The sequence below is a fragment of the Telopea speciosissima genome, chromosome 5, assembly GCF_018873765.1.
Source record: "Telopea speciosissima isolate NSW1024214 ecotype Mountain lineage chromosome 5, Tspe_v1, whole genome shotgun sequence".
In the NCBI taxonomy this organism is placed as follows: Eukaryota; Viridiplantae; Streptophyta; class Magnoliopsida; order Proteales; family Proteaceae; genus Telopea; species Telopea speciosissima.
The window spans coordinates 27717962-27790050 of NC_057920.1; the positions used below are offsets into that span (position 1 = coordinate 27717962).

The following is a 72089-nucleotide window of genomic DNA, read 5'->3' on the forward strand; positions in this document are numbered from 1 at the left end:
CCAATTGAAGACTTAAATTGAAATTAAAGCATAAACTAAACCTACTATAAGCATTAACTAAAAATTATAAAAGCAAACTAAAACTTAGAAAAGCCAAAAATCACAAATTAGAAGGAGAAGAAGAGAAGAAATTTCACTAAGTGAATGAGCCAATTTTTACAAGAGAGGTAGGGGGTATTTATAGGTGGAAGAGAGGAGAAGAGAGAAGATGGAAGTGTAGGAGAAATATTCCCTAAGAAAAGAGAATATTCTCTTCTCTTTCCTCTTTTACAATGCCTTGAATCCTAAGAAAAAAGAAAAAAATAGAAAGAAGAAGAAGAGAAGATTGTTTACATAGACCTTCTATTTCTAGAAAAATAAACTTCCAATTCTAACAAGTGCTTCATTTTCTTTGTAGATATCTTCTCCAAGCAATAAAATCGAAGCATCTTTGATTTTTCAACCTTCCATAGATGAGAAAATATAAATCTATCCCAAGTAGAATTCCAGAAGTGCCCTTGAGAAGTTGGAGGAGAGAGAGAGTAAGGGTGATGACTAGGATTCCTTCAAGAATAAATAAAATACCCATTCTATCCTTCAGAAAACGTGGAGCATGGGGTGCTTATATAGGTCTCATCATTGTGTTCCTTACGAAAAATCACACAAAATAGACCCAAATTTCATCCAATTCGGAGTTGGGGAGCCCAAGATATCTCAAGTTGAAGTTAGACTGTCCAGAGCCTTCCAAATGGAATCTTTCGGGTACAGTAAAGTAACTTCTGATAATTGCATTAAGGCTCCTAAAATCCGAACTTCCGCTTCACTTTGTCCCCATCCGACTGTCAATAATTATAAATAAACCCCTGCAGACCATTTTCACGCGTCGTTACGGAAACGACCATAACTTCTTCGTTTCAACTCGGAATTAAGTGCCGTTTGAACCATTGTGAAGCTGACTCGATGGGCTATGCATCCATTTACACTTCTAAAAAGCTTAAAAACATCTCCTTAGCATCATCTCCTTCATTTTCACAGGAATTCACCTAAACCCTGAAAAGCACAAGAAAACACCGAGTAACTCTGTCCAATGTGGTAAAATGTATAATTTATGCCCTAAAATTTCACACATAAATGTGCTCATCAATAAGCATGGAAGAGTTAGAGAGGTAGAGAATGAGAATAAAAATAAAAAGTGGAGAATTAGGGTCCTATTGGAATGAAGGGATTAGAGGAGATGAGAATACTAATAAAATCAAAATAATAGAAGAAGAAAGAGGTAGATAATAAGAAGAAGAAGAAATTAGAAACTAGAAGAATTACGAAGAAGAAAACAATAAAACAAAATTAAGAACTAATACTCCCTTCTACCAATATGGAAAGTGCAAGAATTAATTAGGCTTTGCATGAATGTAGTTGAAGAAGCTTGAACACTTGAATAATCCTCGAAGTCTTCTCACAAACTTAAGAACTTAGACTAGAAAGTTTTAAAATTAAACTAAAATTAAGAAATTACAACCATATTGAAGACATAAATTGAAATTAAAGCTTGCATAAACCTATTACAACCCTGAACTAAGCTCATAAAATTAAACTAGAACTAGAGAAATCACAAATTAGAAGGAGAATAAGAAGAAAACTCATGAAAAACTGAACTGAAATAGCATTGAAATTCAACTCATTACAGCCCCAAAGCATGGGTATTTATAGGAGTTGAGGAGAAGAGAGGAGAAGAGAGGAGAAGAGGAGAGGGAGAGAGGCCTCCATGGTTTTGGGGGCTTCTCTCCTTCTAAAACCGTGGAGGGGAGAGAGAAGAGAATCTCCAAATAAAAATATTCCCCTCTCCTTCCTTTACAATATGGCTTGAACCCCAAGAAAAAAGAAAAAATAAAAAGTGGGAGAAATAAAAATCTTAGTTACAATTTTTCAAAAAGTGAAATTTCTACTTCTATTCTTGTGCTTCCTTTTCTTTGCAGGTGTCTTCTCCAAGCAATAAGATCAAGGCATCTTTGACTTTTCAACCTTCCAAGGATGAGAGAATCTTCTCCAAAAGATATCTATCCATAGTCAAAATCCAAAAATACCCTTGGAGAGTTGGAGGAGAGAGAGAGTGATGACTAGGGTCCCACTCACTCAAAAGATATTAATTAAATCCCCTCTAAAAAACATGGAGCCTTGGTGCTCCAAAAAAATCATGGAAGGTTGGCAAAATCGTGGAGGGCTTATGGCAGTGTGGGTCCCCCCATGTGGATGGCAGCTCTTCTCTACCTTCAAGATTGGAAAATCAACAACACGGTCCTGTACTTACAGTAGATCTCCATCATTGATTATAAATGTCTTCTTTAATGTTAAAAGTACCCTTGGGAAGTGGCAGAATGGCTATGAGCTTGCATTACTGCTCATTTCTAACCCATTATTCTTTCTTGGCCTGAAAAGAATAATCGATTGCATGGAGGCCTTAATGAATGCATAACTAAATTCCGTCACGTCCATCTTGCTCAAAATTTAGTCCTCTTTACAGCCATACAAAAACATTGGACAGGTTTACGTGTAAATTTGAACATGCAGCTCCCGATAGTCCAGAATAGCAATAAATAACCCAAAAACCTAAAAAGCACAAGAAAGCACCGAATAAATCTATCCAATGTGGTAAAATGAATGCTTTATGCCCTAAGATTTCACATGTAAATGTGCTCATTATAAACCTTGGTGCTTGCAACTTCCCTTGGGGTCATTAACACTTCCCCATGGACCCTTGTTGGCCCCATAGCCATTGGCCAAAGTTTGGAAACAAACCAGGCCATTTCCTGCATTCTTGGGCCTAGGCAAACGATACAGCAGGAGGCTAATGTCATGAGCCGCCTGGGATACAGAGCATCATTTGCCTAGTGCAATTTGTTGCTATTTTAGAGTTTTGGCTCCAGACCTTCAACTAGGCACCCTCTCACCTATTATACATCTGTATATCAACATGTTAGGCTAGCGTACGCGTACAAGAGGAGCGTGTATTATACAAGAGTAAAGATCACCTATGCTCCAACTTCTATGAGTGGATTAAACATTTGGGCTATTTTATGGCGTGTTTCTCATTAGGCATCAATCTAAGTTATGCATGTTAATGTGTGTGAGTAGTATGTATGATGAGTTATTTTACATCTCCTATTATTATGAATTGGTACGAAGTGCGATGAATTACCATCACGTATGAATGATGCTATATATGGAAGTGGAATGTGGTTAGTGTATAGTATTATAAATGTGGAAACATTTATGATATATATATTCGATGGATTGGATTCGGGTGGTGACCGACTGACCGTTACTTTGGTATCACACCCGTCGTAACTATACCTGTGTGTGTGTAAGCTAGAGGGGCGAGAGGATAGCCGGCCTCCGGTTAAGGCACTATGGACTCAACCGCTAGGCTACAAGCTCATTCGTATATATATATGCATCTCAATAATTGTTTGCTGACTAGGATGTAATTTACCCAATACTACGAACCTTACCGACGACAGGGGTTTAGGTGTCGGCAAAATCCATGGGTCCCGACTGTATTATAGGATAGCTCACCGAGAAGTTTAGGCACCGACAGTGTATCAGACTGGACACCAGGACGGGGTTTGTATCGGGGGCTTGAGGATAACTCGGTGAGGGGGTCCGGTCTCACAAGTTTCCATTATAGCATGGGTTTGTCATGGTCAGAATGCCATCCGATTTATGGCACCGTTGCCGACGATGCTGTTATTGTAGTACTTGACCCGACTTAGAATCTCAATGTTAGGGGGAAAATGAACAAATGCATTCATGTGTCATATGTGATGAGCATACTTTAGCATGCATTGAACATGCATTCTCTATTATATGATTGTGTATGGTTTAATCGCTCACTGGGCTTGTGGAAGCTCATCCCTCGGGAATCGTTGTTTTTCTTTAGATATGGATACTGGGATGGCCGATCCAACTGAGATTGATCCAACGTACCATGGTGGGGAGGAATACAAGGCTTAGGGTGCCCAGCCAGAGATGGAGCAAGGACTCGATTACCTTTGCGATGAGTGTTCTCATTATGCACAATAGTACGGGCTAGAGGTCCAGTGACTTGAACTTTATTTTGTCTTATGCATTGAGGATGAATGTAACCAATAACTTTTGAGATTGATTTATCTTCTTAATACTCAATATTTAGTATTTGGTTTATGTTGACAACTTGACTATTTGGAATAAAATGCCACACATATAAATATGATATCATTTAGAGCTCCTAATTACTTGAATTTATATTCTTTACTAATATCCGTTGTACCTCTTATTTCTTTCTTATTTCTTGAATGAGAAACTGGGTAATGTACATGGCACAACAAAATATTGATCCTGTAGATTTGTGTGGAATACAAGGGTATTCCCATCACAATACCCTAAACTAGAGATGGGGATATAATAACTGATCTCTCTTTATCTTTCATTTCAGGTCTTGTGGCAGCCCTTCAATGAGGAGGATGTTGGAGATGGGGAGGAGACGCTTACACCCTCGAGCTTTTCCAGAGGAGGGTACTCTTTGAGGGACCGAGTGATAGCGTTCTTTATCTGGGAAAGTAGGTCACTCTTCAATGGTCTGGATCTCAGCTGGTGCCCCAGCCTCCTCTAGCCATCATGCATAATATTGGTTTGGCCCCTAATCTTGAGGAGCTGAGGGCAAGGATCGTTGCCTCTGGGTTGGTCTTGTGCAACTAGTCTTACCAGGCCTTCCTTCATAAGGAGACAGTTTGCGTCCGCTTGACCAGAGAGGGTCCCTTGGTATGCTTTCATTTCAAATCCTTGGTGTTTCCGTTATTGATCCTTATTTCTGACATCGTAGCCTTCTTTTGCAATACCCAGGTCGTCCCCTTGTTCCAAGAGTATATGGGTTGGTGACCTCTACTGGGGCTAGGGCCGACACCTCTCATCTTGTCCCTGGTGGGGTTCCCACTCCGTGGCTAGTAGGCATGAGGGACCACATCTCCATGTATCAGGGGTGGACCATGCACTCTCTGGTGGACAATCACTCCACCCTCTCTCTCCCAATGTGGTCGACCCCTGACAATGACCAGGGGCTTCCCCTTACCTATGACGAAGTAAGTTATCCGACATTCGGACCCATTCTGAATTTACTTGCATGACCATGGTACTAATTAGCAATGTTGTGGTAGATTGTCTAGGCAATGCTACGGTTCATGGGATCATGGTGGTTCACCTTGGTAAACTAATGAAATTATATTTTCGAGTTCCCAACTCTTGGGATCTCCAAGGTTGTCCCTAGGGAACCCTAGGGTTGCCCTAGGGAACCCTAGGGTTTCCCTAGGGCACCCTAAACTAGCTTGGACATCCTATTTTCAATTTTTAGGATTTTCCATGGTCACCCATGGTGCCCTATTGGAACCCTATTAGGGTTTGGTATGACAAACCAATGCCCAGTCCATCTCTTTGACGTCCCATAAAATTAATGGGATCTATGTCATAGAGAAAACACATCTCTATTCCATCCCATGGAAAGAGGGATCCATCCCATACCCGAATGCGCAGTGGAAAACAATCGATTCGGGTTACTTTCACATCCCATGAATGATTATAAAATTAAAACAATAGGAATTAACATAAATTTGCTAACCTGATGAGTCTCAAGTGTTGCTCCTCCAACAGACAATGGTTCTTCCTCCAATGAGCACTCCATGAAAATAGATCTGAACTCCAATGGTGCAACCAAGGTTCTTCAAGCCAATCCTAGATCCTCTTCAATTCTTCAAGCATAGATCTGGGTTTCCAAAACCCTAACTCCCAAACAATAGAGAGCAAGAAGAAGGAGAAAGAAGATATCACAAGAGAGTGAGAGGGAGAACCAAATTCGTCCAAAGGGGGGGGAGGCAGCCAAATTCGTCTAAGGCTGCCAAAACCATGGGCTGCCCCCTCCCCTTGGTGTGATTATATAGTAGGGTTTCTAAAACCCTACTTGGATCAATCCCAGTGAGAGTCTGACACTCTCTCTCCTTGTTGGCTTTTCTGTTTAAACTCAAAGTGCTTCTAATTGATGAAGATGTAGAATCTAATAGGGAATGATATAATTAATTAATTATTTTAATTTATGGATGATTACATTTAGCACCATATCCATTAATTAAATAAATAACCAATTATTTTAATAAATTTTAAATAACTCCTTACATGATAATAAATTATCATGTACAACCCCTCGACTAATCAACACCATCATTATGGAATCCAGTGCCAAACCCCATTCCATAGTACATGTCCATACAAGAGTGTCTGTGTATCTAATCGGGTCCCGCAAAACTCAACAAAACACTTTAATCAAATAACTATATTTAATCTATTATTTTATGTAAAATAGGTTTTGCAAAAACCATTTCCAAAACGGCATTGGATCCAGATTCCAATTCAACCATTCACAAACAATCTCAATCTTGGTGTTCCCCAATCGGGCAGTGGTGACTATGTTGAGTAACTCCTTCACTCACAAAGTGTTCGTGCATTCCCAGAACACCGGCTTTAACTCACTTGAGTCTCAGTCATTGATGAACCAAAGAATGCGGTCACACTTTGCAGTGACAAGGCCCCCTCAGGTACAGGTTCTCAGTGACTCATGTCTATCCCTTCCTACATCTGGTAGTAATACATGAGGGAATCGACAAAGTAGATTCTTTGCCAATACACACATCGAACATGTGAGTACTCGCATTCGTACCCTGACATCACATGTCTAGGCATACCCAATGTGACAACCATATGATAAGGGTGCCCAACCCAAACCCTAGTCGTGACAACCATTTTATGTAATACTTACGGACACATAATGCTCAAAAAGTTTATATTGCATGTGATAATATTAAACCAAAATGTATAAAGGTTCAATACAAAGTAAAATCGGATTGAACCGAACCAAACCGGGTTTGATGGACACATAAATCTGATAGATTGGCGCCAAGAGATATGCAAATATGCATCGGATGCAGGGAAGCATGGACATGATCTTCTCCGAGCGGTCGCGTATGGTTCGAGATTTGGTGAGTACTCTCTTTATTTTGGTCATTTGGACATTGCACTTTAAAAGAAATACTTCTGTCACTTTTCCTTTTGATAGGGTCTCCAACTGGGTACCATGAGGACCTCTCTCGATGCTTCAAAAAGCAGCAGGCAGGTTTATAAGATGGAGATTGAGAGACTCCAGAGACAGGTTGCATACCCCACTCCTTCACACTAGGTGGTGTGACTAGGATACACCATTGTATCCTACACCAGCTCTAGGATCTGCATTTCCAGTACCATGTTCACCAACCCAACATTATAATTACAATCAGACTAATAGTAGAAGCATATATTATTATACATAATTATAGAATGTGGAAACTAATAACATGATAATATACATATATATATGTATGGTGGTAATCTCAACATCACATGGTTTGTCCAAACATACTAAGTATATACAAATGTTAAACAATTTGAAGAAAGTAAAATTGTATTTAATTACAACCTGAAATCAAAGTAATAATCAAAGTTCAATGGGCCTCATGCCCAACACTATAGTGCCCTGTAGGCACAGCCTCATAAGTGTAATCTGGACCGTGCTCCTCTCACTGGGAGCACCGCAAATATCAAGACCGTCAGTATACAGATAGGGAGAATCCATATTTTCCACCACAACATCATCTACATCCACAACTAAAAAGAGAGGACCCTCAAAGGATGAGCTTCACTAAGCCCAGCAAGCAATTAGATCATGCAAACATACACAGATATTCATGAATGCACATATCACAAGGACATAAACCATACATGATAGACGAATCCTGTAACGACCCAACCCCTCTATTGGCATGATATTGTCCTCTCTAGCCCATTGGGCCTCAAGGCTTTAAAACACGTCATGTCATGTAGTGGAGGCTACTCTTTATCAATAGCTCAGGATCTTTCTCCCTAGCTGATGTGGGACTAAGTTTGCACCCCCTCACCGATCTCCCAAATTCCTTGGTAGTCAGCCATGTCTTGGTGGGGACATCTCAACGATCTCCCAGGAGGGTCAGTACTAGGCCGTATTCTTGGGGCATTACAAATCCCATAGCGTCCCATACCACCAGGATAATTTGTACCTCATATTTGGTTTACAATCATGTACATGTAAGCAAGAATGAGTTCATTTTATTATTCTCCACCTAACAATGAAATACCTAAGTCTTTGGTAATCGTACTACTGTAACACCTTAGGCAGCACCCCTGATCCCAAACATGGTGGAACCCAACGATGTCAAACCCGAGTTATGGTTGGAAACTTGTCGGTCCTAGTACCTCATTCGGCCACACTGGTTTATCCAGCGAACCCCTTATAGTTAACCCTCTTACCATGGTCCTGGTACCTCATTCGGCCACGTCGATCGCCTGGGCGGATTATCCAACACGTAGACCCCTGTTGGCAAAGGTAGTAGCATGGGGTAATCATCCTAGCCATCATGCATCTATATGAATGAAGGTGCATGCATATGTATATGCCAAAGGGTGAGTCCATAGTGCTAAAATACCGATCGACTCAACAATCCTCTCACCCCCTCTAGCTTACACATACACATACAAGAGTATGGAAAATGTGATACCGAAGTCACGGTCAGTCGGTCACATACCCTTTTCCATCCTAAAATAGCAGATATTTCTAATACAAATTATCTCTATATGAGCATACAGTAAAAATCACTTGGCGATCCCAAGTCCGGCACCTACCCACGGCACTTGGATCCCATCATCCACATTGATCTTATAACCATCACATATCCATCACATAGTCATTATTCACATTCATATCTCATCGCATCCTCAGTATTCACAATCACATTTGATCCATAACAGTTCAAGTATAAGCATAAGATCCAAAGCATCTAGCATTCAACTTGATAAGCATCCTAGCATATCTATCCCTAATCTAGCATTTATTAAGGAGTCGAATATAAGTTAACATTCATAGTGAGTATAGCACATCAACATGTTAGCCACATCATATGCATGAATGGCATTTGTTTGAGTTAAAATAATACCGTAAGCGTACGGATCAATCGTAGCTACTGGTCGAACATGAGGAGATATACGCCGCCCTATTTTACTCACTTTAAAGTAATGCAAAGTGAACCAAATAAAGTGTTAAATTAAACTAATTAAACTAACAAATTAACACATCCTAACTCACAAGCATCTAACAAATTAAATTGGCATCCTAACACATATCCATCTAACCTATCAAACTAAGGCGGATTGAAAGGGATAAATTGCAGCCAAATACCACAACCACATAAAAAAATAAAAGAAGAAGAAGAGAGGGAGAATGAGTTTAAAAGGTTAGAGAGTAAAAACCTGGATGTGCTTGCATGAATGTAGTTGAAGAGCTTGAATACTTGAACAAACCTTGCATGGCTTCCTCTTCTAAATCTCCAAGTCTTGTCATCAACTTAGGAACTTAGACTAGAAAGCTTGAAACTAAACTAGAATTATTACAACCATATTGAAGACATAAAATTAAAGAATGAATCAAAAGCATTACAACCATGGAATTGAAAGCATGAAATCAAACTAGAACTTAGAAAGCCAAAAACTAGAAGAAGAGAAGAAGAAATTTCACTAATTAATTGAACTAAAAACTGAATAAAAACTAAACTAAAACTAACTTAAAAACTGAACTAGAACTAACTTGTTACAACCCAAAGGGCAAGGGGTATTTATAGGGGGAAGGGAGAAGAGAGAAGAGGGAAGTGGTAGGAGAAATATTTCCTAAGAAAAGAGAATATTCTCTTCTCCTTCCTCCTTTACAATGCCTTGAATCCCAAGAAAAAAAAGAAAAAAAATAGAAAGAGAGAGAGAAAAGAATTCTAGATACATAAACCTTCTATTTATTAAAAAGTAACTTTCTAATTCTAACTTGTGCTTCCTTTTCTTTGTAGGTGTCTTCTCCAAGCAATGAGATGAAGGCATCTTTGACTTTTCAACCTTCCATAAATGAGAGAATATCTTTTAAAAGAAATCTATCCTAAGTAGAATTCCAAAAGTACCCTTGAAAAGTTAGAGGAGAGAGAGAGCAAGGGTGATGACTAGGATTCTACTCACAATTAATGAAATGTCAAATCTGTCCTTCAAAAAACGTAGAGCATGGGATGCTTATATGGGCCCACTGTTGTATTCCTTATGAAAAATCACCCAAAATAGACCCAAATTTCGTCCAATTTGGAGTTCGAGAGCCCAAGATATCTCAAGTTGAAGTTGGACTGCTCCAGAGCCTTCCAAATGGAATCTTTCGGCTGACAGAAAGATAACTTTTGATAATTACACTAATGCCCCTGGAATTCGAACTTCTACTTTACTTCCGATTGTCAATAATTATAAATAAACCCCTATCGACGAAAACGGCCGTAACTTCTTCGTTTCAACTTGAAATCAAGTGTCGTTTGAACAGTTGCGAAGCTGACTCGATGGGCTACGCATCCATACTATTAACACCTCAAAATTATGCTAAGGGACCCATTATAATCATATTCAAATTTGATTGATTGGCATGATTCTTTCAGTGCTCAATCCAAACTTTATTTTCTCGACTCTTGGGCGCTTCCGGCTATTCCTAGCATCTTTTGCTCTATTTTCACAAGAATTCAACTAAAACCTAAAAAGCACAAGAAAGCATCGAAGTAACTCTGTCCAATGTGGTAAAATGTATGCTTTATGCCCTAAGATTTCACACATAAATGTGCTCATCAGCATTCACAAGACAATGAGAGAAATAATCCAAAATTCTTGTATTAAAAGACCTTTGGTTTTAATACACTTATATGTCCTTACAACTAGTAGAAGTTACTCTAAAAGTCAGGTCAAGTGTGTACATCAGTCGGGAAAGGTTTGGGTTCAAACCCAAAGTCAAAACACCTTGAACAACACATTATATGCCTATGCGGTCGATGGTGTGGTCTATGAAACCCATCGTCTGCATAGGTACGGTCTGTGCAGGCAACAACCTAAATTCTACAGATTCTATTTGTGTGGTTTGTCTATACGGTCGATGGACCATCATCCGCACCCATCAACCGCACAAGACATTTTTGTTGATTTTTCAGCAATGGCTTGGGTTGTGGGTGGTCTTCGAGTATGGGACCTACAGGGGATCAAATGGGGATATCTCCTAATATTCTAGGTTTGCAAATGGTCATTGGTTTATGCCCCCAATTAGGGCTCTACGCTTGAATTGGATTCCAATCCAAGAATTCCCCAAATTCTAAGTGTATAAATGGGGGGGTTTAATGGTGGTTTGGCTATTGGGCAGGGAATTGATCAATTGTAGATTACAATAGCCATCTCCAGCAACAAATTAAGTAATCCAATCATGGGAAATGAAAAAGCCTCATGGTTTGAGCTAGGATTGATCGATCTATCACCTAAACCTAAGAGGAAATAATGAAATTAGAGAGGGAAGGCACTGCTCACAATGGGGGGATAAATGGAAGCAACAAAAAGGGGTGTATCAGGGCTACAATGAGCTCAATCTTCCTCCTCTCCATGAGCTCCCTGGTTGAGCTAAGATTCAGGTGTGCTGAAAAAAAAAGTGGAGCTCAAAAATGGTTCAAGAATGGAGTTGGGACAGCAAGCTAATGATCCTCTTCCTTCTTCCTCCTGCTTTCTCCTTCTGCTTCCTTCTTCTTCCTTCTTCTTCCTCCTCTAGTTCTCCACGTTTTCTTCTCTCTCTAGGGTTGGGAAATGAGTGAAATGAGAGGGAGGCTAGGGTTTTACCAATTATAGAATGGGTGAACTAAGGGTTGTTTGGTTGGGCTTTTCAAAATGACGTAAATGCATTAAAATTGCGCTTGGGATTAATTGAGTAATAATCTAAGTGTTTTAGTGATTAGGATAGGTTAATTAGGTTAAATGCAACTTAGAAATAGAAGGGTCAATCCCCAAGTTCAAGTATGTGAGGTCCACACTCGAGATTCTAAGTTTTTTGGGCAATTAAGCATGTGCAGTTGATTTGTGCGATTTGTGTATTCGATCGACCGCATGATCATTTGCATGAACCACACAAGCTATAAATTGATGATTTTAAGTTTGAATGATATGGGGTTTTCTCCGAGGTGTTCTTACATGCGAGGGCTCTTTGTTGAGATGGTTTATATGACCTAAATACACATGTTGCAAAATATTGGTCATGGTTAGACTTACCCTTAGACTTCCGGAAGTAAACTTGGTCTTAAGGTCTAGTCACTCCGTTTTCGATCCTACATGCAAAATTCAAATTAGACCTGGATTTTGGGCACGGATGTAACACAGGTTGAATCCCTGGGAGGTGATCCTAGCCCTTCAGTCGTAGAGGGCACTGATGACAAGGAGTATTTATTTGGAGATGATGATGACTAGACTTTTTATTTTTTAATATTTCTTTCTTCTTGTGTATTTTTGGATTATTATTTGGTACAAATTTCTCTTTTTGCAATGCACAATTCCAAATATTTTTGTTCAATTGTCCTCCATTACATGCATTTCATTTTTGGATAACAAAAGGGTGGAATGAAGGGAAATACAAAGTCCAATACGGTCATCACAAAATTACATATTTCAACCATAACTCATCCAATAGGTTCACCACCTTAGGTGTCAATTCTTTCGGAGGCCAAACACTTGCTTCTTCTGATGGTGCTTCCAGAGATGACTGATATTGCAGGGGTATCCAATTAGGCAAATAGAAAGTGGTATGAGTCAGACCCATTACCCTTACATAGTTGCAACCCTGAGTCTTGAAGACGGGAGCTTCTGTCTTCCACCAGTGACAATTCCATTGGATCTTTTCAACTACCCTTTCATCCAAATATTTCTTCCAATCACTTACTTTACGAAATTCTTCTGTCTCCCTTCTAATTTGGAAGTGCATTGGCCGAAGTTGTGTGCTAGGAATGGGCTTGACCAACCGTAGTCTCTCCATCAACCACATTTGGAAGACCGCAAGCAACCCCATGCATTGATGTGTTCCATATTTCTGGGAGATATTCATCACGTCTAAACCTTTGAATGTTGCTGCTAGCATAGTGAGAACAATGTCACACCCATCTTGGAGCTATTGGACAAGATCCGCTATTATTGGGAGAATACCTCTTTTTGGAGTCCTCAACAAGTAGCTTCCAACCATGCAAAAGAGGCAAGCTTTCCTTTTGTTGTTGTGTCGAATTCCTTCGACTCCTTTTTGCTTATAGAAAATCTTTGCCACCTTTAAGATATCCACTTTGTCATAGTTCATGACTTGTTTGACTTCCTGTTTAGTCCAGCCAAATAATTCTTGTAGCATTTCCTCATAATTTCTTTGCAAAGGAGGACGGAAGAGTCTTTCTGGAGGTGAGGAGAGCATATAAGCCCAAAATTCCTTGATCGTAGACATTGTCTTGACTTCCCCAAATTTGGAGACATGCAGCTTTAAATCTTAACACTGATGTACCTGCCGAAGCAAGTCATGATGAATCTCTAAACACATGATTCTTTTGAGAATTGGCAGTCAGACATCTTCCAAGGCTGTTAAGTCCTAGGTATGTATACTGAGAGTACACTCATATAGTATCTTATTGAGAGTTTTCTTCTTTGGTGGACACATGATGCCTGTATTCAGCCAAACCTTTATTAGTAATCTGGAAAAGGTCTCTTCTTTTTTTTTTCTAAAAAGGGAATAGTTAGCTCCTATTAATTACAACTCAAATAGTACTTTAGGAAGGTACCAAGTGGAGGGATTTTCTGAATAGATGGTGATGTCGGATGGCAAAGTTGGATGGGTCTTAGGCCCCTTTAGAAAAAAGTATGCCCCCTATGAGTATTGGTTATTGAGACCGCACTTGAGCATGTCAAGTTGCCTATGTATCTTTTAAGAAGGAATCAGGTGAAACCTAGTTCGTGTAAACCAAGTGTGAACATGTAATTTTTCTTGAGTTGGTTCATATTGACAAGGCCCTTTAGATCCTCTCCATCTAGGTCTGTGAGACGAACAGCTTGTCCTGGAAGGATATCCTTTACCATATAAGGTTCACTCCAATTAGGCCTAAACTTACCCCTTAAGTCATGTATTGGTGCACTTTGTTCTCGAAGAACCAAATCCCCTGCCTCAATATTACGAAGGCAGACTCCTTTGTTGAATGCCTTTACCATCCTGAGTTGATACTTCTTAAGGTTGTCCATGGCCTTCATTATCTTTTCATCCAAAAGATTGAGTTCATCATATCTTATCTGTACCAATTCTCCTTCGGGTAACTTGCTATTTAGAAGTACTCTGAGAGATGGCACTTGAATCTCTATGGGTAACATAGTCTTCATCCCATAGACCAAAGAGTAAGGGGTTACCCCTATTGAAATATTGATCAATGTTCGATAAGCTCATAATGCATCGAAGCTCATCTGCTCAATCCTTGTGAGTGCCATCTTTTGTAGTATGACTTTAACATTCTTGTTAGCTGCTTCTACTGCTCCATTAGTTTGTAGCCAATAGGTTGTAGACCTGTGCCTTTAGATGCCGAGCTTGGTGCAGACTTCATCTGCCTTTCCCCAAAAAATGAGCTCTTTGATCAGATATGAGATCATGTGGTACCCTATATCTGCATATGATATTCTCCTTGATGAACTTTGCCACTTTTGCAACTATCAAGATGGCATAAGACTGTGCTTCCACCACTTAGTTAAGTAATCTATGGCGACGAGGATGAATTCATGCCCATTGGATGCCTTCAAGGTTACTTTCCCTATTACATCAATGCCCCATGTTAAAAATGGCCAAGGAGCGTTCAATGAGTGAAGTTCCGTCGAGGGATGTGAATAATATTGGAAAATATCTGGCATTTGTGGCCTTTTTTTACGAAGGCTACACAATCTACCTCCATAGTTGCCCAATAATACCCTAGCCTCAGTATCTTCTTGGCTAGCATCCTTGCATTCATGTGCGGCCCACAAATCCCCTGATGAATTTCTTTCATGATTGCTTGAGCTTGTTCTTTATCTACACACAATAATCGTATGCCGTCATATGACCTTTTGTAGAGTAAATCATCTTAGAGTACAAACTGTGTGGCATATTTTCTCAGTCGCTTCCTTTCTCCTATGGTGGAATCTATGGGATGTTTTCTATCTCAAATAAAATCAATGATAGGTGTGAACCACAATCTTCCATCAGCTATTAAAGCATTCACCGGTTCTCCATCTGTTGGGTTGCATCTTTTGTCCACCAAGAATGGGCTGATTTGAGTTTCAAGATCACACTCAACCATTGAAGCCAAGGTGGCTAAGGCATTCATGAATCCGTTGTTGACTCTGGGTAGATACTAAAATGTGATTTCTTTAAAATTCTTGACCATACCTTCCAAATGCTCTTGGTATGGATTCAACTTTTCATCCTTCGTCTTCCACTTCCCTTGAGTTTGGCAAATTACAATTGAAGAATCCCCATAGACTTTCACCTTCTTGATTACCATGGCCAAGGCTACTTCTAAGCTGATTATGCAGGCTTCATATTTTCACGATGTTGTTGGTGCACAGAAACTCCAATCGGAATGCAGATGGTAGATAGAGATCATCTGGGGTTACCAATATTACTCCAGCCCCATACCCTCTTTAGTTGGCTGGACCATCAAAATACAACTACCACCAATCTTTATGGTCGTCTTCCTCCATGTATGCTAAATCTTCATGCGGAAACGAGTCTTTTCCAAGGGTCGCAAATCCAACTCTATCGGGTGCGCAATGAGATGATCAGAGATCACCCTCCCTTTGATGGATTTTTGGTTGGCATATGTTATGTCAAATCTGATAACAGCAATAACCATCTGGCCATTTTTCCTGTTAACGTTGGATTCTTTAAGAGATACTTGATTGGATCCAACCGGGAGATGAGACAAATTAGATGTGAGACCACGTAGAGCCTCAATCTCTTGGTTGCCCATACCAGAGCAGTGCAGTACTTTTCCAGTGGGGTGTAGCGAGTTTCGTACTCCAGCAATTTCTTGCTTTAATAAATCGCATATTCTTCCATGCTTCTTTTATCCTGTTGTGCCATTGTTGATCCCATTGATGTTTCTCCAACAAACAGATACAATAATAGAGGTTCTCCTAATATTGGCGGAACAAGGATAGGTGGACTCATCAGATATTCTTTTATCTTATGAATGCTTCCTGGCACCTAGGATTCCATTCTTTTGGCTCTTCCTTTTTTAGAAGTTTGGAAATGGGTTCACATACCATGGTTAGTCGAGCTATTAACTGGCTTATGTACTGTATTCGAACTAGAAAGCCTCAGATTTTTTTCTATTTTTCGTGCCTTCATTTCTATTATTGCTTTTATCTTATCTGGATCCACTTTTATTCCTCTTTCACTAACCAGGAATCCTATGAGTTTCTATGCTGTTGCACCAAATACACATATTTGAGCAGCTTTTATTCCTTAATTCTCTCGAATAACTTTCTCAATTTTGCAAAATGACCTTGGTGACTGATTAATTTGACTATCATGTCATCGACGTACACTTCCACTTCTTTTTGTATCATGTCATGGAGGGTGGCTGTGGCTGCTCTTTGATAGGTTGCCCCGCTGTTTTTCAACCCAAAGGGCATCATCTTGTAATAGTAGGTTCCCCATGGAGTAGTAAATGTTGTCTTCTCTCTGTCCTTAGGGCACATGCTGATTTGGTTATATCCAGAAACCCCATCCATGAACGAAAATAAGGCATGTCCTGCTGTGTTGTTGACCAAGATGTCGATATGAGGCAAGAGAAAGTCATCTTTGGGACTAACTTTGTTGAGGTCACAGAAATCCATGCACATCCTTACTTTCCCATCTTTCTTGGGCACAAGGATGATATTGGATAACCATTGGGGATATTGTGTCACCTGAAGGAATCCTGCATTCCACTGCTTTATGATTTCTTCTCTGATTTTCTCACTCCACTCAAGCCATATCTGGGCTTTTGTTTGATAGGTTGGGCATCTAGAAAAGTGGGCAATCAGGGTAGACCTATCTCTGGATCTATGCCAGGCATATCTTTGTAAGACCAACCGAACACTTCCTGGAATTCTTTGAATAGGTCTATCATTTGGCCAAGTTCTTCTTCTTTAAGAGAGGAACTAATTTTAACCATTCGAGGGTATTGTTTTGTTCCCAAATTTATGGGGCACACGTCCTCCCAGACAGGTTGGGTCATTCTTTACTTTAATTGCTTTATTAAATGATGGTATTCAATAACATAATCATTATCAGAAGAATTAGAAGAAGAAGAGACATACTCGGAATCATTAATTTCATTCATGATAAGAGATGGAGTATAAGCACACATGACAGACTGAAGTTGCTAAATTCCTTGATTGAAACAGAACTATTGGCAGACTCGCTAGCAGACACAACTAACTCGGAGTTGCCTACTCTTTGAGACTATACATCTTGAAACTTTTCAGAGACACTTATCCAGTTTACAATTGCTTTTGGAGAGGATGGATCAACAGATGGGACATTGGTCCCTTCACATCCTTACTGGAAGTCATGGCTATCTCAAATAAACCTCTGATGTTCAGATCCTCTTGAGCGGACTTCAGCTTCAATTGTTCTATCTCGAGCGCAACCCAGTCGACATTGTCTTAGAAGAAGATCTCGAATCCTGGCTAGAAGCTCCTTGTGCTATCATCGAACCAAGGGTCAGTATGTCCATAGTATGTGAAGTCTGCTCCCTCCTTGACAAAGTATCCATTCAGGTTTTTGAAGTAAGGGGAAGCTTCTCCATCATTCTGGTGAAAGTTCATTGATTCTTGGTGCTCCTGACCTCCTCTTTTAGGCTTGCATTTCTTTTTCGGTAGAATATACCTCAATCCACAATTGTTGTTGTAGGTTAGAATATCCAAAAATTGTGGAATCCTCTACTGATTCTTCCCCAATCCAAGCCCAGGGAAATTCTCCATATTATTCATCATCCTGAGGATTGCCTTATCTCTTATTGTCTGATATCCAGTCAAAATTATTTCTACTTCCTCTAAGGATACAAAACTGATAGCCCCAATCTCAAACCCTCTTAATTGGAAATCCGGTGGCATTTCTCCACCCGCCTCAAAGTTTGCTAGGGTGTGAACGATCTCTAGATCACCAAAAATAGTGATCACTTTCCCTTCATGGATGAATTTTGACTTTTGATGTAAGCTAGATGCCACTACTTCTATGGGATGAAGCCAAGGTTATCCCAATATCATATTAAAGGAAACTTGAATATCAATCACTTGAAAATCCATAGTGAACCTGAAAAGCCCTTTCTGGATGATTGTGGTCAGTATTCCCAGAACTTTCCTCCTAGTATTGTCATAGGCTCTAATTGTCTGAGTCGAAGGCTTCATCTGAGCAAGGTCTAACCCTATACAGTTCGCAGCTTTGACATGCATGTCATTGAGGGCTGATCCATTGTCAATCAAGACTTGAGGTACTTGATTGCCGTTGCACTCTATCGTGACATACAAGGTTTGGTTATGGTTCTTCCCTCCAGGTGGTAGATCATCATCGGAGAAGAGGAGAGATTGAACTACATAAGTGTCACCCACGATATGTGAGAGTTCCTCTGTACCCATCTCTATTGGTACTTGAACCTTGGTGAGGGACTTTAGAATTGCTTCCCTATGTGTTGGAGAGGCCATTAGCAATCCCCAAATGGAGATATTGGCTTGCACCTTCAAGTACTTGATTTTCTGGATCATACTTGACATTGCTCTGAAATTGAGTTGAGGTAGAGGGTTTCTCCATAATTAGTCCCTTCTCTTTGAAATTCCTTCTACTTCGGGTCTTGGACACTTCAGGTTCTTTTCCCTTGATGATAAGTTCCACCGGACATAGATCTTCATCTTCCAGATCACTCTTTGTGATTACAAGAGCCCCTACCATGGGATTCCTCCTTCCTATGTTAGGAACCGAAGATCTTGTGTAGGCATTCTCTCTTTTCCCTCTTAAGGCAGAAATCATGTCCTAAGTCCTTTACAGGATCCTAGATAAAGCCTCTTGGTTCTCGTTGAGTTACCTAAGAAAGTGGTAATGCCCTGGATACTTCGAATATGTTGGTTTCATCTGTTGGATCATTTTGAGGGTCTCCTTTCCTAGCCTCTGCACTTCAACTGCTTTGGACAAGGACCCAAAATGTTCAGCCTCGTGGTCATTCCCTGAACCAATGCTTACAGTTGATCTTCCTCATCTTCACTGGAGATTACCGGGTGGATATTCAGTAGGATCTCTAATTTGTTCATCCAAATTGACATTGTGGAGGATGAATCGGTCATGCTATTGGACCCATTCATAATATTCTTCACTGCGTCAGTCTAGAGATTTTGGGGGCTTCCGCACAAATCTCGTGCTAAAGCAAACACTAATGTGACCGAATTTTCCAATTCACACATTGGCCGTGACAAAGGGCCATGTCTCATTTATTGGGTCCAATTGCTACAGTTCTTCTTGATACTTTGCATCTAAAGGGACTACTTCCAAGAGCATTTTCTGGACCCTGTCAACAACCTTGTGGATCCTTTCACATGAAATGGAAGATTCCATGCCTCCAGTCCATAAATCTCCTCATATTTGTTGGTAGGACCCTCTATCTCTATTTTAGATTCATTGCTAGATGCTTCATCGTCTGCATCCTCACCAAATGCTCCATCATTTAAATTTTTGTCAGATTCTTCATTATTCGAACTTCCATCGAATGCTCCATCACTTGAGTTATCGTCTCCATCTCCATTACTGTCGATGGGGTGGATTCCTTCAGTTGGGTCCAAATATGGGTCCCCGGTGTTGATGTTGTTCACCAAGGTTTCCCACTCTTCTACCATCTTCAGGGGTCTGGAATATGGTTGGATATTCGAATACAACATTGGGCCTTGAGGAGGTTTCCTAAATAGATCCTTTGCTAGGGCATGAGCTAGACAGTTCATGTTCCTTAGCTAGTGCGATGACCTCAAAAGGAAATCTTCTTCATCTGCCAGATCTATCTTTTCACATTGTTCTGCAAAGTGGCTACACCATATCTGGAAATTTGGAGGTAGCCTTGTACAGGATATCTTGAGTCATGGAAGCTATCTTGAGGACATCTTGTACTTGATAGAAGATTCTCATGTTCCATTTGACGAAATCTTCCCCTTTGATGTACCAGATTCCTCTCGGATCTATTGAAGACCCTATTTCTTCGTCACTACTCCTTCCTTCATCATTTTCTAGTGGAATAGGCTGAATGAGGCCAGTCGAGTCAATCTAATCATCATTTATACCCATGTTTACCCACTCGATGGTTTTCGCTACAAATTCAATGGAGAATTCATCTTAAGAATCTGATTCTTCACTTTCTCCTTCGCTATCATCTGTGTCTCCCCCCTATTTGGATAAGGAAAGTCTCTTCTGATAGGGCTTCACCAATGGCTAGTGCAATTAAGGCCTTAATTAGGCTTGGTGTGATTTCTTCAATAATTCTGACATCATCCTCAAGTGGAACCTCCTCGATAGGTCGGATGTGAACCGTAGAGTCAATGGCATCATCTTCCTCATCTGAGTTTTCGACATAGGTCATTGATGAGCACATTTATGTGTGAAATCTTAGAGCATAAAGCATACATTTTACCACATTGGACAGAGTTACTCGGTGCTTTCTTGTGCTTTTCAGGTTTTAGGTGAATTCTTGTGAAAATGGAGGAGATGATGCTAAGGAAATGTTTTTAAGCTGTTTAAAGGTGTTAATGGCTTGGATGCGTAGCCCATCGAGTCAGCTTCGTAACGGTTCAAACGGCACTTGATTCCGAGTTAAAACGAAGAAGTTACGGCCGTTTTCGTAACGAAGCGCGAAAATGGTCTGTAGGGGTTTATTTGCAATTATTGACAGTCGGCCGGAGACAAAGTGAAGCGAAAGTTCGGATTCTAGGGGCCTTAACGCAATAACCAGAAGTTATATTTCCTGTACCCGAAAGATTCCATTTGGAGGGCTCTGGACAGTCCAACTTCAACTTGAGATATCTTCGGCTCCCGAACTCCAAATTGGACGAAATTTGGGTCTATTTTGAGTGATTTTTCGTAAGGAACACAATGGTGAGGCCTATATAAGCACCCCATGCTCCACGTTTTCTGAAGGACAGAATGGGTATTTTATTTATTCTTGAAGGAATCCTAGTCATCACCCTTACTCTCTCTCTCCTCCAACTTATCAAGGGCACTTCGGAATTCTACTTGGGATAGATTTATTTTGAAAGATATTCTCTCACCTATGGAAAGTTGAAAAATCAAAGATGCTTTGATTTTATTGCTTGGAGAAGATATCTACAAAGAAAAGGAAGCACTTGTTAGAATTGGAAATTTACTTTTCTAGAAATAGAAGGTCTATGTAAACAATCTTTTCTTCTTCTTCTTTCTATTTTTTTCTTTTTTCTTAGGATTCAAGGCATTGTAAAAGAGGAAGGAGAAGAGAATATTCTCTTTTCTTAGGGAATATTTCTCCTACACTTCCCTCTTCTCTCTTCTCCTCTCTTCCTCTTATAAATACCCCTTGCCCTTTGGGTTGTAGTTAGTAGTTTTTTAGTTCAGTTTTTTAGTTAGTTTCTAGTTCAATTTTAATTCAGTTTTTTAGTGTAATTTTTACTTCATTCACTTAGTGAAATTTTCTCTTCTTTTCCTATTTTTGGCTTAAGTTCTTAGTTTTGATTTCAAGTTCTTAGTTTTGATTTCATAAGTCTAGTTTAATGGTTGTAATAGTTATAGTTTAAAGCTTCCTAGTCTAAGTTCCTATGTTGATGACAAGACATGGAGATTTAGAAGAGGAAGCCATGGTGAGTTTATTCAAGTATTCAAGCACATCAAGGTATCTCATTCTCTAAACCCTTAATCTCATTTTCCCTTTCCTCTATCTCTCTCTATCTTCTTCTTCTTCTCCCTCTATTTCTTTTATTTTTTTTATATGGTTGTGGTATGTGGATGCATTTTTATTCCCTTATTTCTTTTTATGTGATTATGAAGTGTGGCTACGTTTTTATTATTCCTTTCAATTCGCTTTAGTTTGATAGGTTAGATGCTCATGTGTTAGGACGCCAATTTAATCCCTTAATTTGGTTAGATGCTTATGAGTTAGGATGCATTAATTTTTATTAGTTTAATTAGTTTAATTTAACACTTTAATTTGGTCCACTTTGCATTACTTTTAAGTTAATTAAATAGAGTGGCGTATATCTCCTCGTGTTCGACCCGTAACTACGATTGACCCGTACGCTTGCGGTATTATTTTAACTCAAACAAGTTTTTGGCGCCGCTGCCGGGGAGATTATTTACCACTTTATTTTTTTGATTTTTAAGTAATTCGAAGTGCTTTAGTTTCTTCTCTTTCTCCTCTTTCTCCTCTTTCTTTTAAAAAAAAAAAAAAAAAAAGTTTTTGAAAACCTTTTCTTGTTACTCTTCTGTTTCAAATAGTGTGCGCCCAATCTAAAGTCCTTCATATGCCCAAACCCAGCCAATCTTGGTGCCTCTTGATTCGTTGGGTGGTTTGGATTGGCATGTGACTTATCTTTGGAGGTGACCACTCTTGATAACAGGAAAGCAACATAGTGAGAGTTTTGGAAACATAAACGTATAGTAGTCCTCCACCCTACATCAGAATCCATTTGGAGTCGCCCGTAGGTGGCTCGTGAAGACTATACGGGTTCCCTTACTGTCAACCTATATGGCAACCTTGCAGCTTTGGAACCATTGTTTCGATTTCTGAGGGATAGATGCATTACCTACCTTGGGCTCCCTCTTGTTTTTAGTATTTTTTTTTCTAGTCTTTTATTTTTCTTTAAACTTTTTTTTTTTATGGGAGACCTCAATTTGGGATAGGTGGTTAATTTAGAATAATGGGAGATACACTTCCATATAAGACTTTGGGGGAAAGATGGACCTATGCTAAGGCAACCATGATTTTGGAGGAAATGTTTAAACAGGTTAGGGAAGCCAAAAGTGGTGAGATAAAGAACAATTTTGCACCACCCCAATACAATTTTGCTCCCCAACCCAACTATGGGCTTTTGGGAAATTTTGATTGGTCACTTCCCCAGACAATCTATGTTATGGAAGGATGCCCTAATCTTTATGTGGGTAGCTATGGTGATGAGAATGTGAGTCCTCAATTTCAATACAATTCTTTTGGCACTTACAACCAGGGGTGGAGTGATCATCCCGATTTTTTGTGGGATCAATGGAATAACCAAGCTGGACCACCCAATTTCCAATATCATGGTCAGTTTAGTCCTCCAATGCCCAACCCTCCATTAAATCTCAATGGGCCACCTCTCCTTAAACCATATCACCAACCCCTTGAGTTTCAAAACATGGGTGAGGAGGCCAGACTGAATGAGCTTGAGAAATACATAGACCTTCTCACAACAAGCCAAAATACCATGGAGAAACAACTCTCTCAACTGATAACCATGGTGCAAGAGGAGGAAACTGGTACATTACCTAGTCAGCCTGAACCGCCCCATCCCCAGTTTAATGATATTGAAAGTCCACCACCCCAATTTGAGGTTAATGAGAGTCACTCCCAACAAGATGCTTTTGACGAAAATTTATTTGTTGAGATTGAGTCTCCTAAAGATATTAGTGAAGTGAGGTTTGATGAGCTACCTGGGGAAGTCCACTTTTTGCCTGAAATTTCTGATTTTAGTGAGCCTAGTGAATTTATTGATTTAGAATCAGATTTTCATGATAACATAGAAACCAAGGAACTTCGATCTCCCCCTCTCTCTTTGGAAAACTTAGATAATTGTCATTTTGAGGATTTCATTGTCTCACATGTTGATTTGTCCAAACCTCCTAGGTTTGACGATTTTATTGAGGAGGACAATGTTAGTCATAATGCCTTTCAAGGTTATTTCCATGATCCTTATTTGGCAAACCAAGTTATGCAAAGAGCGGATAGTTGTATTACCAGGATTGATTTGAGTAAACCTCCAATTTTTGATGATTATTTAGATGAGGTTATTCATAATCATTTTTATGCTTATTGTGATCCATTTTTGATTGGTTTTTCAAAGAATGATAGGTGTTCTATATTGCAAGCGGGAGAGGAGGGACGGATTTATGGCACGAGTTTTAATGCCTTCATTTTCCACTTGTCCCATGAGGATAGATTTTTCTATTGGATATTTCTCAGTTGTTCTTAACTTCCATATTATTTCTCGCTTTACTAAAATTCATGGTCGAGTGTTTTAAGGGTCGAAGCTATTTCTCCATTTCTTGGCCATGGATTGAGATTTCGTTCTGCTCCTAGTACTTTTTGTAGAGCTCATGACTCTTCATGATCCTCTTTGTTGATTATATCCGGTAAGCCCCTTCATCTCCTCCCTTATCCTTATTCTTTCTTTTATGCATGCATTGAGGACACTGCATGAATTAAGTGTGGGGGGGATGTTGGGCTTAATTGGTGAATTTTGATTATGACAATAGTTTGGTTTTGTGCATATGTCTCTTTGATTGCAAAGCGAGAGAAAGAGGGAATTAGGTGTCCTAGCATGCGAAATAATAAAAAATCCCTTTTCAAGGACGGTAATTGGTTTGTATCCGGTGAGAGGGATTGAATTGAAAAATATAAGCGTTATTTCATTTGATGGCTAGATTCCTCTCTGTGTTTTATGGACCCTTTGATCTTTTGGCTAGTAGTTGAGACCAATTTGTTTGTGGCAAGGCAAGGCATGAAAGTGGAAGTGAATGAAAAAAGAAAAAGAAAAAAACAAGGAACAGAAAAGAAAGTGGAATTCCTTGGGACTAGACAGGCACTTGTGCCTCATGAAGGGGTGACTTGATCGAAATTCCTTGGAAGAAAACTCAAAAAAAAAAAATCTTGCATCAATGTCTCAATGTCTTATGGATATATGCAAAAGCGAAGCTACCAAGTATTGGGTGTCTGGTGTATGCTCCACCATGTCATTCGAGAGAAAGTAGTGGAGTAGAAATAGAGTTTGTGGTTGAGAAAGAAAAAACTTTTGCCTTAATGCCTAAAAAAAAAAAAAAAAGTATGGTCAACAATACTCAATGCCTAAGTCTTTGGTTCCATCGATGCTATGGGGGGTTTACTTGAAGGTGAGTAGTGTTCAGAAAATATAAGGAGATCCCTTGAACTTGATGCATACTTGTTACTTAAATTGATGTGGGGTGATAAAATTCAAGTGTGGGGGAACCTTTGGCTCCTTGATCTTTAGTTGAACACTTTTTGGGATTATGTACACTGTCCTACTTATGTTATGATTAAAATTTGCAGCATTCATTTACAATTGAATTTTGGGTGTATATTCACTGCAAACACCCACGAGACACAACTCGTCCACTAGGGGTAACCTAGGGGTTCAAAGGCTTGTTGCACATGCTAAGTGCAACCGTGATTCCTACGAAAGTGAGTTAGGATTTTCTGCATTCTAGATTAGTTTTTCTTTTGCTTTACTTGAGGACAAGTAACGTTCAAGTGTGGGGGAATCTGATGAGCACATTTATGTGTGAAATCTTAGAGCATAAAGCATACATTTTACCACATTGGACAGAGTTACTCGGTGCTTTCTTGTGCTTTTCAGGTTTTAGGTGAATTCTTGTGAAAATGGAGGAGATGATGCTAAGGAAATGTTTTTAAGCTGTTTAAAGGTGTTAATGGCTTGGATGCGTAGCCCATCGAGTCAGCTTCGTAACGGTTCAAACGGCACTTGATTCCGAGTTAAAACGAAGAAGTTACGGCCGTTTTCGTAACGAAGCGCGAAAATGGTCTGTAGGGGTTTATTTGCAATTATTGACAGTCGGCCGGAGACAAAGTGAAGCGAAAGTTCGGATTCTAGGGGCCTTAACGCAATAACCAGAAGTTATATTTCCTGTACCCGAAAGATTCCATTTGGAGGGCTCTGGACAGTCCAACTTCAACTTGAGATATCTTCGGCTCCCGAACTCCAAATTGGACGAAATTTAGGTCTATTTTGAGTGATTTTTCGTAAGGAACACAATGGTGAGGCCTATATAAGCACCCCATGCTCCACGTTTTCTGAAGGACAGAATGGGTATTTTATTTATTCTTGAAGGAATCCTAGTCATCACCCTTACTCTCTCTCTCCTCCAACTTATCAAGGGCACTTCTGGAATTCTACTTGGGATAGATTTATTTTGAAAGATATTCTCTCACCTATGGAAAGTTGAAAAATCAAAGATGCTTTGATTTTATTGCTTGGAGAAGATATCTACAAAGAAAAGGAAGCACTTGTTAGAATTGGAAATTTACTTTTCTAGAAATAGAAGGTCTATGTAAACAATCTTTTCTTCTTCTTCTTTCTATTTTTTTCTTTTTTCTTAGGATTCAAGGCATTGTAAAAGAGGAAGGAGAAGAGAATATTCTCTTTTCTTAGGGAATATTTCTCCTACACTTCCCTCTTCTCTCTTCTCCTCTCTTCCTCTTATAAATACCCCTTGCCCTTTGGGTTGTAGTTAGTAGTTTTTTAGTTCAGTTTTTTAGTTAGTTTCTAGTTCAATTTTAATTCAGTTTTTTAGTGTAATTTTTACTTCATTCACTTAGTGAAATTTTCTCTTCTTTTCCTATTTTTGGCTTAAGTTCTTAGTTTTGATTTCAAGTTCTTAGTTTTGATTTCATAAGTCTAGTTTAATGGTTGTAATAGTTATAGTTTAAAGCTTCCTAGTCTAAGTTCCTATGTTGATGACAAGACATGGAGATTTAGAAGAGGAAGCCATGGTGAGTTTATTCAAGTATTCAAGCACATCAAGGTATCTCATTCTCTAAACCCTTAATCTCATTTTCCCTTTCCTCTATCTCTCTCTATCTTCTTCTTCTTCTCCCTCTATTTCTTTTATTTTTTTTATATGGTTGTGGTATGTGGATGCATTTTTATTCCCTTATTTCTTTTTATGTGATTATGAAGTGTGGCTGCGTTTTTATTATTCCTTTCAATTCGCTTTAGTTTGATAGGTTAGATGCTCATGTGTTAGGACGCCAATTTAATCCCTTAATTTTGTTAGATGCTTATGAGTTAGGATGCATTAATTTTTATTAGTTTAATTAGTTTAATTTAATACTTTAATTTGGTCCACTTTGCATTACTTTTAAGTTAATTAAATAGAGTGGCGTATATCTCCTCGTGTTCGACCCGTAACTACGATTGACCCGTACGCTTGCGGTATTATTTTAACTCAAACAGTCATATGACTAATTTTATAGTTAGTAAACCCGTATTTCCTTAACGACGCATCTAGCCTAAGAATGTCCGGACCGTTTTCCAAAAATTCAAGCTTCTTTAGTCATCCATTGGAGGCCAAACCTCTACCTCGGTCACACCAATGTCCTCCTTGTTGGACTTTCCCGTTACAGTTCACCCTTGTACAGTAAGCACACACCATCATCCTTTAGGCTCTTCTTTTCCTAGCATATCGGCTCTTGCCACGGAATGGTGTTGGTTGGTTCTTCCTCATTTCTTCTTTGTATATTTCTTTCAAGAAATTCCCAATGTTTATTTTTATTTCCGCAAGGAGATCCATCTGCCACATGAGATGCACTTTGTCTCTCCATATTTTCCTCAGTTCTCAAAGAGACATCTTTATAGGCCGGATTAGAGATGTCAGGTCTAAGCTTGGTGTTTATTCTTCCAAAGCATTCATGGATCCAGTGGATGATCTTAGGAATATGGTTCGACTTCCATGGATGGCCCATCCAAGGTCATTCGACTATTTACTTCATAATCTACCCATGCAGTATCGTACGACCTGGGGTGGTAGAAAGTCGAGTCTGGCCTATGTACCTTTTGGGATAATTCTTCTGGATACGTCTTCATTATCAGAGGCTGGTTCTTCCTTCCTTTTTTCTTCTTACTCTCCTCCAGAGTGCCTGTAGACTTGAGCATTCATCAATTTCCTCTTTTTTCGTATAGGTCGGATCAAAGCAGTGGGATCCCTGGAAAGAGCATCTCCTTGTAACATGTTCAGCCATAAGCTGGCAAGGGGTTGGTGGTTACATTAGGTTGTTGCCCTATCTTTAGTTCGATCTTCCTTGCATCTATCAGATCCTATATCGTGTGCTTGAGGGGTATGCACTTGTCGGCCTGATGACCCTTGTGGTTATGGTAATGAAAATACATATCTGGCTTGTACCGGGGGGTAGATTAGCCATATACATATACCGAGGTGGCACTACATTCAACATCCCTTCCTTCCTTGAAGAAAAGGCGAGTGGGTGTCATATTTTCGAAAGTGAATTCCCTTAGAGGGCTTGCTGTTCAACTTGAATCACCAAAGGAGGAGCAACAGTTGTCTTGACTTGTCTCTCAGTGTATTGGAACTAACTGCGTTCACTTCTGGACCATTTCCTTTCCCTCTTTCGCGCTTTTGCCTGAGTAAGTCTCGGAAGCATCCTTCACCGTACTCTGGGCTTGCTTCCCTTTGAATCAATTAACTTCGATGTGCTTGCCTGTGGCCATAAGCCCTTCAAAAGTCTTGATATGTTGACAGTAAAAGCAGTCTTGGTACTCTTCGTGCAAGTTTTTGAGTATCATTTCTACTTGCTCTGACTATGTTGGGCTCTTCCATATCCTTGATGCCTTTTCCTAAAATCTCATGATAAAGTTAGAGAATCCCTCATCGGCTCCTTGCCTTAGGGTTTCTAATTCTCACCGAGTAATATCTACCTCAATGTTGTACAAGTAGTGCTTAGTGAATGCCTTCACAACTGCCGACCAAGTCTGAGTTTGAGTTTGGTCTATTTGTGTAAGCCATCTCAAAGCCGATTTAACCAGTGAATAGAGAAATGCATGACCCATCTGACTCCTGTCAGAGTCCAGATCTTGGCCACAATAACAAAGATCTTCAGGTGAGCCTTAGGGTCTCCAATCCCATCAAACTTATCAAGCTTCCATTTGAAGTCATCGTTATTCTCCCTTCTGGAAAGAAGACCAAGTTATCTTCTGGTTTCTCGATGGCCTTTCCTTTCATTGCAATCTCAAGTTTTTCAACTTTTTCTCTCATCTGCCATTCTCTCTCAGTTTCAGGCAGATTATGGGGGGGCATTGATTGCTACATCCTCCTCTTCTTCTATCACAATCTTGGGTAGTGCCCTAGATGTCTTCGAGGCTGCCATAGGTTCTCCGAAAGTCGGTGTTTTATCCACTTGAGACTGACCTTGCACTGCTTGAATCATCTATGCAACTAATTATTTTATTTCTATCATCTCTCGCTACACATGATCCATCTGTTGGTTCCATACTTCTTCTAACAGACCGATATCTGACGGATCCATGGTGCATATGCTAGGTGATAACCTTACTGGACTTTGTCTTGATGGGTTGAATGGTGGAGGAGAGACACTGGAATTCCTATTAGAAGGGGAAGGTAGAGTCTGCGGAGACTAGTCCAAGTCAACTGGCTGCCATGATGGGTCCACGCAGGTAATGGGGATCTTCTTTGTCGTGGAATTGTGCCTTGCAAAGGCGAGAAAAAAATTATTTTATGACTCGAGAAGAGAAAGAAAAAGAGAGATTTATGATTACTATTTTTTATTTACATATATATATATATATATATTTTTTTTTCTTATTTATGCAAACAAGTATTATGCATACAAATATATACAAACAAGGTTAGTTTGTGCAACGATTCGCCTTTAACCCTTTGATCACATCTTAGTCAAGTAATCAATGGTGTAATTTCATTGAGATTTAGGATTAATCAGGGAATAACCACAAAAATTGATGTAATCATACTATAGATCCTTCGTTGTTCGACGATTCTTTTAGGTTAAACTCGAATTGCAACACGTCAACAAACAGAACAACCTAATTGAGAATTTCTCAATAGTCTACCCTATGCTAATATAGAGTGTCATTCATCATAGGAAAATTAGAGCACCGTTATTGACATACTACACTAGATAGTGTATCATTCTTCATGGGTTAATCCGGGCTACGCTTATCGATACACTAATCTAGATAGATATATCACTCTACCGAGTGATATCGAGGGATGGATAGAGCTCTTTTCCATGATCGGCAACCTACATTAGGAGGGGTACACCATTGAGAATCTCGCTTTTAGCCCTAAACAGACTATGATCTTAGTTTATGGTGTATCCTAGTCATGTATGGTCTAATTTTCTACATGATGCATGCAATAGGTAGGCTAATAGGATAGAACAAGGTCACTCTTGACAGGACCGATATACCTGTCACTTTACGCGAGTTGTGGGTACTTGGTCATTTTGATATATCTGGGGAATAGGTCACATGATCTCAGAGTAATCAATCCAATGTCCTTTTAGGTATTGAAAATACCCCACAGCAGACTAGTGAATACCCTTGCCAGTGATTCTAAACCTGTAAAGTAAATATCAAGGGTTGTGGCTTTGCCACGAATTACCCATGACTATACATGGGGTCCAACGACTAACCACGGGGTTGAGTGTTCCTATGTCGTGTCCACGAATTACCCATAACTACACATGGGGTCCAACGACTAACCACGGGGTTGAGTATTCTTATGTCGTGTGTGTATGCATGAAAGTGGTGCAGGAAGTAGCTATCATCCGATCTTAGAGTACTTAGTATGATGTGCCCCACCTCCTTGGGAGTAGAGGCACAGCAGGGAGTGCCCTCGTCGTCTGATTTTACTTTAAACACGATGCATGATGCAGTTAATACAACAAAAAGAGTTAGCCAAACATAATATCATACAAATAATGCATAAGGGAGAAAATTCTTACGTTTAATGGTAGCATCTCATATTAAAAGCTTGACCATAAACTATCCCCAGCGGAGTTGCCACTTTGAGGATCCGTCGTAAGATTTCCTCCCGTGGGAACAGTCCCTCCCTCTCCCTCTTGGGGAACAAGTAGAAAGGATGGATGTTGATGTGCAATCATGGGGGGATAGGGATCATACAACATATGAAATGGAGCCACCACCTAAGATTAGGTCCTAGGACCCAATTGGTGTATCCTGTAAAGGGCTACAAGATTCTTTATGGTCTGGTCAGAGATGCCGGGTAAGTAGTCAGACTACGAGAGTGGGAAGATGTTAGGCACCCACCTTACCCGGTTGAACCAGTCTTCCTACTAGATGTTGGATTTTGAATATTCTCCCATTATAAGATGTCTTATACCAACATGAACGGCTAAACCATGATGCATAAACTATGCAAAAAAGACTAAACTATATTACACTAAGTACTATGTACACTATACATGAACAACTAAGAGTCTACATTGTACCAAATCACAGATTAACAATAGAAATGTATACCTGCATGATAAATCAATACGATTATGAAGAATGCAAGATCGAAAGCGTCCCCCGGCTCAGGTGGAGACAAATGACTAATTTATCCTTTGTCAAGCAGAGTAATAGCTTACAAAGGTTGAGTTTCGTACCAAGATTCTTGGGCAGAATAACAACATCACGAGTTCTTGGGAGCCAGATGCTCGATCCTCAAATAGAATAACGACGTCACAGAAGATTCAGAACCCAAATGTTGATCTTCGAGCAGGACCACCGCGCTATATGGGATCCAAAGTCTTCAAAGGAATGATGTGTGGAAATGGGTCGAGAAAGTCGGGTTCGAATGATCCGGAGTTCAGATAGGGTAACGGGGCCCAAAGTTTTGAAGCTAGAGATGGGGGAACCTCGAAACAAGTGGGAAAGGGCTTTGGGGAGCAAAACAAGAGAAAATGGGGCTCTGGGGCACAAATCCCGAGAAGATCCGCTCTCTACTGCCAAGAAGCTACCTGCCATCATCCTGGCCAGGTCTATGAGGATGACACGTGGCATTATTACAATCCAACGATCAACTTTAAAATAATTCAAAAGTCATCTGCCTATCTGGTTTATTCTCAGATCAAACCCAAGCCGACCGACTACCATAGATCAAAATCGACCAATCGGCTTGGGTTTCAAAACAAAACATAACTTAGGTTTTGATTAGAGGTGTGATGAAACCTTGAAACCTAGTCGTCTTCTTCATCTCCCCATCATCGCCGCTGCCGCCACGGCACCATCTTCCCCCACCCCCACTCCCACCTACAAGACCCCTCCCTCTGCCGCTCTAACTCTCCCCTCCCTGCAACTTTCCGCCCATCCTCATCTTCAACCCCGCCCCACCCCTCTTCCCTCCTTCTCCAATACCCTCTGCAACTTGCGCCCCTCCCCATGATCTCTTTCTTTGTTGATTGTCGATTAGCTATTGGCACATTGTACTGAGTATTTAGTGACCAGCCTTCACTCAAGGATTGTACTTCTCGGATAGTCGGATTAGCAATTGAAACTGTATACATTTCAGTGTTTTTTTTCAAAAAAAAAAAGCTTTAATACTCTATTTTGGTTGCGAAGGTGTAATCCAGCCCTTCCTCTTTTGTTCCATAGATAGCAAACATGTTCGCACCAAATCCCTTCCTAATACAAGAAGAAAAAAAGGAATGAACACACACACACACACACACACACACACACACACACACACACACACACACACACACACACACATATATATATATATATATATAGAGAGAGAGAGAGAGAGAGAGAGAGAGAGAGAGAGAGAGAGAAGAGAAGAAACCCTCTAATGGAGATGGAAAAAACAGGATTAAATTCACCATCAAAAAATAATAACAAAGAAAAAATTACCCAATCTCGATATATCTAGTCTTTTTTTCTATACAAACATGTGAAAGAATCTCCATGAATGTTAGAAGAAAAACTATCTGAACTTCTGGTTACAATGAATAATACAAAGTAGACGAATATCAATTACTAGTTATCGTTGTTGCTTTTGAAGGTCTGTATAGGTCCTAAGGCTCCCACAACAAATCAAGAGGGCACGACTTCATTGCATTGTCTCGCCCATGGTTTCCCCTTACCACTCAATGTAGCAAACTCATGCTGCCAGGATGTAAAGTTCACTAACTGCACACCATATTATCCCTGCCGAGAACCCGAGACCATGATGGTTCAAGTTTGGTCAATAGGCTCAACATCTCCAGCAAAAATCAGCAAGAATTGAGGAAGCGAATCCAACTCGTTTATGAGAACCTAGAATCTTCGTTTGAGATTGAAAAATTATGTAGGGGTTTAGGGTACCAAGTCCGCATATGGGGTGGGGCAAGGGTTGCTAAGAGAATGGTGGAGCGGGGGAGATTGGAGGGTCGGCGGGGTTGTACGGAGGGGAGAGTCAAAGCAGGAGAGGGAGGGGGTGTTGTAGGGATGGGGGAAGATGGTGCCGTGGCAGCGGTGGCGACAACGACGGTGGGGAGATGAAGAAGACGACTGGCTTTCACGGTTACATCTCACCTCTCATCAAAACCTAAGTTATGTTTTGTTTTGAAACCAAGTCGACCTGTTGGTTCTGATCTATTGTGGCCTGTCGGCTTGGGTTTGATTTGAGAATATACCAGATAGGCAAGTGCCTTTTGAATTATTTTAAAGTTGACCGTTGGATTGTAATAATACCATGTGTCATCCTCATAGACCTGGGAAGGACAATGGCAGGTAACTTCTTAGCAGTAGAGGATCTGAATCCTTCACTTCCCTTTTCTTTAAGTTTCCTTGTAACCAAACGAAGCTTTAAACAATTTTAGTATGTGAAGATCTTAAAACAAGATGAGTCTCTTATTAGCATTGAACATCAATTGGCCAATCGAGCCAGAGAACAAAATTAGTACTACTATTTTGCGAAGAGTGTTGGACCCTATGTTAGATTTTTTTTTGTTTTTTTGGAGTAAAGAGAGATTATATTAGATAGATAAAAGAATAGGGAAATTGACATCCTAAAGAATTTCTTCCCATTGGCATCATCCCTTATAAGAGAGGATAGGGCCTCAGGGAGACTATCTGTACATAAATGAATTTCTTGACAAGAATAGAGGAAACTAGCTGAAAAATCAGCACGACAGTTGATCACCCTCACATGGTGGGTGAAAATGCAACTTTGAAATCGATCACATAACTCGTGAATGTCGCCTATTAATCCAATAGCAACCCATGGAGTAGGAACCTTGCCCATGATTACTTGTATCACCACAAGAGAGTCCGATTTGACCGGGATTTGAGAGAGATTCAAGTCCATGACTTTCAAGAGACCGCACTTGATCGCCATCAATTCAACACGTAAAATTCTCTCTTAGCGCTCCAGCAATTGCAAAGATTGGGCGTCCAGCTTCCTCATGGCCAATTGTGCCATAGCCACCCAACTCCCCTCGAATTGATACTTCACAATTAACTGCGACCCATCCAGGCGGAGAGGTTGGCCATGTATTGAGTTTTGGATTACGGTGAGAGAAGGCGACACGAATCTTCCAACGGTTAAAAAGTCCCTGTTGTTGCTAGAGTCTTGAACCTTAGTCACCAACTCCGAGAACCGAGCTCTTCTATCCTGAATGATGCGATGGAGGATGCAACCAGATCTGTTGGCTTGTTGTCGATCTAGAGGCTCTGTTGTTCCTTTCTTGCCATAGACGATAAATTGCAGCGATTATGCTGAATCTCCATACCTGGTTGATAAGGGAATCGCCTCTAAAATGCAGCACCATCCATGTTACCACCTCATTCCTTGAACTCAAGTGGCCTCTCACCTATCCATTCAATTGGAGAACTTCCTTCCATACAACTGTAGAGAAAGGACATTGGAAGAACAAATGGTCCAAATTCTCCGATCCTCTCTAGCATAGGAAACATGTGGTGTCAGTGCATACGTACTCCCATGTCGCCAATCTACAACGGTCGCTCAATTTTTGCTGACGAGCGAGCCAAGCAATGAAGGAGAACCGTGGTTAAGATGTGGAAAACCATACAAGGTTGTGCCATGCTACTTTGTTCCCTTGTTTATGCACAATGTTCCAAGCGGATTTAAGAGAAAATCTGTCGTTGGAAGTTGGAGTCCAAACCGTCATATTCTCCTACAACCGAGGTTGGAACCTGGTGTTACAGATTTCGTTCCATCTACCCCCAATAGCTGGGTCATTCGGGGGGATCATCCCAACCTTCTTCATCAGACCAAAGAACAACAACACTGTCAAAGGTATTCCGACCCAATGCTTCAACAATTAGTAACAAATGGTCAAACCAAAGTAGCTTGAGAAGATAGAGAATACAACCAGTTGCAACCTTGCGCATCCTTAAGATGGATTTGAGAGTTGATGAGCGAAGAGACCAAATGGAGTGCTTACGCAGCCACCTTTGTTTTACAAATAAAACCTAGCAGTTGTTGGCGTTAGAGGCAATGTTCCATACTGCCGCATCAAAGCAGCCCTGTTCCAGTCATCCAACCGTCTCAAGCCAAGACTGTCCTCGTCTTTTTGTATACAAACTGCTGCCCACGGAACCTTGTAAGAGCCTGATTCTGAGTTACCCCACCACAGAAACTTCGCCATAATCCCTTCTAGCTTATTGAAAACGGTGCTTGGAATATGTGTTCAACCAATATGCAATAGAGCCCATAAGAACCCATGTTAGATTAATTATTACTTAAATCTTTAATTAATTTCCTTCTTTTAAAGAAAAAAATAAAAAATAAAAAACACTCTTTTGTATCTCTTTCGTTGGAGAGAACGAGAAAGGGCTCATTTGGGAAAGTGCAGCAAAAACCGCTTGACCCTTCGCCACATTTTTACATGAGTTTTTTTTAGATTTAGATAAGAAAGGGTAGAAGAACAGAAGTGCGTGTCTGAAGAAGGGTGAAAAACAAAAGGGGGGAGCCGGGAGAGGGTGTTCTGTCTGGGGATGTAGGGCGGGAAAGGGGGCAGTGCTGAGGCATTTGGTCTGCGGAGAACTTAACAAACCCTCCCTCTTTTTCCCCCCTTTCTCTCTTCCGGTCTTTCTCTTGTCGGCGACTTTTCCGGCGTCTCACCACCCCCCACAGTACCTCGATTCCCGTCTTCTTGCTCTTCTCTTTGTCTTCTTCCTTCCTTCCGCTGAAGACTTCGCCGGAAAATTTACCACCCAGAAGTTGCAGAGCTTCCAGAGCCATCCGTTCTTCGAATCAAGTGTCCTTTGCTCCTGACTGGGACGGTGGAGAAGTCGATGATTTGGGGTGTTTCGCTCTTCAAGTGATTGATCTTGCAACCTGTGTCTCTTAAATTTTTTCTTATTACAGTTTGGAAGAGCTACTTTGAGTTGTTGCGAGTTTGGGTTTTCAGTTTTGGTTGTTATTGACGAATAAAACTATAGATGAGGTCCAGAATTGGTTCCTTTCCTCTGTTAAATTGTGAAATGATTAGTTGAAACTCTCAAATTTCTTCAGTTAAGTGAGCCGTTGAGGAAGGTAGATATTCCGGAATCCTCTCATAATGAAGTCGACGGCGAATGGTGCAGCGGCACCGGCGACTACCAACTCATGCGAAGGTGTCTCTCTTAAATTATTATTATTTTCCCTTTTTCTTCTTCTCTTTTTTATTCCGTTAATTAATATTATGAGGTTTATATATTTGATTTATCCGACATTTTCGGGACCAAAAAATGTCAATGCTTTATAGTGAATCACGTATTGCCACGTAACATGACAGGAGAGAGAAAGAGCATCAACCCTGAGCTATGGCACGCATGCGCCGGGCCGCTCGTCACGTTGCCGCCGGTGGGCAGTCTCGTGGTGTACTTCCCTCAGGGTCACAGCGAGCAGGTGAGTTAGGGTTTCTGCTACCGTGCGCCATATTTGATGACACTTTAACCGTCTCCCCCCCCCCCCCCTCCCTAATCGGCTTTGAACTTCGAAGTGAATGGTGATCGGAGGAAGCTGCGGAAAATTTACTAAATTAAACTGATATTTCCACATTGTGGAAGAAAAATAAAAACAGATAAATTGTAGGAAAAAATAAAAGGAAATTGAACATTGTGCTAGCGTGCGCCGTTGGTGCCGAAAGTTGTGGTCGAGGTGAACCTTTTCGCTCGTGTACGTGAAGTGGGCCAATGGCTGCTAGCTTGAAGAAAAAGAAGCAGATGAAACAAAAGTAATTTTTGGGTAGTATGTTGCTATTTTGCGCCGTAGTGGTGACTGGTGCTACTCTTGAATGTCAAGATTTTTGAATTTTGAAATTACCATTTTGCCCTATTATTTGTTAAAATTTTCATATTATGTAGTTTTCATTTAAGTATTTTTCTTAAAAAATTTCAAGTTTTTATTTTTTCTTTTTTTTTTCTTCAAATTTTTTCAAACGTTCAGTTATCTATGCTGTCCCCCCCCCCCCCTTCCTCAGTGGATCTCATTAATCTATTTATTTATTTTTTTAAAATTTTTCCTTTGATCTTTGTTTCAACTCACAGATATTACATCAAAGTATTTTCTTTTTGTTTTGTAATGATAATGATGGTTATGTAGAATACCTGTAGTAATCCAGTGTAAGGTTCTTCCTTTGAGAATTATCATGCATGGTACAACTTTTGTAATTTTTTCTTACAGATTTGCCATTGATCCAATTTAGTATTCACTTTGAAATGTTGAATGAACTGTCTGGATTTATCATTTTCTGTTATTAGTTATCTATCCCCCCTAAAAATATTTTCTGTTATTAGTCATTCCATGTTGTCATAAGATTTGAATATATTGTTTGAGTTTTTTTTTTTTTTGTTTTTTTAGATTTGTCAGAAATTTTAAAGTTCAAGTTAGTGTGTTTGATCACTCTCAGTAGTGACATTTGTTGATCACGATACAATCATTCATTTGATTCATGCAGGCTTCCCCATCTAATTTTAGTGAATTAGATTTTGGCTTCTGAATGATGTTAAGATGAATCTGAAAGTTGGAAAAGGGGAGGCTTGAAAGCATTCTTGATACTCTTTTCTTTTCTAAGTATATGAGTCATTAGTTGGAAACTTGATTTTGCATCTTCGTCTAGATTCATTTATTGCAAAGCTCTGAGGAGAAAAGCCAATCTATCTTCAGGTTGCAGCATCAATGCAAAAGGATATGGATGCACAAATCCCAAACTACCCGAATCTGCCTTCAAAGCTGATATGCCTGCTTCACAATGTTACATTGCATGTATGGAACTAACTTTTTATCTGTTCGTCTTTTTGTTCCTTGAAGATAAATATATTTTGATATCGATGGGTTTTTGAGCTTCCATTTATCAATTATTTTATTTTATTGTGTTGGATTTTCTAGGCAGATCTAGAAACAGATGAAGTTTATGCCCAGATGACACTACAGCCTGTTTCCTCTGTAAGTATACCTTTTCAAATTGTTCAAGGATCATTATTTCTAAACTGCACTATATTTTAGGCAATCCCATGCATTTATCAATTCGCATGCATATTCTTGTGGTTGAAAACTGATATGAAAATTATAAGAAACCAAATAAAATTACATAGCAATCACAAACGAAGTATCATCTTTGCAACAAAATATATCGAGATTCTGGCAAGAAAGGGGGGGGGGGTTGGGAATCCAATGTACATAGGCTGCAGTTTTTGAATTTGTAGGATAAATTCTGAATCTGACTTGCTTTGCACCTCTGTTAACCTGACACTGAGTCTCCATTTCTGTAATCTATCTGTCCCTCTCTCTCTTGCCTAATGCTGTGTCTATGTACTTAACATGCAGGCTTATGCGCATGTATATAATGAGCCCATGAAGCACTTAAGAGTTTCCATAAACATATGCTATTTATCTTGCATATTGCTGTTGTAATGGGTTGAGCATGTCAAGGAATATAATCAGTTAAACCAACCGGATGCAGTCACAATTCTCTTGTTCTAGTATGCAGTATAGGTCTTGTTTTCTTATTCCAAGTTTCCGTCTATGTTTTTTGTTCCTTTAAATTCCTCAGTTCCTTTCTTCTGTTTGAAATTTTGAATGCAGTATGATAAGGAGGCATTATTGACTTCAGATCTTGCTCTTAAACAAAATAAGCCACAAACAGAATTCTTCTGTAAGACTTTGACTGCTAGTGATACAAGTACTCATGGAGGTTTCTCTGTGCCCCGCCGTGCAGCAGAGAAGATCTTCCCTCCCCTTGTGAGCAAATCCCCCTATCAAAGTATTTGCTGCATGAATTTGAATTTCTATCAGGATTTTACCCATTCTTTTGTCATATATATAGGATCTCAAACAGCAGCCACCTGCTCAAGAATTAAGAGCCAGAGACTTGCATGATAATGTATGGACATTCCGACATATCTACAGAGGTAGGCTGGTTTTGCCACTTTTTAGTTCGCTTACCAGTACAGTTCTAGTTCAGGTTTTTTTTTTTTTTTTTTTTTGGGGGGGGGGGGGGTTTCATTTTCTCTTTCTCAGCCACAGCCAGTCTGTAGTTCCCCTTTCATTTTGTGGGTAATCCTGATCCTTTTGCTGGGTAAAACTTGCCCCTCATCACATATCTGTTTCTTTTTGTACCCAGGCCAACCCAAAAGGCACCTGCTTACAACTGGTTGGAGCCTATTTGTAAGTGGAAAGAGGCTCTTTGCTGGTGACTCTGTCTTATTTATTAGGTAATCTATGCTCAATAAGTGAAACAGTTTTGTTTGAATCTTTTGGCTGGTTGATACTTGTCATGAGTTTCTGGTTAGTTGTGCTTTTCTCTAAACCCTTTGGATGGATTTTTACATTATCGTGGTGTGACCAGAGATGAAAAACAGCAGCTACTCTTGGGTATTAGACGGGCCAACAGGCAACCTACAAATATATCTTCATCAGTATTATCAAGTGATAGCATGCATATTGGCATCCTAGCAGCTGCCGCCCATGCAGCTGCAAACCACAGCCCATTCACTGTGTTTTACAATCCACGGTAATTTTTTATTTTTATTTTGTATATATATATTTTTTGTTATTTTTGCCTACACTAGTTTTAGAATTTAACTTTTAGCTGTCCTGTTCTGAGTTATATTGTGGAACCATATATGAGATTGATTTGTATATTCTGAACTGAAATATTAACTATGATCAGTCTAATATATTCCTCGTTTCTGCAGGGCTAGTCCATCAGAATTTGTGGTTCCTTTAGCCAAGTACTACAAGGCTGTGTACGGAAACCATATATCCTTGGGTATGCGATTTCGGATGATGTTTGAAACTGAGGAGTCAAGCACCAGAAGGTGATTTTATTAGGACTTGTGTCTCTCTATTGTCAAGTTAAAAAATTTTGGATTTCAGTAATTTTGGTACCGAAATGTTGTCAGTTTCGTTGGCCGCAACCTAAAATTTTACCCTGAAACTTTAGGGAGTGCCTATTTAAGCATGTTTACACATGTTCGAATAATTAGATTTGAAGCTATGCTGACTTGAAATGCATGGTGTCACCACCTATTTCACTGAAAGGGCCAGTTTCACCAATATTTTTTTTATCCTCAAATCCGAAGAACTTTATTGTTTTTGCATTTCTGGGTGGTTTGTGTGCCTGTGTGGATCACTGTAAGCCTAAGAAACTTTGTACTACTATTTGAAAGCAGACCCAAGAAAATAAAAAAAAATCTAGTTTAGTTTTCGGGATTTAATCAGCATAGAGACCAAACATTTAAAATTTATAACTTGAACCCTATTTTAAGTTTGACCTAGGTGTGACACAACATTGGGATTTCATGTTCTTAAACCTTATTTGCATTTTGCCCTTTCGATGTTTCGTCCCTCTTCACCCGAGAGCTCCAAAACTACTAGAAAACTTCAATTTTTTTAGCAAAATTCTTCATTTTGCTACTGAATCAAGGTTTGATGGTCAAGTGTGGAGCATCCACTTCAATATTTGGGAGGATTTGAAGAATCACTTGCCCAAATTTCACATCTATAAGGCTGCTTTGATGGACTTTGAGACATTTTCAGGCAGAGAATGACATGGCCATGATATGTCATAGGGTCTGAAGCCAAACTACCATTTTGGGTGTTTTTTTTAACTAATCTGCTTTATTCCCTCCCCCCCCCCCCCCCCACCCGCAAAAAAAAAAAAAAATCAGAAGAAAGGGCGTACCGGGTGCACGAGGCTCCTGCCACTGTAGGGTCTGGGGAGGGTCATAATGTATGCAGCCTTACCCCTGCTTCCGCAGAGAAGCTGTTTCTAGACTGGATCACTTGCTAGTACTGCCTCTATAATGTTAAGGGCAGCCCTCATAGAAACCTTTTAATAAATGAAGTTAATCCTCAAATCTTCACCAAGTTAAATAAATCCAGTCATTTGAGCGGGCTTACATATAGTGAAGGATTTTCTGCTGCAGGTATATGGGCACAATAACAGGAATCAGCGATCTTGATCCAGTAAGGTGGAAGAACTCACAATGGCGTAATTTGCAAGTAATTTTGTGATCTCTTTTTATGTTTTGCATAATTTTTTAATATTTTAATGTCAATCATAATCAGGCAACTACTACATTATGTTTTTTTATCCATGTCATGAAATATCATTGTCATCATCGACATCTCCTTGAATAGGTTGGCTGGGATGAGTCCACAGCCGGGGAAAGGCGCAACCGGGTCTCAATATGGGAGATTGAACCTGTGGCAGCTCCATTTTTCATTTGTCCGCCACCTTTTCTCAGATCCAAGCGGCCAAGGCAGCCAGGAATGCTAGGTAAGTCATGTAAAATTGTCAGTTGAAGTTTTATTTCTTTGTATGAGGGAGGAAGAGAGAGAGATGCATGTCCTTGGATTCCAGACTACAGTTGGCCCTTGGATTCAAGATTACCGCTGGGTTGACTGGGCCAACTAGTATATTTCCCAGGATAAAAATAAAAATTGGACTGACTAGATAATCATAAAGCTGGAAAAATTTAAACGTCGACCTTCAAGATACCCATGGCGGATCCTACTAACCTAGCTGAGCACCTTGCAAGGCATTCTTCCCTTTTCCAAATGTCCAATTATCAGCAGCAGTTGTTGATATGCTACAATAATCTGTCATAGCTTGTGAATTTTGTTAATGGATATCTGACTTGACGATGATTTGGATTGGCTTTGCAGATGACGAGTCTGATCTAGAGAGCCTTTTCAAGAGAACAGTGCCTTGGCTTGGTGATGATATCTGCATAAAGGATCCACAATCCCAGGATGCTGTAATGCCTGGCCTGAGCTTAGTCCAGTGGATGAATATGCAACAGAATCCTTCTCTCAGTAACTCGCCTTTGCAACCTGACTACATGAGTACTCTAACTGGACCTGTTCTCCAGAACCTTGCTGCAGCAGATCTTTCCCGTCAGGTGGGCCTGCCAGGATCACAGATCTTGCAGCAAAACAACTTACAGCTTAATGTTCAGAGACTGACTCAGCAAGCACCACAGCTTGATCAGATGGTAAAGTTACCAAGCATATTGAACCAATTAGGCTCAGATATGCAGCCACAGCAACAGATGGAAGACATTAGTCAGCAGCCTAGACAGAACTTAATCAATCAGGGACTTCTGTCAAATCAAACTCCGGCACAATTATTACAGTCTCAAGTTCTGATGCAGAGCCATAATGTTCATCAACAACCACTTGTCCAGAACCATCAACTTCATGCTAACCTTCCTCAGAATCCCCAACAGCAGCAGCAGCAGCAGCAGCAACAGCCACCACCTCCACCACAACTGCAGCCGCAGCAGCAGCAACAACCACCTCCACCACAACTGCAGCAGCAATCAGCTAACCAAAACCAGCAGCAGAACCGTTTGGCAGCTCAGCTGTCACAAGTTAACCAACAGTTACAGATGTCAGAACGTCAGATTCATTTGCAACTGATACAAAAGCTTCATCAACAACAGCAGTCACTCTTGTTGCAGCAATCTATGCAGCCACAGCTTCCACAGCTGACCCAACTCCAAGAGCAGCAGAGGCAGCTGTTGGAAGTGCCTCAAAATTTGTCGACTGTATCTACCTCAAACCTGCATTCTCAGCCACAAATGATCTCCCAACAGACAACAAGGAATAACAGCCAACCAAGTGTTCGGTTCTCTCATCCGACCCAGCAGAATCAACATCAACCAAAGCTTCAGCAGCAGCAACCAGGCATGCTGGCAGAGTTGCCTGGACAGATGGTACTTCCTTCGGCCCCTACTGCAAATCTTCTCTCAACTGCAGGCAGCGGTGTACTGACAGCCACTGCAGGTGGAGCACAGTCAGGTCTTACTGATGACATTCCATCTTGTTCCATGTCCCCTTCCACAAACAACTGTCCCAATGTAGCCCAACCGATCACATGCAGTAAAACCCAATGCAGCCAAGCATTGCCAGAGGAAATGGCCCACTCTGCAGCAACAGTCTTGAATAATTTTACCTTGGAATCCATGTCACCAATCCCCAACTTAGTAGTCAAAGAGTTGCAGCAGAAACCTGATATCAAGCATTCTGCATCAGCATTGCATGTATCTAAGAGTCGGGCTCAAGGGGTTGTTGCCCCACAGACGTATGTTAACGCTGCAGCCCAGATGGATTACTTGGACTCATCGTCTTCTGCAACTTCAGTTTGCCTTTCTCAGAATGATGGTTCCTTACAGCAGAACTTCCAAATGTCTTCTTTCAATCCCCAGTCAGTATTGTTCAGGGACACTAGTCAGGATGGGGAAGTTCAGGCGGATCCAAGGAATAATGTTCTATTTGGGGTGAACATTGAGGGTCCAATGGGAATGCCTTCAACTCCTGATCCGTTGCTGGTGAGGTGCATGGAGTCTGGCCCAAATCCTGTATCTTCACATGACATGCTTGCCAACTATGGAAACTCCAAAGATGCTCAACAGGAGCTGTCATCTTCAATTATTTCTCAATCATTTGGGGTTCCGGATATGCCATTCAATTCAATTGATTCGACCATCAATGACAATGGCTTCTTAGGCAGGAGTCCATGGGCTCCTCCACCACCTCAATTCCAGCGGATGCGAACATTCACCAAGGTTTGATGCTTCTTTTACAATCTCCAATAATGCTGTTTTTTTTTTCATTTTATTTTCTCCTCTTTTACTCACCAAGAGCCTGACCTAATTGTCCCTAATGTGCAGGTTTACAAGCGTGGAGCTGTTGGAAGATCTATTGATATTACTCGTTATTCAGACTATGAAGAACTGAAACAAGATTTGGCACGTAGATTTGGGATAGAAGGCCAGCTTGAGGATCGACAGAGAATAGGCTGGAAACTGGTCTATGTAGACCATGAGAATGATGTTCTGCTAGTAGGGGATGATCCATGGGAGTAAGCTCTCTCTCTCTCGCTATAATTAGTGGGTATAGCTAGTTTTGTCAATCCTAAACTCTTTTCTGGGTGAAGATCAGGGTGTCATTGGTTGAAGACCAACCACACCAGTTCCAGCCCCTTCTCCCTCCCTCCCTCCCCCCCCCCCCCCTCTTCTGCCATAAGAAAAAAGGAGGAGAATGAAAAGAATAATTCCTTTTGGGCAATGAATTAATCACTACAGTTAAAGTAATTACACATGCTTGATTTTAATTTAGAGGGTGGACTCACGGACTCAAGTCAGGAAACAGCCTCTACGCGAAGCGGGAATAAGGCTGCATATATTATGACCCTGCATATATTATGACCCTCCACAGACCCCGCAGTGGCTGGAGCCTCAAGCACTGGGTCCGCCCTTTTTATACTTGATTTGAATTTGAATTGTTACGTTCTGGTGATTTGCAGGGAGTTTGTTAATTGTGTTCGTAGCATCAAGATATTGTCACCTCAAGAAGTTCAGCAGATGAGTTTGGATGGGGATCTTGGGAATGGTGCCCTTCCAAATCAGGCCTGCAGCAGCTCTGATGGTGTAAATGCATGGAGAAGTGGTAACTGCGACCAGAATTCTGGCAACCCTTCTGCAGGGTCGTTTGACCACTGAATTGTGGTTGAAATCAATACAGCTTATAAGAATAAGAAGTGTGGATCAGTGCATGATTAGGGTGACCAGCCAGACAATTGTTTTATGTAGGTTCTCTCAGTGGCTGTTTTTTCGCCTTGAGCCCTACAGTATGTAGTTCATGGAAGGCGTGAACAGTTACAAATGAATCAGGATGTAAAGAAGTCCCTTGTGCAGTGGTCTTGATTAGTTCAAGCATAGAAATTGAAGGCAACACAACTGATTTATTAGTAGGTAAAGTGGCCCAATTTTTTTTTTTTTTTTTTTTGGGAGGGTGGGGGTGGTCTGCTAGTTTGAGGTTTTCAATAGTTAGTACAGTGCCCATGTAGACGGCTGATATGGCGATAGGTAGTATTGGTTGTAAGATCAATTTTCCTCCCTTCTAGATGTATTGCAGGAAGTAGAAGTGCACAATTTGTACTGCTTGGTTTCTAATGTATAAATGTGTAAAAATGTATTTTGCCTTATCCTTACATCTATAAAATGCTTTCATAAAGTTCCACGCAATGAGAATGGATATTGAGAATGGATATAGAACAGTAGGGTGTTTGTGAATCAAACAATAGAGTTACAAACATATCTTACAATGGAGTGTAACACTTACACCCATCACCACTTGATGGCTGAAGTATCAGGTTTTCAGGTCAATGCCTAAATATTGCTAAAACCTGGGTGAACTATAGTCCTAATGATCCTGCTTTCATATTACTCCTACCTCTAGCATGGATATATATCTTGGTCTCCCTCAATTCACAGGAAAGCTCAGAAAATCCCAATGTTGCAAGTTACTAGAGCGAGTAAATAATAAGCTTCAAAATTGGAAGACCCAAGTTTTTAAGTGTAGCAGGGAACCAAACCTTGATCCAGTCTACCCTCTCTGCAATCCCTTTACACTATTTGTCTTGCTTTCGATTACTAGTTGTAGTTCATGGGGAACTAGACTTGTTATGCCAAAATTTTTGGAGCAAAGGAGAGAAATCCTTGATGCCCAAGGTAAGTTGGAACATCTGTCAAGCAAAACGTAGAGGCCTCAACATCTAGCGCTTGGATCATATGAACACTAATTTGCTTACAAAAAAGGCATGGGAACTGCTTCATCCATACAAGTCCTTGTGGGGGCGTATTATGAAGCAATCATATTTTTATAGAAAAGAGTTTGTGAATCCCAGGTGCCATAGAGAGGGGGGTGAATCAGTGGATCTCAATAATTTTTCTTCCAATCTCAAGCAAACAACTTACTGGCGACGCTTCACCTATTGCAATTCAAGATAGCTGAGGCGGTCCCGTAATTACTAATCACACAGACATGTCTACCACACACCACAATGTGGTTGGGTGTACCAGATAGTGTCCCACCACTCTGCACAACAATCACTTCAAGTATGTGTTGAAAATAAAAGCAATGCAACGACACCAGATATTCGTGGTTCGGCCAAAGTGTCTACGTCCACGGAGGAATACCCGTAAAGGGTTTCGTATTTCTCCAATACAGTACTCAAATTATGATCGTCACAACGATCCAGGTACAACAACAGCCTGCTTCTGACTATGCACCTACACAATCTAGGGCTACAAGCCCAAAGCCAATCAAGCCCCAACTTGATTGGTATTACAATGTTAAATTGAAAATCAATTACAAGTCCTTCCCCAATACATGAACAAAACTAGGGTTGTTTTCAAGACATAAGCAAACCCAAAAAAAATAATAGGACTTGTAAAATAAAAGAATACCTCTCTCCTGTGAATTCTAGAGATCAATCTACTATTGTAGCCCTTTGAGAGTCGATGCACACATCCGAATGTTCGTTGTAGCTTCACAGATTGATCCATTAAAGTATTCTATGCATAAAACTTTTTTCCTCTACATTTTCTACCTCTGAAAGTGACTCCATTGGATAGATCTCAAAAAAACACGTAGTTTCAAAATAAATTTCCCCCCATTTGGACTCTGGATGGCTAAGATACGGCCTTCCAAAGTTGGATGCTCCAAAATTGGTAACCAGGGGTAGAATCATAATTAAATAGATTCTTCGTGACAATACCATGTGTAACGAAGACACATGTCAGAGAAATTCACAATGCCATCTTCGTTAAAAATAGGAGGTGACGTCCGGCTGATGTCACACTCCACTACCAAATCCCTTATTTCCTTTCTCTCTTCCTTCTTATTTTTAAAAAGAAACTTGCATCAATCGGCGATGTCCAAGAGGAATCTTGCACTAGATGCTGATCCGACGCTCATGGAGATTCTAAAACTTTATCAAATTAAAGGGAAACGACTGTCTACAGAATGGTCATTAAATTTAAGCCAAAAAATTTGGCTAAGTATGGAGAAAACATCCTTCTCTAGATTCGCTAAATTTTTGCGCAACGACACGAAAAACTCCATAACTTCTTCGTTTGACATCGAAAATAAGTGAAACAAATTGTGTTCAAACCAAGACTAGACGAACTGAAATTCTTGTGAAGAGTTCTTTGCCCAGTTCAGCCATTAAGGCTTCCAAAAATAGCTTCAAAGTAGACCCCATTGTGCGATCCTATGAAATCGCAAATTTTGATGTATGAAACCTTCACTTGCTGCTACGGGCCTTTGCCAAACACTTTTTAGGGACCCAAAATACTGCCAATACATCCTCCATGTTCGGATGCCACTGTAACCCTGCCAAATGATCAAATTGCCCTTTACACTGTGTAGAGGCCCGTTTGACCATTCCAACTTTGCCAAATCACCAGTAGCTATTACCACCACACCAAAATGACTAAATATGTTGCCAACAATGACAAAAACACTCCGCACACTCCAATGGACCAACAATCTCTCCTTTTGGAATTGTTGGCAACTTCCATCAACACTCATTGCACTTCTCTCCCCCTTTGACAACATGTCCAAAGGGCTACCCCCCTGCATAGAGACTCCCCCTACATAGGTGCTAACTACTGTGCAATTGGAGTCATAACTCCAAGTTTGTCTCGGAGCAGCTCAAAATTCTCCTTGGTAATAGGTTTTGTGAAAAAATTTGCCACTTGTTCTGATGTAGGGACAAAGTCTAATCTCACCTCATTATCTGTCACCTTCTCCTTCAAAAAGTTATATTGAATGTCAATATGCTTTGTCCTTGAGTGTTGCACTGGATTCTTGGAAATGTTGATGGCACTTATATTATCACACACAATAGGAGCTGGTTCATTATTGATGATGCCAGTCTGCAACTTGCCTCTTCATCCATATCAACTGAGTGCAACAAGCTACCACTGCTATACATTCGGCCTCTACCGTAGATAGTGAAACTGATTCTTGCTTCTTACTATGCCATGCCACCAAACTCTGCCCCAGATAGAAAGCACCGCCACTAAAACTTTTCCTATCATCAATGTTGTCTACCCAATCCGCATCCAAAAATGCCGTGAGAGTGAATTTATCAGTTCTGGAGTACCATAATCCATAATCAACTATACCCCTAAGATATCTAAAAATTCGTTTGACTGCTAAAAGATGTGTCTCCTTTGGGCTTACTTGAAATCTAGCCACCAAACATACTGCTTATAGAATATTAGGTCATGACGCTGTCAAGTATAACAGACTGCCAATCATTAACCTATAACATGTCTGGTCAACTAAGGGGGATTCATCATCAGTACTCAATTTGCATCCCACTACCATGGGTGTACCCACTGGTTTACTGTCTTCCATCTGAAACTTCTTTAATATTTCTTTTGTGTATTTCATCTGAGAGATAAAAATACCTTTTTGACATTAACTTACTTGTAAATCAAGAAAGTATGAGAGTTCACCAAGCATTGACATCTCAAACTCAGATTTCATCTTCTCCGCAAACTGTTTGTATAGGTCATCGCAATTACCTCCAAAGATGATATCATCAACGTACACAATAACAATAAGTTTACTGCTATCTTCTGTCATAACATATAAGTTGTTGTCCACCATACCTTTGTGAAGCCCCAACTGATGTAAGTATGTATCTAACCTTGAGTACCATGACCATGGTGCTTGCTTTAAGTCATATAATGCTTTCTTCAGTCTACATACCATATTAGGGTCATCACTAAGCTGAAATCCATCAAATTGTTCAATGTATACCTCTTCTTCAAGATTGCCATTCAAAAAGGCTGATTTCACGTCCATCTGGTATACCTTAAACCCCTTGTACACTGCTAATACCAAAAACATCCAAATAAATTCAAGCTTTGCAACTGGTGCAAAAGTCTCATCAAAATCGATTCCTTCAACCTATGCATATCCTTTGCAAAACAATCTGGCCTTGTTTCTGACAACTTTACCGTCTTCATTCAACTTGTTCCTATAGACCCACTTTATGCCAATTGCATTTTGTTTGCAGGCCTTGGAACTAACTCCCATGTTTTGTTCTTCTTTATTTGATCTAACTCTTTATTCATTGCCTTTACCCAATTTTCATCTTTACTTGCCTCATCAACTGTCTTGGGCTCAACTTGTGACAACAAAGAAAACATTTGCTTGAGCTTCTTTATTTTTCTTGTTTGAATTCCAACACTCGAGTCACCAATGATCTGTTGAGGAGGATGGTTCTTCTGTATTAGAGTGTCTTTAGGTCTGTCATCTCTCTCAGTCTCTATGTCAATGACCTAACCATCTAAGCCATCATCGTCATGCATCTAAACTTCTAAGTGGTTGTCTGGCTGCTTCTCAACATCAACTGCCTCATCATCAAAATCATCATCTTCAAACACTGTACCTTATGGCTGCACTTGTTTGGAAGATCATATCCGTTCATCAATCTTAACATCAAATCTTACCAGACCTTTTGTTATAGCATTGATAAGCTTTGCTTTTAGAAGAGTAGCCTAAGAAGATCCCTTCATCTGCTCTGTCATCGAATTTCCCAAGGTTATCTTCCTTTCTTTTGATGAAGCATTTGCTACCAAAAACTCTAAAATGTTTCACTATGGCTCTTTTCTTAAACCATAGTTCATAAGGAGTCTTGGATTCTTTTGGTCTCAATAGGCACCTGTTACATGTGTAGATAGCTGTGTAGATGCCTTCCCTTAAAAAATGCTTTGCAACATTATTTTCTATTAACATGGCCCTAGCCATTTCTTGAACTGTTCTGTTTTTCCTCTCAACTACCCCATTTTGTTGTGGGGTTTTTATTGCTAAATGTTGAATCCTGATGCCATGATCATTACAAAAGCTTAAGAAAGCACTCCATGTGAACTCTCCTTTCCTTGGTCAGACCTGATGCACTTGATTGTCCTGCCAGTTTCATTCTCAACCCTTTTCTTGAATACCTTGAAACAGTCCAAGGCCTCAGTTTTATCCTTGAGAAACAAAACCCATGTCATCCTAGAGAACTCATCCACAAAAAACATAAAGTATCTCTCACCTCCTAGTGGTTGAGTCCTCATCGGTCCACACAAATCAGTATGAATTAAGTCCAAAGTCATACTTGAGTGATGCTCCTTTGACTTATAGATAGCTCTTATTTGCTTCCCCTTTTGACATGGTCCACAAACATGATTTGTTGAATTCTTTATTCTTGGAAGATCTCTTACTACCCTGTTCTTGCTTAACTTGGCTAAATTTTTTAAGTTGATATGTCCAAGTCTTCTGTGCCATAGATTATTTTCATCTTCTTGACTAATCATGCATTTGTCTTCCACACTCTCTGAGAGAACATACAAATTTTCAGGTGTCCTAAAACCATGAGCCACAGTTCTTCCATTTTTTATCCTCTTGATTACACAACCTTCCTTTTGTAAATACAACCTCATCTCCCTAGTCACATATCTGGCTAACACTAAGAAGGTTATGCTTCAACCCACTCACATACAATACATTGTTAGATTTGATTTTTCCTTGGTCCAAGTTAACTGTTCCCCTGCCTTCAATCTTGGCATCATCTTTGTTCCCAAACCGAACTGAGCCACCTTCAATCTTGTCAAGATTAGAGAATATGCCATTATCACCAGTCATATGTGTAGAACACCCGCTGTCAAGAATCCTAGGAGATGAATTGTTATTTACCTTGAAAGTTGTTTGAACAATCAATGAGCTATTGATGTCCTTTCTCTTTTTCTTCTCAATCTAAACTGCTTTTTCAGTAACAGTGATGGGTTTTCTTGCCTTCTCTTCAATTACCATCTTCTTTTTCTTATGTTGCCTATTTGGGGGGGGGTTGCTTTTGACTTCTCATGGCTTGTCTTTAAGATGGAAGTAAAGTCTTGCAGTTCCTTGCTAGATGACCAATCTTTCTACACCTATAGCACTCAATGCTATCATCCACAAGAGTTGCAAATCTATTCTTGCTTAAAATATTTGTAGGTTTTTCATTCCTTCTACACTCTGCCACAAGGTGCCCAAACATGTTGCAACCATAGCAATACCCATTGACCCTCTGTATCTGCCATGAGTTCTTGTTGTAGCCATTTGACCTATGATGATTGACTGCAGTGAATCCATCCTTATCAACCTTCCTTTTATTTGAATTTTTAGACTCAGAGCTATTTTTCTTTCTTTTCTCCCCAACAAATCGAACTGGATTTTGTGTCATGCTTTGTCCTTTGGTTTTCACACCACTAGAAACTCCTTTCTCATACCCAAGACCAGATTTGTCAATACTAGGTCTTTGGGCATAAGTATCTCATCCAAGATAGTACTCTCATGAACTTCATGATGATCTTCCTCAGGTGTTTGTACACTCACTTCTTTGCCTTTTGAACTTGACACTGTAACTGTTGGAGTTGAGGTAACAGCTGCCCGATAGTCAGCATTTTTCAACAATTCACATTCAGCTGTCAAAGTGACAATTTCTTCTTCAAGTTGGGTGCATTCGTCAATCTTGGAGGATAAGCTAAAGCTTATATCTTCATTGATCTTCTTCGTTTCTTCTATGATAAGTGACAACTGACTGATCTTCTCACTTTCTTCTGCAAGTTGAGTCTTAAGAGTTTTTATCTTCTTTCTTTCTACCTTGAGTTTCTTCAAGGCGGTGTATAGCTCTATTTGAATATCATACTTATCTTCTAATTGCTCTTCTTCCTTACCTGATTTTTCTCCTTCCTCATGTATATCATTGGTTGAGGTAGCCATGAACAAAGTCTTAAAGTTTTCATCATCAGACTCCTCATCCTCAGATGACTCATCTGTGGTAGTATTATCCTTGTGTGTAATCAAACTCTTGTTCTTGTAGTTATTTTTCTTCTTGGGAAAGGACTTTTTTTTCTTCAAACTTGATTTCTTCACTTGTGGGTCTTCATCATTTGATTCATCAATTTTTCCCTTCTTTGGACACTTAGAGGCAAAGTGCCCTATGCCACCACAGTTGAAGCACTTCAAGGGAAGTTTTCCCTTGTTCCTTTTCCACTCTTGAGCTTCCTGGCTAGGTATGCAATTAATTCATCTTCAGAGTCTTCATCACCATTTTCCTGTTTTATCTTGTGTTTCTTCATAGCTTTAATAGCGGCTTCTTTCTCTGTGGGCTTAGTTTTCACCATTCTCATCTCGTAGGCAGTTAAAGAATCGTGTAACTCATCTAGATTCAACTCATTCAAGTCTTTGGACTCTTCTATGGTCGACACCTTTGGATTGAACATATCAGTTAAGGATCAGAGGATCTTCTTAACTACCATTGCATCTTTGAGAGTTTCACCACGTCCTCTAATTACATTTATAACCTCATTCACCTTGCTCATGTAATGATCAATTGAATCTCCATCTAACATCTTCAAGCTTTCAAACTGTGCCCTAAAGTGTTGCAGCTTGGCTTCTTTGATTTTCTCATCACCTTCATGAATGCTTTGCAGCTTGTCCCAAACTTCTTTTGCAGTCTCACAACCTATAGCTCTAGCAAACTCTGTATTGATTAACGCACTTAGTAGAGCATTCTTAGCCTTTGAATCATTCTCATACTTCCTCAGTTCAATTGCATCTGTGATATCTATTGTGGGGATTATGTAACCATTCTTTACCGACATCCAAACTTCATAACCAAGGGATTTCAGATACGTTTCCATCCTGATGCGCCAGAAAGACTAGTTTGACCCGTCAAACGGTGGAACCTTGTTGTTGCTATGAGCACTGTTGCCTTTGCCTGAAGCCATTGCACTATCCCTCAGTAATTTCTCAAAGTTGTTAAACTCTGTAATCGGATAACCTGGTGTGCTCTGATACCACTTGTAAATCCCAGGTGCCACTGAGAGGGGGTGAATACATGGATCTCAATAATTTTTTTTTCAATCTCAAGCAAATAACTTACTGGCGATGCTTCACCTATTGCAATTCAAGATTGACCGGGGTGATCTCGTAATTACTAATCACACATTGACACGTCCACCACACACCACAATGTGGTTGGGTCTACCAGATAGTGTCCCACAACTTTGCACAACAATCACTTCAAGTATGTGTTAAAAATAAAAGCAATGCAACGACACCAGATATACGTGGTTCGGCCAAAGTGCCTACGTCCATGGAGGAATACCCATAAAGGGCATCATATTTTCCCAATAATACTACCCAAATTATGATCGCCACAACGATTCAGGTGCAACAACACCTGCTTCTGACTGTGCACCTACATAGTCTAGGGCTACAACCCCAAAGCCAATCAAGCCCTAATTTGATTGATATTACAATGTTAAATTGAAAATCAATTACAAGTCCTTCCCCAATACATGAACAAAACTAGGGTTATTTTCAACACATGAGCAAACAAAAAAAAATAATAGGACTTGTAAAATAAAAGAATACATCTCTCCTATGTATTCTAGAGATCAATCTACTGCAGTACCCCTTCGAGAGTCGATGCACACATCCAAATGTTCATTGCAACTTCACAGAACAATCCATTAAAGTATTCCGTGCATAAACCATTTTTCTTTTACGTTTTCTGCCTCTGAAAGTGGCTCCAATTGATAGATCTAAGAATAATAACGCAGTTTCAAAAAAAAATTTCGTCCCATTTGGACTCCGGATGGCCAAGATTCGGCCTTCCAAAGTTGAATGCTCCAAAATTGGTAACCAGGGGCAGAATCATAATTAAATAGATTATTCATGACAAAACCATGTGTAACGAGGACACATGTCTGAGAAATTCACAATGCCATCTTCGTTAGAAATAGGAGGTGACATCATGCTGATGTCACACTCCAGTACCAAATCCCTTATTTCTTTTCTCTCTTCCTTCTTTTTAAAAAAAAACTTGCATCAATCCGCGGCGACATCCAAGCGGAATCTTGCACTAGATTCTGATCCAATGTTCGTGGAGAGTTTGGAACTTTATCAAATTAAAGGGAAACGACTGTCTACAGAATGGTCATTAAATTTAAGCCAAAAAATTTGGCTAAGTATGGAGAAAATGTCCTTCTCCAGATTCGCTTAGTTTTCGTGCAACAACATAAAAAACTCCATAACTTCTTCATTTGACATAAAAAATAAGTGAAACAAATTGCGTTGGAACCAAGACTCAACGAACTGAAATTCTTGTGAAGACTTCTTTGCCCAGTTTAGCAATTTAGGCTTCCACAAATAGCTTCAAAGTGGACCCCATTGTGCGATCCTATGAAATCAAAGATTTTGATGTATGAAACCTTCACCTGCTGCTTCGGGCCTTTGCCAAACACTTTTTAGGGACAAAAAATACTGTAAATATACATCCTCCATGCTCAAATGCCACTATAACCTTGCCAAATGACCAAATTGCCCTTGACACTGTGTAGAGGCCCGTTTGACCATTCTAACTTTGCCAAATCACCAGTAGCTACTACCACAACACCAAAATGACTAAATATGTTGCCAACAATGACAACAACACTCCACACACTCCAGTGGACCAAGAGAGTTCCTTCAAGCTTCCAACCCCGTATATGCATCTTGGGCTTGGAAATCTATTTAGAGTGTTGTTCTGATACTTAAGAGGGGCTTGTTTATCTAGGTCGGAAATGGTGTCTCAATTAATCCATGGAGTGACTTTTGGATCCCAAATAAGCCTCCTTTGATGGCCCCTTTCCCTCTTAAACTTAAAGCTCCATCATCAGTTGCTCATCTTATTGACCCGATTGCAAGAAGGTGGAAGACGAAAATCATATTTCATTGTTGGGATCTTGAGATGGCCTTGGATATTATCTCGATCCCCCTTCCTCTCTTCTCACTGGAGGATTGTTTCATTTGGCTTCCGACTGCGAATGGTATGTTTTCCGTTGCCTCCGCTTACCGTCTTGCTCTAGATGATGGCTTAAATCTGTCAAATAAGATGTGGCTACAGTTATGGCATACATCTACAGCCCCACAGGTCAAGATTTTCCTTTGGAAACTGTTGTTGGGTCTCCTTCCTACGGCCTCACTTCTTCGTAACTGGGGTTTGAATGTACCTCCAGCCTGCTTAGTTTGTAACAGTGGATCTTTGGATCCTAATCACCTCTTTCAAAAGTTGTCAACGAGCTGCTGCCGTTTGGATTCACGTAAATCTTCAATGTATTAGTTTTGCATCTGACATCAAAGAACACGTGCTCCATGTTTGATGTACACAAAATTACAACGACTATTAGTATTCTTTGGTACTTGTGGACCTCTTACATGAGCTTCATCCATGGAGAAGATCTACAACCTGAGAATTATATTCCTTTCAAAGGCCTCCAGTTTGCAAAGGAGTTTTTTGAAGGCAAGAAGATTCATTCTCGGCTTCCTAATTTCAGTCATATTTCCCAGTCCCATCCTCTATTGAACACAATTAAGATAAATGACGATGGCTCCAGTCAAGGCAATTTGGGGTATGCGGCTATAGGATTTGTTAGTAGAGACCACATGGGAAACTTCCTCTTTGGATTCATAACTAACGTGGGAAGCACTTTTGCCTGTGTAGCAGAGGCTTTAGCAGTTCCATGTGCCCTATGCTATTGTATCCTTGGACACAATAGTTCTATTCTATGGCGTATCACGCACATTATTACTGACTGTAAAAGAACAGCCTCTATGATTCCCCACTTTGAGTTCTCTCACACCCTAAGAAAAGGCAACTTTGCGGCTAATGCTCTGACAACTTTTGGGGTCAACTGTATGGACTTTAACTTTTGGACTTCTTCCCCCCCCCCCCCCCTTCTTGATGGTTAAGTTTTTTTATGATGTAACTTGTACCCGCCTCCCTAGAGGCTGTCTTCAATAGATTCTCTTATAATAAAATAAAATATATTGATTACCCTATCAGCTTGCCTGCTACAAATAATTGTATTGTCATTATAGGTGGTGATTGGGACCACTTTTCAAAAAGGGCTAGGGAGGGCTCAATTGTTATTTATCACACTCAATTTTGTACTTTAAGATGAATCTTGGTGTGCCAGGAAGCAAGGTGGAAGTTGAAGTCAAGAGACTACCTAAAGGTATCCATGGAGCAATATCAATAGGTTTAGTATGCATTCTAGGTCGATTTTGTATTCTTAGGCGTTAAAAATAGTTGTTTTTATCGTTCGAGAATGGGAAATCGACTTGGAGTGCATACCATACACTGCCTTAATTTTGTTGATGTGAATGTACAATCTAATGTATTTATAAGTTGGGGATGTAGTCTAGCCAGGAAGGCTAAATTAGAGCACGGTAATCTTAGAACTTATGATAGGGATGCTATACGTGCTTTTGTAAGTAATTTTAACTAATTTTATTTCTTTTTATTTTCATTAAAAAAATATAAAAAAACAAATGACACAACTTAAGTGGAGAGCATTAATAAAACAAGCACATAAGCTATTAGAGATTTCTCTTTTTTTCCCGGTAACGACGTATTGCATCGACCACCAGCGAAAGTATAAGAGATTGACTCTTTTGATTCTGCTTGAGCTCTTTTGAGACTGAATATTGCCAGTTCCACACTCTGTGCCAAATAAAGCTAAGAAGAAGATGAAACGAAAGAGGAACTTTCCCCTTTTTGAACCAGAATGAGAACCATCCATCGTCTCAAGTACTCGTTCAAACTTCTGCGGATTCCTGAGGTTCTCAGGTTACTCAGTCGGCTAACTTAGATTACTACAAAAATCACTTACTCATTCAATGACATGTCTGTATTCAATAAATTTTGATTTCACATTCAAATCGACGAAGAACCAACAAATTCAACTACCGATACTTTGAACACTGCCATTGGATTGGAAATAAATCGCCACTATGAGAACTCACTGGAAACCCTAAAATGATGAAAAAATCTTAATCAAACGGCTGAAATGATAAAAGAAAAGTTAAGACGATAGAGTTAAATTATAAAACCCAATTGTACAGACAAAAGACAAAAGGTAAAAATAAACAACAACATTTATCTAAGAAAAATGACATAAGAGTCCATTAATATATCATAGCAATTAGGGAAGCAGTTTTTTGTATAGGAGTGTGGCCTACGCCACACTCCCATGTGTCTATCTCTCTCTTCCTTAAAACAAGGGGCAGAGGTATCTTTTCACATGGGGAGGAGAGAGATAGACTCATGGGAGTGCTGGCGTAGGCCACACTCCCAGACATAGATCTTTTTCCCTAGCTATTAATATTTACTTTCTTCTACAAAAAATAATACAATTTTTGCAAGATAACGATACAAAGGGGTAAGTATAGTTAAGCTATTTTACAGGAGGCAAATCAAATGCATTTGAACCTATTAGCAGAGAGTTGAAGTCAAGGGACTACTTCAAGGTGTCCACGGAGCAATATTAATGGGTAATGGATACCTAGAGGTGTGAACCGGCCTAGAGGATGTGTTCCAACTTCTACCCTAGCAAATAGATTGGGTTTGACCTAGGGAATACTTTGATCTTATTAAACATGATCTTTTTAATGAACAATTTTAGGTTGTGTTTGGTATATATTCTTGGAATGGATTCTAGGTCGATTTTACATTCTTGGGCGAATGCAAAATCTACTTGGAATGCATACCAAACACTGCCTTAATTTTGTTGATGTGAATGCACAATCTAATGTATTTATAAGTTGGGGATGTAGTCTAGTCAGGAAGGCTAAATTAGAGCAGGTTAATCTTAGGACTTATGATAGGGATGCTATACGTGCTTTTGTAAGTAATTTTAACTAATTTTATTCCTTTTGTTTTCAGTAAAAAATTAATAAAAAAAACAAATGACTCTATTTAAGTGGAAAGCATTAATAAAACAAGCATATAAGCTATTAGAGACTTCTCTTTTTTTTCCAGTAAATGACGCATTGCATCGACCACCAGCGAAGGTATAAGAAACCGACTCTTTTGATTCTACTTGTGCTCATATTGAAACTGAAGATTGCTAGTTCCAAACTTTATGCCAAATAAAGCTAAGAAGAAGCTGAAACCAAAGAGGAACTTTCCCTTTTTGAACTAGAATGAGAACCATCCATCGTTTCAATTACTTGTTCAAACTTCTGCGGATTCCTGAGATTCTCAGGTTACTCAGTCGACTGAGTTAGACTGCTACCAAAATCACTCACTCATTCAATAACACGTCTATATCTAATAAATTGTGATTTGACATTCAAATCATCGAAGAACCAACAAATCCAACTGCAGATAGGGGTGTAAATGAATAGCCAAAATCTATTTCCGTATCCGTGTTCGTATTCGATTAGCACTATTCGAATCTGTCCGAAAGCTAAACGGATGCGGATACGGATAGGCTATAGGTATTGAACACTGCCGTTGGATTGGGAATAAATTGCCACTATGAGAACTCATAGGAAACCTTAAAATGATGAAAAACCTTAATCAAATGGCTGAACTGATAAAGAAAGCCTAGACAATAGAGATAAAATTATAAAACCCATTTGTACATACAAAAGACAAAAGTTAAAAAATAAAAAAAAAACAACAAAATTTATCTATGAAAAATTACATAAGAGTCCATTAATATATCATATCTATTAGAGAAGCAGTTTTCTCTCCCATGTGTCTATCTCTCTCCTCCTTAAAACAAGGGGCAGAGATGTCTGTTCACATGGGGAGGAGAGAGATAGACTCATGGGAGTGCTTGCGTGGGCCACTCTCCCGGACAAAGATCTTTTTCCCTAGCTATTTATATATACTTTCTTATACAAAAATAATACAATTTTTGCAAGATAACGATACAAAGGGGTAAGTATAGTTAAACTATTTTACAAGAGGCAATTCAAATGCATTTGAACGTATTAGTAGAGAGTTGAAGTCAAGGGACTACTTCAAGGTATCCATGGAGCAATATCAATGCACAATGGATACCTAGAGATGTGAACAGGTATAAAGGATGTGTTGCAATTTCTAACCAAGCAAATAGATTGGGTTTGGCCTAGGGAATACTTTGATGTCTTATTAAACATCATCTTTTTGATGAACAATTTTAGGTTGTGTTTGTTATGCATTCTTGGAATGCATTTTAGGTCAATTTTACAATCTTGGGCGAATGCAAAATCTGCTTGGAATGCATACCAAACACTGCCTTAATTTTGTTGATGTGAAGCTACAATCTAATGTATTTATAAGTTGGGGATGTAGTCTAGCCAGGAAGGCTAGATTAGATTTTTTTTTAACCCCGAAAACTATTTAGGACCCGAGGGAGGCCCCTAAAACTTTATTAATCAAAGTGGAATTAAATGGCAAGTACAAGGGGGGGACATAGCCGCCTTACCCCAACCCAAAGGAGAACAAGCTCTCAAGCACTAAAAAAAATAAGACCCAAAGTCCTTACATTAGAAGATTAAAGAAAAGAAATAAAAAGCAAACCAATTTCCTAAGAACTGGTAAACCTGTTTTGGCTTCCCAAAGAATTCGCCGAAGGCCCCCTGGGGGATCTACCCCATAGTGGAAGGCATTATTGGAAGCTGTTTCACAGGCAAATTTTGCAAGCCAATCGGCCGCTCTATTACTTTCCCGGAAAGCAAAAGTGATCGCAGGCCCGTTGGAGTTACATGCACATGATTTTCTAGAACCAATACCACCCCTTCCAAAGGTTACATTTTTTTTGGTTAACTATTCTAACTGTCGTGGCCGAGTCAGAGTTAACCATAAAGTCTGTAAAGCCCAGGTCCGAGCACATTTTCAACCCATCTCGCAATGCTCTTAATTCTGCCATCGAATTAGTGCATTCCCCATAAAAATTAGAGAAAGCCATCAGAACTATACCATCCTGGTTTCTAATAATTCCTCCTCCACCACCTAAACCTGGATAACCTTTACAAGCACCATCCACATTTAGTTTGACAGAGACAAAAGGCGGACACCAATAAACTAGAATGGGGGGTTTCTGCTTAGGAGGAATATCCTTTAAGCCAAAGCAGTTTAAAATTAAAAACTCACTTGAGGTAGCCGATTGCTTAAACTTAAAAAGGATAAGGAATACTGTTCACCCAATTCTTGATTTTTCCAATAATTGTTCCTGCGGTGCTATAGGACTCACCATGTCTTCTATTATTCCTTTCTCGCCAAAGCTCCCAAACAATAAGAAAAGGTAACAAGCCAGTTTTGACGCCACATAGGCTTTTAAGGCTAGTCAAATTCTGCCAGGATAAAATTCTGCTTCTCTAACGTCACATCAAATAATTTAGAAAAGTCAATCCATACCTTTGTTGTGGTCCCTCCCGCTACCAAGTAGTGGGTTGTCATATCCCTCTTTGGGTTGCAGCAACAAAGACATTTGGATGCTAGGGGAACGTCAATGGACATTAAAGAGTCATCAGTGGGGATCTTTTCGTTAAGGATATGCCAAGTGAAACCTACCTACGTGGGTAGGGATTGGTTCCAAATCCACTTTGCATAGGGGATCAAAGGCGCTTGTTACCTCACTTCATTCCAGGCAGATTTAGTGGTGAACTGCCCATCACTAGAAGGAATCCAAACCAAACTGTCGTTCTTATTTGTAATAACAAAGTTACCATTGGTGATGTTGTCCCTCACCTCTGTCGAATCAACTTGGTTTAAAACAGACGGATCCCACATACCATTCTCATTCATGACATCCTTGACACACAGAGAAAGGTCTACATGTAGGGCATTATCCACAAAGTCGATAAGGGGGTCCACCCTAGCCAGTTATCAAGCCAAAAGCAAACATCACTTGAACCAAGCAGCCACTTGGATCTGGCTAAAAAAAAATCCTTGTAGACTAGAGCGCTTTCTTCAAGATTTTGACCCAAGTCTAATCAGCTCGGCCAAAACAGCATGAGCATTTTTAAAGAATTTTGCTTTGAAAAAAGCACTCCATAGGGACTTTTCAGATAGAATACGCCATAGACCCTTTAACCTCAGGGAAAGGCTAACATCTTCCAAAAGTCTCACTCCCAGCCCTCCTTCCTTCACTAGCCTACACACTTTTTCCTAGTTCACCCAGTGGTGACGTTTACCCCATTCCAAACTTCCCCAAAGAAAAGCAGCACAGATTCCATAAAATTTACCAATGACCGCTTTTGGCAGATCCAAAGTGGCAAAACCATGGAATGACATAGAAGCAAGCACATGTTTTAGAAGAGTTACACGACCACCTGCTGACAGTAGATTCCCCTTCTAGCCTACTACCTTATTTTTTACTTTCCCCTATAAGCCATTAAAGAAACAAATTTTTAGCCTTTCGTAAAAAGTGGCACCCCCCAGGTAGGTCAGTGGGAGGAAATTCCTGGCAAAACCAGTAATATTCCCTACCATGCATGCCTTAGACTTGGAAGCCTTGTCACTCATAATGAAACAACTTTTCTATTTATTAACCAATTGCCCAGAAAAGCCTTCATATCTACCAATAAAACCCAATATCTGCTTCAAAGAGTTTTTCAAACCCTTGGTGAAACTAATGGTATCATCTACGAATAAGGAGTGAGAAATGCCCGGGCAGCCTCTAGGAAGTTGAAAGTAAGTAGCTTGACCAACCATAAAAAGATTTTTAATGCCTCTAGTAAAGACCTCTTCCGCTAGAATGAATAATGTAGGAGAAAGGGGATCACCTTGATGCAACCCCCTAGTAGACTTGAAAAAACCCGTTGGACCACCTCCCAAATTATTGAAAACTAACAGTTTCCATGGTTTTCTTTATTAAATCAATCCAAGTGTCCGCAAAGCCAAATTTTGACAGCACCAAGTAGAGAAAGTTCCATTCCAATCGGTCATAACCCTTAGCCATATCTAGCTTAAGGATTACATTACCTCCTCTAGTTTTTCTATTCAAATCTTGCACCACTTCTTGGACTATAGCAATATTGTCATGAACATAGTTGTCATGGCGTCGCCATGGCGTCCTGGCGCTGGAGAAATGTGCATATTGACCTACACCATGGCGTCCTGTCTCTCTTTCCCTCTTCAATTTCTTCTTTAATTTTTTGTTTCTTCCCTAACCTTAAACCCACTCCTTGTTTCCCCTAATCTCCTATTTTAGCCTTGGTTTCTGAATTTTTTCTTTCTGGGTGGTGCTAACAAATTCTGGAAAAACATCATAGGTTCCTTACACAAACATCGACTGGTTCTGAGATTTGATCCATAAGTTCTTTTCTCTTGAGCGATCCATACTTGGAAGTTTCATATCCAAAAGTCTCTCTTTCTGTGAGATTCAATCTTTTGAAGTAACTTGCAACTAAGACATCCGCCAGATCTGATTTCAGATCTCACCATGCGGTTGCCAGCACAATTTTGGGGCTCTTTCTTTTTTGGAAGAAGGGAATTTATATTAAATAAAAGAATAGGGGGATTTACATCCTATAATATTTTCTCCTTTTGGCATCCTCCTGTACTAGGGTAAAGAGGGTCTCAGGAAGGGCAACTACACAGAAGTGGATCTCCTGACATGAGCTAAGGAAACCAGCTAAGTAATCTGCATAGAAATTAGTCTCCCGAACATGGTGCGCAAAAGTGCAATCCTGGAACCAGTTGGCAAGATCAAGAATATTGCCAACCAGGCTAAGGACGCTCCAAGGAGTCTTGTACTTCCCCATAAGCAACTGTACTGCCACCAACGAATCAGATCTGACTTGAATACAAGACCAACAATGCAAGGCTCTAGCCTTCCATGGTCCCTGTTTGATTGCCATTAACTCCATCTGTAAAACATTTGTGTCTCGAGTAGCCCCTGCCAGTGAAAGAACAACATCACCCCTTGGGCCACGATCGATCGCGCCGTAACCCCCCACCTCCCCTCTGACTGAGCCATCACAGTTGAGGGCGAGCCAGCCAAGTGGGGGATGAGGCCATACATAAGCAACAGGCTCTGGGAGGAGGAGGAGAGTGGTCTTGATATCCCAATGCTACAAAAATTCCTTGTTGCTGCTCGAGTCCAAGAGTTTAGACGTCGAGTTCAAGAAGCAACCTCTGGTTTCACGTACAATCTGGAGTAGCACACCCGAAGAGCTGCATTCCTGCTGTTGAAAGGCTCAAACATTCCGTTCACCCTAGATGCGATAGATAGTAGCAACCAGACTGAATTTTTTAATGTGGGTTGATGAGCGCATTTCTGTGTGAAATCTTTGGGCCATAGAGCATGCATTTTTATACTTAGAATGGAGCTACTCGAGGTTTTTGTTTGTGTTTTCAGGTTTTAGGTGAATTCTTGTGAAAATGGAGCAAATGATGCTAAGAAAACATTTTTAAGTTGTTTAGTGGTGTTTGGCAGTAGCCGAAAGCGCCGCACCCAGGAGTCAAGAAAATCAACTTTGGATTGAGCACTGAAAGAATCACGCCAATAAGTCAAATTTGAACGTGATTATAGTGGGCCTCTTAGCATAATTTTGAGGTGTTAATAGTATGGATGCGTAGCCCATCGAGTCAGCTTCGCAACGGTTCAAACGGCACTTGATTTCAAGTTGAAACAAAGAAGTTACGGCCATTTCTGTAACGATGCGCGAAAATGGCATGCCACTATTTTCAATTTTTATGATAGGGGTTTGTTTGTAATTATCAAAAATTAGCCAGAGACAAAGTATAGCGGAAGTTCGGATTCGACAGGCTTTAGTGCAATTATCAGAAGTTATCTTTCCTATTAACCGAAAGATTCCATTTGGAAGGCTCTGGAGCAGTCCAACTTCAACTTGAGATATCTTGGGCTCCCGAACTCCAAATTGGACGGAATTTGGGTCTATTTTGAGTGATTTTTCGCAAGGAGTGCAATAGTGAGGCCTATATAAGCACCCCATGCTCCACGTTTTTTGAAGGACAGAATGGATATTTTATTTGTTGATGGAAGCCTAGTCATCACTTTCTCTCTCCTCCAACTTTCCAAGGGCACTTTTAGAATTTTACTATAGATAGATTTCTTTTGAAAAATATTTTCTCATCCATGGAAAGTTGAAAAGTCAAAGATGCCTTGATCTCATTGCTTGGAGAAGACACCTACAAAAAAAAGAAGCACAAGTTTAGAATTAGAAAATTACTTTTTGAAAAATAGAAGGTTTATGTAGCTAGGATTTTTATCTCTCTTAGTTTCTATTTTTCTCTTTTTTCTTGGGATTCAAGTCATGTAAAGAAGGAAGGAGAAGAGAAGAGAATAAGAAAATATTCTCTTCTCTTAGGGAATATTTCTCCTACCTCTTCTGTCTTCCCTCTTCTCCTCTTCCCCCTATAAATACCCCTTGCCCTTTGGGTTGTAACTAGTCAATTTTTAGTTAGTTCTAGTTAGTTTTAGTTTTAGTTTTTAGTTCAATTAATTAGTGAAATTTCTTCTTCTCTTCTTCTAGTTTTTGGCTTTCTAAGTTCTAGTTTGATTTCATGCTTTCAATTCCATGGTTGTAATGCTTTTGATTCATGCTTTAATTTTATGTCTTCAATATGGTTGTAATAATTCTAGTTTAGTTTCAAGCTTTCTAGTCTAAGTTCCTAAGTTGATGACAAGACTTGGAGATTTAGAAGAGGAAGCCAAGCAAGGTTTGTTCAAGTATTCAAGCTCTTCAATTACATTCATGCAAGCAATTTTAGTCTGTGTCAAGCACATCCAGATTTTTACTCTCTAAACTCTTAAACTCATTCTCCCTCTCTTCTATCTCATTCTCTCTTCTTTTATCTCATTCTCCTTCTTCTTCTTTTGTTTTTTTTTTTTTTATGTGGTTGTGGTGTATGGCTGCAATTTATCCTTTCCAATCCGCGTTAGTTTGATAGGTTAGATGGATATGTGTTAGGACGCCAATTTAATTCATGCCAATTTAATTCGTTAGATGCTTGTGAGTTAGGACGCATTAATTTGTTAGTTTAATTAGTTTAATTTAACACTTTAATTGGGTTCACTTTGCATTACTTTAAAGTGAGTAAAATAGGATGGCGTATATCTCCTTGAGTTCGACCCGTAGCTACGATTGATCCGTACGCTTGCGATTTTTATTTTGTGCAAACAAGGGTAATAAGGGAGGCGCCCTGGAGGCGGAGGGATAACCAATTTGCCACCCCTCCAAGAGTCACCATAGTACTTGGTATAGCCCCACAGCTGTAGGATACCAGTCCAAATGGTCACCGAGTATGGACACTGGAAAAATAGGTGGTCCAGGGATTCTGCTACCATTCTACACAGGTAGCATGTTGTGTCAATGCCCATACCCCAGCTTGCCAATCTATCCTTCATAGACAAACGACCATGAAACGCAAGCCATCTGATGAAAGAGAACCTCAGCTGTGTTGTGGGGAACCAAACCAAGCTATGCTAGGCAACCTTGGTGCCCTGAGATCTTACCATATCCTAAGCAGAACTCAAGGTAAACAAGCCATTAGAAGTGAGAGACCAAATTGGAGTATCATTCGGCAGCCTTTTATGGAGTTTTGTAGTTGAGATCTCCCCCAATGCTCCATTAGCATAATGTCACTGATTCCTGGGTCCCATTCCTCCTCAGGGGTGAGCAAGGAGTTAACCCCGGCAAAGTTGTCACGTCCAAGAGCTTTAGACACCAACACCCCTTTCTTATAAATTGGCCCATTTGGAAGCCAAGGATCATACCATAACAGCGTAGAGGAACCCGATTTAATGCGGTAGCGGATGCACTTCGATGCCCACGTTCGAGTCCGTAGAATGGCTTTAAAAGAACTAGAATAGTGGGAAGGGCAATCCAGCGACCAAATGGAATTCTGGCGGGGCCAACGATGTTTAACAGATTGCACCCAACAGTTCGACAGATTAGAAGCAATGTTCCACACCTGTCTCATCAAAGCAGCATGGTTCTAGTCCTCCAGGCACCTAAGCCCCAGCCTACCCTCCTCCTTTGTCATGCACACCAAGCTCCATGCCACCTTGTAAGCCCCCGTTTCATTATTCCCCCACCATAGAAACCGGGCCATAAGCCTTTCTAACCTTTGTAGAGTGACCTTGGGGACCCAGAAGACATTCAACAAGTTGGCTAGAACACCCATAATCACCGATTTAAGAAAAACCAAACGAACAACGTATGAGAGTGACCTGGCTTTCCAAGAATTCAGTCTCCCTTCCACCTTTTCAACCAAAGCAGCACAGTCGTGACTTCTCAGCCCCTTGGAGGACAATGGCACGCCCAGGTACCTGATTGGTACAATGCCCAGGGCAATGTCAAGGGCCCGAGCAAAGTGGCCTTGAACCTCTGTTGGGCAATTCGCATAAAATATGTTTGACTTCCCACTATGGATGGTGACCCCGAAAGCGCAGAGAACTGATGAAGGAGTCTCTCTAGATAGGATGCATTTGAGGCACTGGCCCTGTCAAAAATTAACAAATCATTGGCAAAGCAGATGGAGGTGAGTTTGGGTTTCTCACAGCCCTGGTGAAAAGAAAAGGCACCCCTCTTTGCTGAGGCCGTGATAGAGTCAGTGAAGATCTGCAACACAATATTGAAAAGGAAGGGGGACATAGGACACCCTTGTCATAAACCCCTGTTGGTAGAAAACCTCGGTGATTGGTCTTCGTTAAGAAAAATCACATTGCCCGGACTGAGCATACATTGAGTGACCCAAGAAATAAAGGTAGGAGGGAAGTTGAGTTTATATAGAAGGGTAAACAAGAAACTCCATTTAACAGAGTCATAGGCCTTCTTAAGATCAAGCTTTGCAGCAAAGCGAGGCATACCTTTGTTGATATGATAATCATGAAGCAGCTCCTGGCATAACAACACATTATCCAAAATTTGTCTCCCCTCCATGAAGGCAGTTTGATTGACCCCGACCAGCTTGTGCATCACTGTCTTGATCCTATTAGTTAGGAGCTCGGCAATGAAATGATACAATAAGGAGCTCACAGCGATACGCCGGTAATCATTGAAAGAGGTTTGGGAGGAGCCTTTGGGAACAAGAGTCAACTTGGACGTCTTCACCTGGTCTGGTAGATGGAGGTTGTGGAAAAAATCCCAAAGAGCTTCACAGAGGTCGGGACCAATGATCTCCCACGTGCGTTTGTACAAACAAGCACCGAACCCATCGATGCCAGGTGCACTGTCATCATCCATGGCAAAGACGACAACCTTAATGTCTTCGACAGAGAAAGGCCGAGAAAGGGAAGAGCTCTCCTCCCCCGACAAAACCCGATCAATTGGAAGATCAAAATGGGTACAAACAACTTGGGGGGAGCCCATATACGCCTCAGAGAAAAACCTTGCCGCTTCAACCCGGATTGCCTCATCGTCAGAGATCCATACACCATTTGAATCTTAGATGGAAGAGATCTTGTTCCTGGCTCGACGCAACTTGAGAGATCTGTGAAAAAATTCAGTATTGCTATCCCCTTGATCGAGCCATTTCACCCTAGCTTTTTTTCTTAACTCGACCTCCTTAGCCGACAAGATGCGATGGAGTTTAGAAACCTCCTCCCTCTCACGAAGGATAAGATCATCACTATGGTCACCACTATTAATCATTGACTAAAGAACATCCACCAAAGACCGAGCCATCTCTACTTGCTTATCCAGGTCATGAAAGAGAGCCTTACTCTAGCCCTTGAGCTTATCCTTGAGGGCATTAAGCTTTTGTACCAGGTAGAAAATTGGAGTGCCAGTGAAATTCTGCTTCCAAATCTCCTGGACCAGTAGCATAAACTCCTCGTGATCAACTAAAAGTTGTAGAAATAAAACTGTTTACCCTGTGCCTAGGGTGAGAACCTATGGAAACCACCATTGGAGAGTGATCCGAAACACCTGGGTTGTGGAAGTGCACTGAGGACATTGGGAAGGCATGAAACCAGTCACTATTGACAAGAACCCGGTTAATCTTGGAAGCAATACGTTTAGGGCCACACCCCTGATTGCTCCAAGTGAGATGGCATCCTGACCATTTGAGATCAAACACCCCCAGATCAGACACAACATCCGTTAAAGCCTTAGTCATGTTCACCACAGGTCTGCCCCCCCCCCCACCTTCTCAGATGATGATTTAATTGAGTTAAAGTCACCCAACAAAACCCACGGTTGAGAACTAGAAGGAACAAGGTGTCGAAGGTCTCCCCACAGTAGCTCTCTATCTGGTGCAAAGTTGTTCCCATAAATCAGGGACACCAGGGTCGTCTGATGCATCTCCTTGAAGGTAATCACACCATGGATGAGCTGAGGTGTGGTGTGCAGGCATTGAAAATTAACCTACCCCATGGATGAGCTAAGGCGTGGTGTGCAGGCATTGAAAATCAACCTGATCCTCGTCCCACAGGAACCAGATTCTTCCCGCCTCAGAGGCATCATAATTCGCATGACATCTCCATTTAGACTGGAACATACGATAGGAGTTATAGAAATTCCCTCGCTTCACCCTTGTTTCCAAGAGTCCAAAGAAAACAAAACCATTGGCCATGGCCCAATCCCTGATAGCCCACCGTCTGCCTGGGCCATTAAGACCCCTGGTGTTCTAAGCTCCAAACTTAATCATTGGGAGGAGGGGGGGTTGAGGCATGGCACAGGGTTACCTCGGCCCGGACTTCTATCACGCACTCTGGCATTGCCAGTAGTAGTCTCCAACTCTTTCTCCGCCAGAACCTGTTCTTCTGCATCATCCAATACATTGAAACGGCTACCACCCAGCTTCAGGCGAGTTGTCGCATCTGTTCGCCCATTCCGGTGATTGAGGGACTGTACCCTAGCCCGAACAATTACGTGGTGGGGGGGGGGGGGCTGGGAACTCAGGGTTGTACCATCATGGTGTAATTTGCTATGTCTCACATCTTTCTGAATGGATTGGGGTGCCACATCCTTCCCCTTAGCAAAAGGAGAGTGATTAGGGGCCACAATCCCACTACCCGAGATATTAGGCAACTAGGGTGGGGTATGTGGTAGGACTGTAGGTTGACCAGGAGTTATCATGGGGGAGTCCTGGTGGAGTGGGGTCATCACACTTGCCACGTTCTCTACACCGTTACCCTGAAGCCCATTGAGTTCGTGCGCTGAGGTAACCAACATCTCCATGTCCACATTCACCGCCTTCTCCCCCAGGATTTGAGGAGTCACTCGCACCATTGCAGCAGGGCCAGAAGATGTGGGGGAGTGCATCATTGCAGTTGGGGGTTGACTCAAGCCTGACGGCTGGGATTCCATTGCCGGAGCATCCTTGGCCGGCAAGGATGGGGGGGCCCGGGGCAGGCTCGACTGGCATCGTCCTCTTCCTCTTATTTCTACGTCTGACCACTGACCGCCATTGCTCCACCTCCATGGCACCCTTCTGCCCATCACCCACATGTTTAGAGGCACTCGCCGCAATTGATGCCATAGGGCAAGCCTTGTTAGTGTGACCAAAGACTTTGCAAGTATGACAAATCAAAGCTTTCCAATCGTAGACGACGGCCTGTTCAATGATTAACCCGTCATCCTGCATGATGGGTACAGTCAATGGAAGACCATCTACAGCGCTAACATCAACACCAAAATGGGCAAAGGATAAATGTTCACGTTGAGAAGTTCTCCTATCTACGCATATGGGTCTCCCGAGGACACTAGCAATTTGGCCCAGGCTTTGGCTCCCCCAAAAATGCAGATTAAGCCTGTACAAGCGAACCCACAGTGGAAGGTGGGACTCCTCCTTATTAGTGAGTGACAAGTCAGGTGACCATGGTCGAAGCACCAGCGGCCGTGAGCCCAAGGACCCTCATCAAGCACCTGCCTACTCATATCAACGCCCTGAAAGTCGAAAATAAAAATTCGACTCTCTAATTCATACACCTCCACAGCCCATACGTGTGCCCACTTCTCAAGAGCAAAACACTTCATCGTAGCGTACGTAGGGCGAGGCCCAAAAACATACCCCACCAGGCAGGACTCCCATCAATCCTTTTCATCTGCAAGCTCCTCACCGTTACAACAGGCTACTTTTTCCCCCATTAACCAGTACTGGTTCAATGAACAGGATAGAATCCTCCGAATCACGAAACCTACCACCACCAAAACGCCCAGCCCACGAGCAAGACCGCTGTCCATCCTTACTACTTCTTTCCTTCCAGGTTACAGCCCCAGAAGGTTGGGTGGAGGGCTCGTGGGCCACCAGAAAGACACCCTCGGTGGCCATGAACAGCTACAAAGATGATACTCGGAAGCAGAAACCGCCAAAGAAGAAAAATCGCTAGAGCACCCCCGAAAAATTGCAAGAAGTTTTTCTTGGGGCTTTTTCTTGTTAGGATTGGCAGACCTTGGTGCTGTGATTTTGTTCTAGAAATTGCAGGGAGAATCGTCTTCATAAGAAGGAGTTTCCTCTGCTAGAACTACTCCAATTCATCGCCTCTCTGCCTCTCTTTCTATTGTGTTATTGCAAGGTTGAAGAAGACATTAAGTCTTTAAAATTGCAAGTAAGGACAACTTATATTATTTAAATAAAACCCCCTATATTCTCTATTGCAATTCTGTTTAGCCCATTCACTTTTCTCTTTAACTCCAGTCAATTATACTTCTGCCACTCCTTTACAACTTCAGATTAATTACAATTCTGCCATTGCTCTTATAAATCTTGATTTATCTACTAGTTTGCCATTTAACTTTGGATTTAATTACAATTCTGCCATTGCTCTTATAAATCTTGATTTATCTACTAGTTTGCCATTTAACTTTGCCATTCAACTTTGGGTTTAATTACAATTCTACCATGGTCGACATGATTGCCATGGCAACACCATGACAGGCGACGTGTCGATATATCGATCAGACACCCCTCCACCGACTTGGATCACCGTGACACCGTGACAACTATGGTCATGAATGCATCTGCCCTAAACAAAAACTCCCTTCTCTTCTGCAATCAATGAAGGTAAAAGACTAATGGGGCGAAAGTCTGACATTATCTCAAGGTTCTCTTTTTTTAGAATGAGCACTAGATTAGCTGAAGTATAGTTCTTTGGTAGGAAGCCTCCTGAGAAAAAATCCATGACCGCTGCCTAGACACCACTTCCAACAATCTCCCAACAGAAAGTTAAAAAAAAAACAACCCAGAGAAACCGTCCGGATCCGGCGCACTGTTACTGGAGAGAGAGAAGATCGTTTCTTTCACCTCTTCTATAGAAGGGGAGAGCAGGAGAGCGGTGTTATATTCTTTAGTCACCAAATGGGGAATAGAATTAAGTAGGAAGGCTAGATTAGAGCAGGTTAATCTTAGGACTTATGATAGGGATGTTATGCGTGCTTTTGTAAATAATTTTAACTAATTTTATTTTCTTTTGTTTTCATTAAAAAAAAAAAAATGACACAGCTTCAGTGGAGAGCATTAATAAAACAAGCATATAAGCTATTAGAGACTTGTCTTTTTCGTCGGTAATGGCAAATTGCATCAACCACTAGCAAAGGTATAAGAGACTGACTCTTTTGATTCTACTTGGGCTCAATTGAGACTGAAGATTGCCAGTTACACACTCTGTGCCAAATAAAGCTAAGAAGAAGATGAAATGATAGAGGAACTTTCCACTTTATGTTCAAGTACTCGTTCAAACTTCTGCGGATTTCTGAGGTTCTTAGGTTACTTAGTTGGCTAAGTTAGACTGCTATCAAAATCACTCACTCATTCAATAACACGTCTATATTCAATAAATTAAGATTTGACATTCAAATCGATGAAGAACCAACAAATCCAATTACAGATACTTTGAACACTGCCGTTGGATTGGGAATAAATTGTCATTTTGAGAACCCACTAGAAACCCTAAAATGGTAACTTAATCAAATGGCTGAACTGATAAAAGAAAAGCCAAGACGATAGAGTTAAAATTATAAAACCAAATTGTACAGACAAAAGACAAAAAAAAAAACATATATCTAAGCAAAATTACATAACAGTCCATTAATATATCATAGCTATTAGGAAGCAGTTTTCTGTACGGGAGTGTGGCCTACGCCAACACTCCCATGTGTCTATCTCTCTCCTTAAAACAAAGAGGTAGAGGTGTGTTTTCACATGGGGAGGAGAGAGATAGACTCCTGGGAGTGTTGGCGTAGGCCATACTTCCGGACAGAGATT

The 72089-nt window shown here is 40.5% G+C and overlaps 1 protein-coding gene across 5 annotated transcripts; it reads left to right on the forward strand.

Moving 5' to 3' along the window:
* The first annotated feature begins 35714 nt into the window (after positions 1–35714).
* On the forward strand, positions 35715–45243 carry LOC122661511 (auxin response factor 19-like). 5 transcript variants are annotated; one of them, XM_043856919.1, is made up of 15 exons: positions 35716–36384; positions 36546–36658; positions 37919–38017; positions 38141–38197; positions 38837–38992; positions 39078–39162; positions 39375–39465; positions 39600–39764; positions 39949–40071; positions 41182–41257; positions 41396–41534; positions 41924–42500; positions 42537–43827; positions 43933–44123; positions 44568–45243. In XM_043856919.1, exons 1-15 carry the CDS (start codon positions 36330–36332, stop codon positions 44761–44763), a joined length of 3414 nt encoding a protein of 1137 aa, XP_043712854.1. In that variant the 5' UTR covers positions 35716–36329; the 3' UTR covers positions 44764–45243. The 5 variants fall into 5 exon arrangements, with proteins under 5 accessions (XP_043712856.1, XP_043712854.1, XP_043712852.1 ...); XM_043856921.1 differs by lacking the exon at positions 44568–45243 and adding an exon at positions 44200–44254 and having other exon boundaries at positions 35715–36384; positions 41924–43827; positions 43933–44141; XM_043856917.1 differs by having other exon boundaries at positions 35717–36384; positions 41924–43827.
* Positions 45244–72089: the final 26846 nt, after the last annotated feature.

Coding starts and splice junctions, on each gene's coding strand:
- LOC122661511 (XM_043856917.1), top strand. CDS start 36,330: ATGAAGTCGACGGCGAATGGTGCAGCGGCACCGGCGACTACCAACTCA. Junction 38,198..38,836: donor CACTACAGCCTGTTTCCTCT/GTAAGTATACCT, acceptor TTTTGAATGCAG/TATGATAAGGAGGCATTATT. Junction 38,993..39,077: donor AGAAGATCTTCCCTCCCCTT/GTGAGCAAATCC, acceptor TCATATATATAG/GATCTCAAACAGCAGCCACC.